The sequence below is a fragment of the Mytilus edulis genome, chromosome 9 (assembly GCF_963676685.1).
Source record: "Mytilus edulis chromosome 9, xbMytEdul2.2, whole genome shotgun sequence".
Taxonomy (NCBI): domain Eukaryota; kingdom Metazoa; phylum Mollusca; class Bivalvia; order Mytilida; family Mytilidae; genus Mytilus; species Mytilus edulis.
In genome coordinates this window covers 27,250,392-27,322,480 of record NC_092352.1, presented here as the reverse complement: position 1 = coordinate 27,322,480, position 72,089 = coordinate 27,250,392, and the positions used below count along the sequence as shown (strand labels likewise).

Genomic DNA, 72,089 nt, shown 5'->3' with positions numbered 1-72,089 from the left:
CGGTAAAGATAGAATATCCTGAACATGTGTTGCTACAACTGTCATATGCATCCAAGACTTTATCATAATAGTTTCATGCTTTTTAAGATAAGGGCATAATACCCTATCAGCATACTCGTTATGAAACAACTTGAAACTGTAACAGTGGATGATTGCATATATAGACAATACCGGTAGTTTGAATGCTGCCACAAGAAAAAAGAAATACACTTAGGGGTAAGAGAATACAAAGACGAATCCAGAGTCGAAACAAATCTCAAAATTGGTAAAGTTTTCTGAGAGATGACGACATTAAGAATGAACTTTTTAGTTTTTATTCACAGGCGCTTGCTCAATAGATTTTGAGGAAGAGTTAGTTGTAGCAACAAATGCTCAGGATGTTTTGTGTTATTCACCACATGATGGTGTTTCAAGTTTAGCCCCATGTTAAAATGAATAGGCTTATACTATAGAATCAATATACAAAAAAAAACATGTGTCTGATGCATTGATTCACAGACTTAACTGACTCATGACTTGAACAGTCGATACTGATGCTGCTGTCATTGCTGTGTCATTATTCAGTGACACGGGGGCAGATGAACTTTGGCTTGTATTTGGAAGTGGAAAAAGCCTTAGATATAATCTATCCGTGACCTTTCAAGTGCACGTTTACTTGAAAGGGAACTTCGTTGTTGACATGGATGGCGTTTGAAGATGTGACTTAATGATTTAGAATGATGATTGATCAGCCCACATCACCAGATATGGATTTGATAATGCCATTGATAAAACGATACGTGGTTTTGTAGTAAGATCGAACAAACTTATCAGATGGGGTTTACGAAGCAAGAAAACATGTTTTTGAAAGTGGAAAGACTTATTGATGATATTTGAACGACTCGGTCTAATGTTTTTCATCATGTAAAACGTGCAATATACCGTGGCGGGTGTGGATGAGTAACAAGCTTGAGATTTGGTTTCTATGCTTACTATTCCAGACGCTTATAATGGCGGGGAAAATATGAAACATTGGAACCCCTTTGGACAACTCTTTGTGAGGCCTCTTCACCTTTTCAGGAGCTTGTACATTATTGATGTAAAAACCAATACCGCCGCTGTCTTAGTAAATGAGGAAAATCAGATTTCCGATTGTGAATATTTGCGGCCATAAATGATCTGTTATTTTAAAGATGTTTTAGTACTACAGTGATTTTATCTTATTTTCATCAATCTATCCAAATAAAAGCTCTATTTCGAAGATATGGACTGAGGACTCATCTTTGAAATTTACTCCAAATTGGTTTTATATACCGGAAGTGTTAGCTTTGTATTTAATCATTATCTATAGAATACAATAGGTGGTTCAGAAGATAACTTAAAGCCAAAACCAAATGGTAACTGACCAGCACAAAAAAAAACCCAGTTTCTTTACATTTTGAAATAAAGTTGAATATTGAAGTAAAATAATGATGTTTCATGTCCGCCAGTTTGACTATAACCGGAAGTAATGCTTTTAAAGACATATGTCTTATGTATTGTATCCATTAGCAGCATCAAAGAAAGGTTCCTGAACAATTTAATGATAGTAGCAATACCCTCCTTTAAAAATAAGCTTATTTTAGTACAATGTCCGCCATGTCGGATTTTACCGAAAGTAGGGGTTTAAAAGACATCTAATCTATATAAAATATCCAAAAGTAGTACATAACAAAGGTTTGTTCCAAATATTATTATATCAGCATGATAAAAACCGCTTTTCACACACTTACACTAGCCTCTGATATTTGGATGATTTAAGTATGATGTCGGCCATTTAAGATTTTTACCCGATATGAGACATTTTTTTCAAATGCCTCCTTATCTTGAATAAAAGAGTAACAGCTGAGCTGAGTCTATGCCAAATTTTATTCATGTAGCATGATTTGCACAGTTTTTCACAAAGCGGCCGTATTAATTTCTGGTACATCAGATCATCGAATCAGCTATTCCATAACATACCAAGTACTTTTGTGTTTTGTCCGCATATAGTAGTACTTTTTCCGTTTTAGCTAGCTTACGTATATCCACACGGTTTGACGTCCAGGATCGTAGATAGAATCCAGTTTCCTCCATCATTGATCTCCCTTCCTTATAGTCAGCCCACCCTCGTTCTGTAAACTTAGCAGAATGTTGTCCACATACAAATCAGTCATTCAAACTTTGCGAATTATGCGATGTCGACAAATGCAGTCGTAAACAATTTTGATAGGCATAGTGCTTGATTCCTTCTGTACAGGATGATAAGGAATGTAGTGATACTTTTCTTAAGTTCATCTGTTTCATCTACCTTCCCTATGAATCCTCTTCGTTCCTGTTCTTGTATAATAATCCCGTACTTCTTTAACATATCTGAGTTTTGAGTAAGTCTTTGAAGGACGTTTTCTGTCCTTCTGTTCGTGACTGCTTAATTTATAGGCAATTCATCACGTTTTCAAGGTAACATAGCGGAATATTTGTTTTCTCAGAACTCAATTGATCTGTCCTGATAGACTTAAATATATGCATTGTCGTCTTCGTCTACCTCCCTACTATTTATTCCTATTGAATCTAAATTCAAAAATCTCTCCAGATTGAATTCTTTAACTTTGTGTGATACTAGAAAATTACACATACTAGTCTTCGACGTGTTTGTTTTCTTACCGTATGTAAGTACCGAAAGCATTTATCCGATATTGGATTTCACGGCGGTCGGATCGTTTACACGGACTATATAATCTTTAACAATGTCTCCGTAGTGATATGCGCCTACCAGCAACGATATCTCGAATGAATCGTGCTTTGTCACCGTGTTCGCTATCTTTAAACCACGCAAATAACCGTTCTGTGTATCAATATTACGTATGTGATTCTGTATAGGCATGCCGATCATCTGTACTATCAGTACTTTGATTGACAATACGTGTCCTACATCGGTTTTCAGATAGATGGTTGACTTTTCTATGTGTCTCACGTTTTTCTCTGCACCTCCAAATGCCGATTAATATATTATTTATGTTCCCGCTATCTGTAAATTTAGTTAAGTTTTGCGTTTCAAAAGATGTTTGCCCTCCTTCGTCAAAAAGAATATCCGTATCGATAAAGAACTGATTTGAGCCTATTTGTGCCACGGCAGTTTTCAAAAGTACATTCGATTGCAATTCTGTCCGTTGAGAATACAAAATAGTAGTATTATGTTCCGTATCATCAATGTCATTCACGAGTTGAACGTTGGGCGAATTCGAAGATAGTGGGTTTAACGTGCATTACATTAGTTTGTGTGGTGTTTCTCATTACAATGTGCGTTTAGATTTACATTCGTTTAGTCTGTGTATACCAAGGTAGTTAAAGATAACAAATTTGTTCATACGGCATTATGTGTCGGCTGTTTTACTGCAATGAGTTGGTGGATGTATTTCGTGACATTAAACGCTAGGTCTAGTCTCAATATTCTTGTAAGATTTAGATTTCACCAATTTCGGATGTCGACTCTTTTGTCCTGTGTCCGGTATAACGATATCATCTAATATGCTTTCAGGGAGGTCCGTTATACCAACGTTTTTGTTCTATGTCCTCGCGCGAGATATTTTCTGACTTCAACGGGTAATTTGTAGACAATAGACAAAGAAGTAGTGTGCCGTATGTTTCATGTGTCTTACCCAAAGTTTCTAGACCTTGACGCTACCTCCAATTTGATCGTAAAAAACTTCGTAAGCTTGTTTACTGATTTATAGGCGAAGGAATTTCTAAATCTAGTGCTTCGTGTTCTACTTCATGAGCTTTCAAGCAGTTACACTTTTGTATATTTGTAAGTAACTAGTTAAGATGTACGGACGACTCACATGAGTCCCAGAAGGTTTGCCATTCTGAAATCGTGCCTTCGAAAGTTGGAAGCGTAAGTTTTGGTACGTTACTCTGATTAAAAGTTGCAGGAAATGTACTTTATTGCGTGTTGATTATGAGAATGGCTTGGGCAAACTGGTTTTCAAACGACAGTGCGTTGTGTAGGTTTGCTATGTTTTGCGTTGAAACAAACGGTATAGTTTTTGGATTTAAAGTGTGCGTTCTAGTACTTTATTATTTGATTCAATGTGACGGGACTGCAGGATTTTGGACATTTGTATGAACTTACGTACGTGTCAAATCAAGGTTATCATATTAACCGAAAATTCATCTGAATGAAATAATCTAATTTACCAAATCTTCCGGTTCCGTTAACTTTAGAATTTGTTCATTCAAGTCCTAAAACAATGTTTGTGTTTGCACAAGTTTTCCTAGTGTTGTAATGACTTCTACTTGATCGAATTTTGTATTCTCCTTTGTTTCATCTAATCTTCGGTATACCTTTAACTACACGTATTTTGCGACTGACTATCTGAACAACGGAACCGAAATTACGTTAGTGATTGCGAAAAGCAGATTAGCGCAAGTGAAAACCCTTACATAACCGCAACTAGAACTTATGGCCGCAGTTATTGGAACTAGACTAGCTTTTCATGTAAAATCGACCTTCTAATGTAAAAACGTGGCTTTCTGGTCGGATAGCTGTATAGTATTGTACTGGTTAAATCATCGAAACTGTTTAAACGATTTATTGTGAATCGAGCGCGAGGAATAACAAAATCTACAAAATCAACATTAATGGAGATATTGCCCAAAAGAATGCAACCCAACCAATCTCTTAACACGAGGAATTGACGTCAATCAATACATCGATAGTGTCCTTTAAAAAAAGACAGAATTAGTTAACGGTATTGACAATTACAGAAAAAAAACGAAGACGAGGAATTTCTAAACAATGAAGTTCATATTGATCACTATGATATCAGTAACGTTATAGACAATTGGAAATATTGAAATTTTCAGGAAAGTGATTTGAGTAACTGCTTACGTTCAGCGGTTCATATTTAACTACCAATATACCGATATACCAAACATCTGAGATAAAAACACAAGGCAATATCCTAGCACTAGACAATTGTGACTCTTCATAGATGACGGTAGCTTTTTGAGATGCAATGGAAGGATTCACAGCGGAATCATTTTAGAGAATACCAAATTTCCGTATTTATTACCTGCGAATCATTTACTTACCAAACTGATAGTGACAGACGCACACGAGCGTTCACTTAATTCGGACTCAATGCTACGCTTACTTACGTATAACAATCGTATTGGGTACCGATACTTAGACACTATGTTAAGGAGTAATTGGTCAAGTTTCGCTGTTGTTAATCATTGTAATGTTACGTAAGTGTCACGTGTTGACATTATAGTCAACATAGATATACATACATTCTATTCGCTTTTGCTATTGTTAGCTATATAGTTGTCCGATGTAACCTCTTAACGATATTGGTGTCAAGTGAACCTCTTAACGATATTGGTGTCAAGTGACCAGGATGAATTTACAGCTGAAATCGATACTAGCAGGACATAGTAGTGCCGTCTCCGGAATATTCCAGAAATTTGACGAAAAATGGGGAGAGCGGCACAAAACTTGTTGATTCCAATAACCTTCGAAACACAAATCGTTAACTCTGATGATTATTTATTTAATTTAGAAAAAAAATACAGCCAATAGCAAAATTTATCTAAGTACAAACATCAACGCTAAACACACATGCCACAAGTTCGCAACATCACGCAAACGTACATGAATGCATAATTTTACTTACCTTCATACAAGAGCTTGCGTTATTTTTTACGACAAAATTGAAACATATGTACGTGGTTTAGAATCCCTTGGTCAGACAGAGAATACATATGACCCATTATTGGTCCCTATCATATTGAAAAAGTTACCGGGGACGTACGCATAAATCTTACAAGACACCATGAATCAAATAGTTGACAATTAAATGAACTACTACATATACTATCTCAAGAACTCAACATTATGGACAGAGGCAATTCCTCTGATCATACGGAAACTTAAACCACTACAGCAGCATTTCACACCAATGCAAAGGTACGTACAAAATAAATCAACACAAATAAACGTAAAATCATGTGTACTTTTGTAACGAATCACATGTTCCCGTTAATTGCACTAAGATAATTGATCAAACAGCAAATATTTCTGTTGTTAAACAGCATCGTTTATGTTTTAACTGTCTTTGACCCCCAATATAGCTGATTGCAAATCACACAAAAGTTGCAGGAAATGTAAAATAAAGCAGCATACTAGTTTATGCAAAGACGAGGTTAAAAAGATGAAAAACAGAGTAACACTAATGAATATATTACTAGTAACACAATTCAGTAAACACAACACAACGCGAAGAAAACGGGTACAGTTCCTCACTCACAGACACAGACTAAAAACTGTCGTAGCGCAAGTAAGTTCGGGCATTCAATGTACTTACACAAACACATTACTTGACAAGGGCGCACAGATGCCCTCATCACAGAAAAATAAGCTACAGAGCTTGATTTGACAATTACCAGACAGAAGACCATAAACTTGTCAGGATTTTGTGACACAAGTGATGGCACAGACAACGGCAAATTACCTATCAACGTTTTGATTGTACCAGAAATAGCTGTACCAATGAAGACTTATGTACGTAATATAACAAATTTAAAGTATTTGTTTGGCTTGAAATTAGACCATCCGGTCTCACATGACCCAATGGTTGAAGATTCTCTATTGAATTATATCTAATTCGATTATTACTGGTCAATTGTCGATGATAGAATAGTATGAGGAACAGGACCTACTACCGTCAAGTCGGAAATCCGTAACCTTCTGTCCGGCACAATCAATTGAATACCTGCAAATCCAGATCACACACTTACGTCAATGATGAACATATTAGTAGGTCACAAAGTTGAAGAGTAGAACTTTCATAATGGAGAAATTTATGGAAGTTGTAGCTGCTAGTATAAATAATAGTGACAACAAATCTGAAAACAGACAATTCCAAGATTTATATAAATCAAGTGGTAGAGGTTACCATATGGAAACATAAAGATATGTTGATAAGTTACCTTGTAAGGAGGAACACCACACCTTACTAGAAAACAGAAGTATTGAATAACGGAGAACAGAAAATGTCATTAAGCGTCTTAATCGTGAACTTACACTTTTACAGAAAAACGGAAAAATTATTAATGAACAAGGAAAACGTAGATTTATCGAGAGAGTTGATGAACGATCAGCCAAAACAATTGTTCATTCCATACCGCACCATCATTTCCGTAAAAAGTCGTCAACCACGCCAATCAGAATTGTATTTGACTGTAGCTGCAAACCTTCACCTATTAATCTAAGCTTAAATGATTGTTTGATGGATCTTTGGCCAAACTTTAATGATTTAACCGGAATTTTTCTCCGATTTAGAATGCACAAATACGCCGTCTCGACAGGTATAGAAAAAAGCCTTGCTTATTATGGGCTGGAGGAAGAGGATCGTGATGTTACCAGATTCTCTTATGCGTAGTAACCCGGATGACCCAAATAGTCAACTAACCGCAAACAGATTCAAGTCAGTATAATTTGGAGCAACTTTCTCTCCGTTTATCCTAAATGCTGTTATACGTAAACATTTGACTGCAATTCAACAGACTGGACAGCAATGTTAAAGAAATACTTTTATGTTGACAATATTATATCGAGCTTTAATTAACAAAGAGCTTTGTTAGACTTCTTCCATGCATCACGTTTATTATTTGTATGATGCGAGAGCATAAGAAATTGAACATTTATCAAAATCATCATGTAACCGAGAAGCTTAATCCTTATGGAACAATTTTGTTCGGTGGATGGTGGGAGAGATTGAGAGGAATAACGAAAAACTGCATTAAACGAGCACATATGGACAATAAAACATTCAACACGATAATGACTGAAGTAGAACGTTTACTCAGTGATCGCCCACTAACATACGTTTCATCGAATCAAACGCGGACGACGAACCCCTTACTTCGTCACATTTATTATATTGAAAACGGACCAATACGCTACCGTCTAACGGCCTTAAAGACTGTAGTTTACAACCAGGAACCAAAGACACTACGCATGAACCAGTAACTGGCTAGACAATCGAAGTTTCTTTCATTAATTCTTAAAAACTACATAAAAAGATGGAAGCAGGAATACATAAATTCGCTTAGGAAATATTACCGATACACAGATCGAAACACATAGAACATTAACGTCGGAAATATGTAGTTCAGATTCAGGACTATGTATCTAGAGTAAATTGGACTTTGGCGATCATTGACAAATTATTTTACGGCAAAGATGGACTTACACGATCAGCCATAATTCGAACAAAAACTGGTTTGGTATCTAGACCAATCATCAAACTTGAATTCTTTGGAACTTGAAAATATAGCAGCTCAGAGTGAGGAAAAGACGAAAATAAAAACATAGACTAACATGTGTTAAATATAAATCGTGAAAAGTAAAATGATAACGTGTGATTAGCATATGGACATTAAAATTAATTTAAACCGTGGGCTGTTAAATATTTTACATATAAACTTTAAAATTTTACTAGTAATTTATTTTATTAGAACTTTAATAATTAATGTTGTGATCACTTTCATTTATTTTAAAGTAATTCATGTGCGGCCCAAGTATGTTAAGAGCAAAATCACAAACGCAACGTTCTCGCTGCCCATATTCATTGTAACATGTGTGACATGTTGACATTAGAGCTTGAATAGAAAGAATTATTCACACGAGTCATTATATCAGAGGGAGAGGTATCCATTGCCTCAAAAATGACAAAAATCTTTAATGCCCTAGACTCGTACGACTTAGCCAGGAAAGGATAAGGTTGGTACCTTTATATATCACAAAGTCGAAATGAACTATTGCCAGCTGGCCAAACCAAGACATTTTCCACATGGGTCATGACACAAGAGGTATATGTAGTAGTTGTATAATGGCCCATAGTACGTATGTCCTAGACCCGTACGAGTTTGTCAGGAGGGGATAACAAGGGTTGTGATACTCCGATTCATCACGAAGTCGAAAAAAACTATTGCCGGATGACCAAATTAAGAAATTCTCCACGTGGGTCATTATATCAGAGGCAGAAATAGGAATTGCCTCTAAAATGACCCATACTACTATACCCTAGACCGTACGACCTAGTCAGCAAAGAGAAAGATGGGCACCTTTATATATCTCAAAGTCAAATTAAACTATTGACGACTTGTCAAACTAAAAGATTCTCCTCGTGGACCATGATACAGAGGTTAAGGTACTAATTACCTTTAAAATGACCAGCAAGTAAAAGTATGTTTGAATATTTTGATATACAAGAGTACTTCCCTTACCCTTTTCCTACCAATACGTACGGATCTATGATATACGATACATGGGCCTTTTTAGAGAAAACACCTACGCTAATCTTTTTGTTAGCCCACAAGGAGAAACTCTTAGTTTGGTCTTTGTGATATGCAAGAGTACTTCCCTTTGCTGTTCAACAGGTACGGGTCTAGGACATAAGAACCATGGGTAATTTTCCAAACAACATTATTCCATACATCTGATATGTTTGACAACACAATCAGGGTTAGTGCTATGGCCCATCTTAAAGGCAATGGCTACCTCTACCTCTGCTAATATGGTCCACGTTTAGATTATCTTAGTCGGTCAGCTGGCAATATTTCATTTTGACTTCGTTCTACACCGGGATACTATATCCCCCTTTAAACCGTCTGCTGACAAATTTGCACAGGTCTAGGGCATGATTGTTATGGGCCATTTTAGAGGAAATTTCTACCTCTACCTCTGGTATAATGGCCCACGTGGAGAATCTCATAGTTTGGCCAGCCGGCAATAATTCAGTTCGAATTCGTTGTATACCGTAACACCATATTCCCCCTATTAACCCTTTACTGACAAAATCGTACGGGTCTAGGGTATAAATGCTATGAGCCATTTTAAAGGCAATAAGTACCTCTTCCTCTGGTATCATTGCCCACGTGGAGAATCTTTTCGTTTGGCCAGCCGGCAATAGTTCATTTTCGAATTTGTGATATACCAGGGTACCCCCCCTTATCCTTTCCTGACTAACTCGTACGGGTCTAGGGCATTAGTGCTATGGGCCATTTTAGAGGCAATACCAACCTCTACCTCTGGTATAATGGTCGATGTGGAGAATCTCTTAGTTTGGCCAGCCGGCAATAGTTCAGTTCGAATTCGTTGTATCCGGGATACCATATGCCCCCTTTGAACCCTCTACTGACAAACTCGTACGGGTCTAGGGTATAAGTGCTATGGGCCATTTTAAAGGCAATAAGTACCTCTTCCTCTGGTATCATTGCCCACGTGGAGAATCTCTTCGTTTGGCCAGCCGGCAATAGTTCATTTTCGAATTTGTGATATACCAGGGTACCCCCTCCTTATCCTTTTCTGACTAACTCGTACGGGTCTAGGGCATAAGTGCTATGGGCCATTTTAGAGGCAATACCAACATCTACCTCTGGACTAATGGTCGATGTGGAGAATCTCATAGTTTGGCCAGCCGGCAATAGTTCAGTTCGAATTCGTTGTATCCGGGATACCATATCCCCCCTTTGAACCCTCTACTGACAAACTCGTACGGGTCTAGGGTATAAGTGCTATGGGCCATTTTAAAGGCAATAAGTACCTCTTCCTCTGGTATCATTGCCCACGTGGAGAATCTCTTCGTTTGGCAAGCCGGCAATAGTTCATTTTCGAATTTGTGATATACCAGGGTACCCCCCCTTATCCTTTTCTGACTAACTCGTACGGGTCTAGGGCATAAGTGCTATGGGCCATTTTAGAGGCAATACCAACCTCTACCTCTGGTATAATGGTCGATGTGGAGAATCTCTTAGTTTGGCCAGCCGGCAATAGTTCAGTTCGAATTCGTTGTATCCGGGATACCAATCCACCCTTTGAACCCTCTACTGACAAACACGTACGGGTCTAGGGTATAAGTGCTATAGGCCATTTTAAAGGCAATAAGTACCTCTTCCTCTGGTATCATTGCCCACGTGGAGAATCTCTTCGTTTGGCCAGCCGGCAATAGTTCATTTTCGTATTTGTGATATACCAGGGTACCCCCCCTTATCCTTTCCTGACTAACTCGTACGGGTCTAGGGCATAAGTGCTATGGGCCATTTTAGAGGCAATACCAACCTCTACCTCTGGTATAATGGTCGATGTGGAGAATCTCTTAGTTTGGCCAGCCGGCAATAGTTCAGTTCGAATTCGTTGTATCCGGGATACCATATCCCCCCTTTGAACCCTCTACTGACAAACTCGTACGGGTCTAGGGTATAAGTGCTATGGGCCATTTTAAAGGCAATAAGTACTTCTTCCTCTGGTATCATTTCCCACGTGGAGAATCTCTTCGTTTGGCCAGCCGGCAATAGTTCATTTTCGAATTTGTGATATACCAGGGTACCCCCCCCCTTATCCTTTTTCTGACTAACTCGTACGGGTCTAGGGCATAAGTGCTATGGGCCATTTTAGAGGCAATACCAACCTCTACCTCTGGTATAATGGTCGATGTGGAGAATCTCTTAGTTTGGCCAGCCGGCAATAGTTCAGTTCGAATTCGTTGTATCCGGGATACCATATCCCCCCTTTGAACCCTCTACTGACAAACTCGTACGGGTCTAGGGTATAAGTGCTATGGGCCATTTTAAAGGCAATAAGTACCTCTTCCTCTGGTATCATTGCCCACGTGGAGAATCTCTTCGTTTGGCCAGCCGGCAATAGTTCATTTTCGAATTTGTGATATACCAGGGTACCCCCCCTTATCCTTTTCTGACTAACTCGTACGGGTCTAGGGCATAAGTGCTATGGGCCATTTTAGAGGCAATACCAACCTCTACCTCTGGTATAATGGTCGATGTGGAGAATCTCTTAGTTTGGCCAGCCGGCAATAGTTCAGTTCGAATTCGTTGTATCCGGGATACCATATCCCCCCTTTGAACCCTCTACTGACAAACTCGTACGGGTCTAGGGTATAAGTGCTATGGGCCATTTTAAAGGCAATAAGTACCTCTTCCTCTGGTATCATTGCCCACGTGGAGAATCTCTTCGTTTGGCCAGCCGGCAATAGTTCATTTTCGAATTTGTGATATACCAGGGTACCCCCCCTTATCCTTTTCTGACTAACTCGTACGGGTCTAGGGCATAAGTGCTATGGGCCATTTTAGAGGCAATACCAACCTCTACCTCTGGTATAATGGTCGATGTGGAGAATCTCTTAGTTTGGCCAGCCGGCAATAGTTCAATTCGAATTCGTTGTATCCGGGATACCATATCCCCCCTTTGAACCCTCTACTGACAAACTCGTACGGGTCTAGGGTATAAGTGCTATGGGCCATTTTAAAGGCAATAAGTACCTCTTCCTCTGGTATCATTGCCCACGTGGAGAATCTCTTCGTTTGGCCAGCCGGCAATAGTTCATTTTCGAATTTGTGATATACCAGGGTACCCCCCCTTATCCTTTTCTGACTAACTCGTACGGGTCTAGGGCATAAGTGCTATGGGCCATTTTAGAGGCAATACCAACCTCTACCTCTGGTATAATGGTCGATGTGGAGAATCTCTTAGTTTGGCCAGCCGGCAATAGTTCAATTCGAATTCGTTGTATCCGGGATACCATATCCCCCCTTTGAACCCTCTACTGACAAACTCGTACGGGTCTAGGGTATAAGTGCTATGGGCCATTTTAAAGGCAATAAGTACCTCTTCCTCTGGTATCATTGCCCACGTGGAGAATCTCTTCGTTTGGCCAGCCGGCAATAGTTCATTTTCGAATTTGTGATATACCAGGGTACCCCCCCTTATCCTTTTCTGACTAACTCGTACGGGTCTAGGGCATAAGTGCTATGGGCCATTTTAGAGGCAATACCAACCTCTACCTCTGGTATAATGGTCGATGTGGAGAATCTCTTAGTTTGGCCAGCCGGCAATAGTTCAATTCGAATTCGTTGTATCCGGGATACCATATCCCCCCTTTGAACCCTCTACTGACAAACTCGTACGGGTCTAGGGTATAAGTGCTATGGGCCATTTTAAAGGCAATAAGTACCTCTTCCTCTGGTATCATTGCCCACGTGGAGAATCTCTTCGTTTGGCCAGCCGGCAATAGTTCATTTTCGAATTTGTGATATACCAGGGTACCCCCCCTTATCCTTTTCTGACTAACTCGTACGGGTCTAGGGCATAAGTGCTATGGGCCATTTTAGAGGCAATACCAACCTCTACCTCTGGTATAATGGTCGATGTGGAGAATCTCTTAGTTTGGCCAGCCGGCAATAGTTCAATTCGAATTCGTTGTATCCGGGATACCATATCCCCCCTTTGAACCCTCTACTGACAAACTCGTACGGGTCTAGGGTATAAGTGCTATGGGCCATTTTAAAGGCAATAAGTACCTCTTCCTCTGGTATCATTGCCCACTTGGAGAATCTCTTCGTTTGGCCAGCCGGCAATAGTTCATTTTCGAATTTGTGATATACCAGGGTACCCCCCCTTATCCTTTTCTGACTAACTCGTACGGGTCTAGGGCATAAGTGCTATGGGCCATTTTAGAGGCAATACCAACCTCTACCTCTGGTATAATGGTCGATGTGGAGAATCTCTTAGTTTGGCCAGCCGGCAATAGTTCAATTCGAATTCGTTGTATCCGGGATACCATATCCCCCCTTTGAACCCTCTACTGACAAACTCGTACGGGTCTAGGGTATAAGTGCTATGGGCCATTTTAAAGGCAATAAGTACCACTTCCTCTGGTATCATTGCCCACGTGGAGAATCTCTTCGTTTGGCCAGCCGGCAATAGTTCATTTTCGAATTTGTGATATACCAGGGTACCCCCCCTTATCCTTTTCTGACTAACTCGTACGGGTCTAGGGCATAAGTGCTATGGGCCATTTTAGAGGCAATACCAACCTCTACCTCTGGTATAATGGTCGATGTGGAGAATCTCTCAGTTTGGCCAGCCGGCAATAGTTCAATTCGAATTCGTTGTATCCGGGATACCATATCCCCCCTTTGAACCCTCTACTGACAAACTCGTACGGGTCTAGGGTATAAGTGCTATGGGCCATTTTAAAGGCAATAAGTACCTCTTCCTCTGGTATCATTGCCCACGTGGAGAATCTCTTCGTTTGGCCAGCCGGCAATAGTTCATTTTCGAATTTGTGATATACCAGGGTACCCCCCCTTATCCTTTTCTGACTAACTCGTACGGGTCTAGGGCATAAGTGCTATGGGCCATTTTAGAGGCAATACCAACCTCTACCTCTGGTATAATGGTCGATGTGGAGAATCTCTTAGTTTGGCCAGCCGGCAATAGTTCAATTCGAATTCGTTGTATCCGGGATACCATATCCCCCCTTTGAACCCTCTACTGACAAACTCGTACGGGTCTAGGGTATAAGTGCTATGGGCCATTTTAAAGGCAATAAGTACCTCTTCCTCTGGTATCATTGCCCACGTGGAGAATCTCTTCGTTTGGCCAGCCGGCAATAGTTCATTTTCGAATTTGTGATATACCAGGGTACCCCCCCTTATCCTTTTCTGACTAACTCGTACGGGTCTAGGGCATAAGTGCTATGGGCCATTTTAGAGGCAATACCAACCTCTACCTCTGGTATAATGGTCGATGTGGAGAATCTCTTAGTTTGGCCAGCCGGCAATAGTTCAATTCGAATTCGTTGTATCCGGGATACCATATCCCCCCTTTGAACCCTCTACTGACAAACTCGTACGGGTCTAGGGTATAAGTGCTATGGGCCATTTTAAAGGCAATAAGTACCTCTTCCTCTGGTATCATTGCCCACGTGGAGAATCTCTTCGTTTGGCCAGCCGGCAATAGTTCATTTTCGAATTTGTGATATACCAGGGTACCCCCCCTTATCCTTTTCTGACTAACTCGTACGGGTCTAGGGCATAAGTGCTATGGGCCATTTTAGAGGCAATACCAACCTCTACCTCTGGTATAATGGTCGATGTGGAGAATCTCTTAGTTTGGCCAGCCGGCAATAGTTCAATTCGAATTCGTTGTATCCGGGATACCATATCCCCCCTTTGAACCCTCTACTGACAAACTCGTACGGGTCTAGGGTATAAGTGCTATGGGCCATTTTAAAGGCAATAAGTACCTCTTCCTCTGGTATCATTGCCCACGTGGAGAATCTCTTCGTTTGGCCAGCCGGCAATAGTTCATTTTCGAATTTGTGATATACCAGGGTACCCCCCCTTATCCTTTTCTGACTAACTCGTACGGGTCTAGGGCATAAGTGCTATGGGCCATTTTAGAGGCAATACCAACCTCTACCTCTGGTATAATGGTCGATGTGGAGAATCTCTTAGTTTGGCCAGCCGGCAATAGTTCAATTCGAATTCGTTGTATCCGGGATACCATATCCCCCCTTTGAACCCTCTACTGACAAACTCGTACGGGTCTAGGGTATAAGTGCTATGGGCCATTTTAAAGGCAATAAGTACCTCTTCCTCTGGTATCATTGCCCACGTGGAGAATCTCTTCGTTTGGCCAGCCGGCAATAGTTCATTTTCGAATTTGTGATATACCAGGGTACCCCCCTTATCCTTTTCTGACTAACTCGTACGGGTCTAGGGCATAAGTGCTATGGGCCATTTTAGAGGCAATTAAATGGACTGGTAATGTTGAGATTAAAGACACTGATTGATTTCCGTAATTTTGAAGAATTATGTCATTGAAATAGTAATTGACAGTTTCTATTTTTCTGTTTATTATATTCCTTCAATAAACTATGTTTCTTGTTTTTCTGATCTTTTTAATTGTGTGATACTATCGTATGTATTGTATATTTTAGTTTTAGAATTGGACTATATTTGTAGACAACGAACAGATTATGGAATGCCCATATGACAACTAATTCCATTTAATTAATTCCATTTAATTACCCTATATTTAATCATCTTGTTTTAATTACTATAGTTTACATTGATTCAATAATAACAACATTTTAATGTTCATAATTGTTTTGTGTTGTGTGAGGCAATGCAATTAAACTTTTCATTTACTTTCATTTTAAATGACGCGGACCTTGCAGAAGACACCTATTGGCTTACTATTTCCTAATTACTTTATATTGCTATAAATAGCATAACAATAATGGATATTAACAGCAAAAGTTATTCTATTGTCACAATCTAATAACTACCCAAAACATTTCATCGAACGCGGTTTTGATCTCATGAATATTATTGACGGCTAGCCTCATGAATATTAACGCCGGCTAGATCCACACTAGTAAACTAAAGACTGGGCAACAAGAACCTCACCAAAACCCTGTGTTCATCCCTGGTAACCTTGAAGGGTAAGCAGACCTTGCTTCACTTGTGACGCCCATCGTGTTGCCCATCTAAGTATTCAGTCGATGACAAGTCTAATTGAATAGGTCACATTCGAGATACATAGAACGTGATTGTGGTAACGACAGATGGACCATACCCGTCGTCATCAGCTCGTAATGAAGTCCGTTTTATGCTCGAGGGGATGATTTTAAATTCACCTCTTTGTCCTAAAGTTTTGTTCTCAACCAACCTTTATTCTTTTTTCTTTTTTATTTTGGGATTGATTAATTGTATTCATTGTTTATAAGAGACAGAGGATACGAAATGGACCAAAACTCAATCAAACTCCGTAAAAAAGAATAAATAATGCCATGGGAAAGAAACAAAAAAATGACAGAAAGACAAATAACAGAATACAAACACAACATAGAAAACAACAGACTAATCAACACGAACTCCAAAATGCGGGGATGATCAAGTGTGCTCTGGATGGGTTAGCAGATCCACATGCGATATGCTTATGGAGTAACTAGTTACAAATCAAGAGGTTCGTGCTGGCAGATATAAATAAAAGAAGCTATTTTACAGCAATTGCTTATTTATTTTTACTTTTGTACACACACTTAAGTTTTGGAGAATATTCATGTTCATCGTGCCTTATGCAAAGTTATTTATGTTCAGTTCTAACCGGCCATAGTTATTTATTTTCAACCCCCACTATAGAAAATCAAATGCGCGTCGCCTTTATTTAAAATAGTACATTTTGCTAACTTAGAGAATTTAGAAACTAGCTCGTTTCTTGCAATGTGTTAGGATTTTAGGCAAATGTGTGAGCTGACATGAATTAACATGAAATAGTGGACATAATAAATTTGGATAAAGATATAGTAAATCGAGATATCGATACTTATTTTTGATCTTATCGTGCTTCCTGCGGGAAATGATACTAATTATTGTGACAAAAAGTCAAAAGAATTTAAAGTATAATTTCATTTTTCTTAAACCTTGACCTTTTAAGACAAAAAAAAATGATTATAAATAGAATGAAATTCAAAACAGTGTGGCTGTGGCCATTGATTGACACATTAAATTCATCCATTGACTGGGACAATTTACGTGAACGTTTGTCTGTAACGACCACTGTTCACGACGTGCCTACGATAGACATTTAAACTGTGGGTTCACCAAAGGTTTCTTAACGCCTTTAATTATAAAATAATTCGAAAAATTAATCAGGAATAGCCTTTATGTTTTGATTTATATAATTGATATAAATCAAAACATCGTGTTATTTCTGATTTATTTTTCGAATTACTTTATTAAGGTGTTGAGAACCTTTGGTGACCCCATAGTTTAAGTGTCTTTAAAAAGTACATAGTGAGCAGTGGTAGTTACATACAAACGTTCACCTAAATTATCCCAGTCAATGGATGAATTTAACGTGTCAATCAATGGCCACAGCCACACTGTTTTGAATTTCATTCTATAGTAATAATATTTGTAAAAAAATAATGCAACAAGTATAAGAGTTATTTTAATTTATTCTTATAGAAAACAACACCGCTTATATGTGCATACTAGTGTCATAGAATATATGCATATAAACACATTATTGCAAAACAACTGTAGACAAGAAAATTACATATTACAGTGACGTATATAGAGAAAATATTCCTACATTTGTAATTAGACAATATTTTATTCAAACTATGTTAATTGATCCCGGTTAAACAATTGTAAAAATAGTAATACGTTTGAGTGTACTGTCATTTTTTTATATCATATTTGATAATTTTAATTGAAATGAAATTCATTTTCAATACCACTTAGTTACAGGAATCACCATCTACTTTTCCCGTCTTTACAGCGTATAATATAAAGCTTGCGTGAATGTGCATTGATCCTCACATACTGTAGTGATAAGCATTAAATTTTATTAAATAAAACTGTAATGTTAATATGAATCAATTGTTATAATTGTAAGTAATAATAGTTTTTAGTTTGACCGTTAGCTTTTTCATGTCAGGGCCTTATATAGCTGTAGATACGGTACGAGATTTTTCATTATTGAAGACCATACAGTGAGCTTTACTTGCTTATATCATCTTTATTCTCTGTTGAAATAAGATAAATGAATGTACACGTAGGGAAAAAAGTTACGGATAAAAAGTCACAGGAAAAAGGTCATTTCAGAAAATAAAGTCACTATATTGAGTATAAAATAAAACAAATAGTAAATGCGTATATATATATTAATATTAAACTTTTTGTATATAATTATACTTTAGAAAAAAAGAATTTATAAAACATATGATGTTCCAGGTTACAATTATCATACATGTCATCATGTCTAAAACCTATAAATGTTGAACTATGGAAAATGAAGAAACGAAAATCTTTAATCATTTCCAGGTTATTTCACTTTATCTGACAATTAAGTTCTTGTGTGCATAGATATATATACAGATTTATAAGAAGACAGCATTTAATATATGCCGCACTTCTCCAATTTTGAAAAAAAGACCGATCGAATGGCAACTTTTAAGGAACTTTAAATAATAGGAAAACGAAATATTGAAGAAATTCTTTTACATAGTTATTGTTTCTAGCACAAATCGCTTCTGGTTTCGTCCCGTTCATGAGAAAAACTACCAAAAACGAAAAACAAATCAGAAATACGCAACCCACAACAGAATTATAAATGATGCAAAAAGAAGTTTTGTCGAGTGGGTTGTTGTAACCGAAGAATTTGCTGGGTCGTACTTGACAGTTGTCGATTTCGGTATAACGAGTGGACGTTTCGTCGTTTTTGTTAATGGCTTTGGTGTTGTAGTAGTAAAAGTGGTAGTAGTAGTTGTTGTTGTTGTTGTTGTTGTTGTTGTTGATGTTGTTGATATTTTCGTCGTTGTCGGATTCAAGAAATGTGGTACATCGTTTAACCAGAAGTTAACTCTGTCTTGAAAGAGATTAGAGCCTGTTGACATTTTTACCGACATTTTGAGAAATGCTTTGTCGTCTGGTAAATACTGTGGCCATGTTTGTGTCAGTTGGTCATCATTCGGGTTTCTAAAATGTGTAAAATAAATTTTCATTTAACTTTATTGCAACTTTTAGCTTTAAATTATAAATAGACAATTTTTTTTATAAATTCACAATCGCATTGCTCCATTTATACATTTTAAAATGTAAGCATTATCTTCGTAACTCACAAGTAAGAGAACATTTGATTAATAAGAAACTTGCAAGTACAGCATCGCTGTTTTTTTTTTTTGGGGGGGGGGGGTTTATCGCGTTCATTTGCAGAAACTTCTTTGCAACGGTCTTCTATATCACTTCAAATTGTAAATATTTGACGAATTCGAAATAGAAGTTCTTGTCATAAAATAAGTTCCAAGTGGAAGAAATATTCTGTAATAGAATTATAGACTATCCGGTTGATCATCGGCAAGATCAAAGGAAAATTTCGTAAAATAGCGATAACAAATATTATCGCTTTGTTACGAAATTTTCCATTGATTTTACAGACTTACATTTTTTTCTCAGCACAGTGGAGTGATATGAAAGATTATCGTTGTTTTAAGAAATTTGCCTTTCATCTTGCCGAAGAATAATTTCTCTTCTCAGCGGAGTCGAGTGATATGAAAAATTATCGCTAGATGGTGCACGTGGCGTTTTCAATGAATGAAATGAATTAAATTGACAATGACGTCATAGGTAAAATAGCGATAAACAGATTATCATTGGCCATCTCAACGATAAATTATAATTATCGCTAGAAACTAAGGGCGCACGTGATGCTGTTAATGAAATTTACAACGTCGTCATATATATAATAGGGTTGGTTAAAACATATTTTATTGTCTAAATATACAATAGTATTGGATACAAGTTATAACAACTTTTAAAATAATATAATAGGTAAAATAGCGATAAACAAGATTATCATTGGTCATCTCAACCCGATTGCTCTTCTCACTTGCGTCGTACCGACTCAAGCGAGAAAATTATTATCGTTGCGATGACTAACGATACTCTATTATTATATAGTAGAAAAGTGAAAATATTTCCATCTTGTTCCACTCAAAGCACGCGTTTTTCTCATTATTTGCAGACAGAGTTGATCTCCATCAATAAGTAAGCATACTTACCCGGTTTTGATGAAGTTGCTGTAATATTTTATAGCAGAGTCTGTAAGAGATATAAGAAAGTCTGGAAACATATCCGGGTTAGAACTATGTAAAGTTTTCGTCTGCAATAAGTACAACAATGCGTCAACATCGATAGTTCCATTCATCCATTCAATGCCTTGCATGAACGAATTTGCTGGCGATATCTCTGACCAAAAAGAAAGATAAACTTTCTTATTTGAATGTGTTTTTAAATGGGTATTCAGTAAATCTGTTACCGGTGCATATGTAAAGAAATCTCCTATTGCTCTAAGAACATTACGACTTTGCTCTTTTTCATCGCTAGACGAGTACCAGTCGCATATCATTTTTTTAAGGTCGTCTATTTTTGTGGTCTGATAAAATGGAGAGATGATATTTGGAATGTAATAATTGCATAATACAGTTTTTGGTACCTTCTGGCTTGTTTCAAAGTTATATTGAGTTTGTAATGGTGCTAATTGTTCGTAAACATTGATAAAATTTTCATATTCAGATAATGTGCTCACAACATCTACAGGTATTAGAGATTTAAAGTCAGTTGTAGGAAGAATAAATTCATTGTCGACAACGGGTCCAAAATGATACCAAAATGTGTCTGAATAAGTGGAAACAAGACCACTTGCAATCGGCGCTTTTTCTAAAATTTCACTTTCAGTTTTAGACATTAAACAATCATATATTTGCTGTGAAGTAAACACCACACTATTTTGAGACGCGTCGGGGCATAACTGATTTGCCAGAGTTTGTGAATATTCTTCTGCTTTTTTCCATAAAGCCCCATGTGTATTAGCAACCGTAGAGAAAAGCATGACTCTTTGGAAATTTCCAAAATTTAGAGGAGAACTTGCTTGTAAAGTGGTACATAGTCCAGTAGATTGAAAGCCTCCTAATGTTATCCGAGATGGATCACCACCAAATGCTTGTATATTGGACTTAACCCATTCTATTGCCATCTTCTGGTCCCATAATCCAAAGTTTCCAGGAATAACAGAATCACCAGTGGAAAAGAATCCGAACACACCTAAACGAAACGCTACAACTACGTTAATTACATCTCCGTACAAAACTAAATCTGACGTTGGTAGAAGTCCTCTCTGGCCAGACTCAAATTTTTCGCCGGCAAACCAAATAACTACTGCTTTGTTGGAAGTTGTGTCGGACACAGGAACAAATAAGTCTAGTAAAAGACAGTCTTCACTTATATCTCCACTTGGGAGGAAATCGACCATCCAGTCGGCAATAACTTGGCTGCAAATTCTTCCGCCTGTTATTGTGCCGTCTATGATACCTCCCCAAGATTTCAGTGGTTCCGGTTTTTCGAATCTCTTTGGTGGTTCAGCATACGGAATCGCGATGAAACTTTGAATGGCCTTGCCATTTGTATCCATCTGTAAACCTTTAATCTGCCCGAGTTCTGTCGAAACAATCACTTCAGTAGGTAAGCTAATTTCACCAAAGGAATACACTGGATACAGCAAAAGAGCAAATAAATTCCAGATTCGTTTATACATCTGTAAAATAGTTAAGTTATACTTGAAAATTTCAAAACCTCAAGAAACCAACAGATATAAATTTGATGATATAATTATGTAAGACTATTTACATTAGATGTATGTTTCATTATAATATTTTATTCTGATTGGCTAACTGCACATCACGTGTTATTCCGTAAGCAGTTGCATTGCTCAATACAACTTTTCACTCATGATAACACGTGCTCCAACAATAAAGTGAACATGTGAATTAAATAATAAAATATATAAAATTCGTGTTTTCATGATCATAGCTTAAAAAATGTAATTATAAGTATTGAATGCTTCTTTTTGTAACTTTATAGGGTTGTAAAAGCGTTGACCGTGCGTACATTTTTAGAATTTCCGCGCTTCATACAAAATGTACTTCGGTCAACGCTTTTACACCCCAATAAATTTACAAAAAGAAGCATTCAATTCTTAAATAACAAACAAACTGTTATTCTTGGAAAGCTACTAGCTTGCAATCTGAATGGTGTAAATTGCAACCATGTCTGATAAACTATTTACACCCGGGGAGGAAAACAAAGATTAATTTGTTAACGCCCCTGACTTTTAGCAGGAGAAGATTTTGCAAGAGGCTATATTTATAAGGATGTTGAGTCATACATCCAGGTATAAGAATTACTGAAGTAACCATGAAAACGCATCTTAAGAATTCGGTATCTTATTGTCATCAGGGTGCATAACTTTAGAAAGAACTTATAAAATCTTTATGATCTACCTTCACTTATTCATCTCGCGGGAAAATATTCACAAGCCTTGAACAGCGTAAACATTTCAATATACTATTACAGTACCAAAATTGCCCCCATTTTGTTTTTAATATTAAGTGATTTGGATTTTTTATCATGAATTTGTCATTAAACACGTCTTTCGACACATTTTATGGTTTGAAAATATTTGACCTTGTCAGTTTTAAGAGGAGAGAAGAAATAACAATTCGACCAATCACAATAATAAGCGCTTATTTCCAACGATCGAAAGGTAGACATCAATTGAATCAGATGACGACAGCTGCTTTAAAAAAATCAAATCTCTGAACTTCAGCCGAAAATTTTAGAAAACGAAACTATAAGAAATCAGGCTAATGACTTCACGGTTCAGCTAGTAAACAAGCTAACTAAAGATATTACCTTCACACTCAGTGCAATGACCCCCCCCCCCCCCCCCCCCCCCACTTTTTGTTTGGCCGATCAATGCATTTGAATGGGAGCATATAGTTGGAACCCCCCCCCCCCTTTTTACTCTGTGGTGGGAAACCCCCCTTTTTTAAATGGCTGGTTCCGCCACTGCTTCCTCTGTGATAGTATATCCTGGGGATAATTTGTCACAGTATTTTTTTTTCCAGATATGCTATTTCACAGGTAGATTTTTTCCAGAGGAGTAAAAATCACGTGTTATGCGGATAGTATGTACCAGTATATATTTTCCGTTCCATATTTCACAGAACCTTAATTGTGAAATAGAGTCCCATTAACTACTTTTTACATCAGAGGCCCCTGAGGGGCCTCGGGTGTATTGCCATCGCCTACTTTTCAAAGATCTTCAAAGATCAAAGAGATGCATATTAGTGTTGGGATAATAACCGACATTATGAACCCGCGGACATTATAGTGCAGAATAAAATTCCTTGTCTCTTCTTTTATATTTATGTTTCAATGGATACTCAGATTTTTTTAAATGCAAATTAATAATATGAAAATGTTTTGTCGTTAGAAATATTCGTATATCAATCAAACGATCTTCAATATCAATGATGAGGGGGGATAGGAGGGGTCCTGATCCCGAAATCCCGGACTTACAAAAACGAATTCCCGAGGTCCCGAATTTAAATAAAGTAAATCCCGACGTCCCGAAATCCGAAAAAAAGGATTCCCGGATCCCGAAAGGGTCAATCCCGAAATCCCGACCTTAAAAACACCCGATCCCGGAGTCCCGATAAAGGTCCTACCCCCCCTCAATGATATACCGAAATATTATTGTCGCGGTTGAATACCACCTATGCATATTCATCAAGTGAGCAAGAGCGAGAAGATAAACGAGAGAAAATCAATTCACGCAATTACACACAGAAAGGTAATTATATTTCAATTATTTGAAATAGAGTAACATCTTTAAACCGTTTGTAGCATATTTGTCTATAATATTAACGAAGCAAAATCAGGAATATTTAATCTGACACAATATTAAAATAATTTGTCAGGCCGCGTCCCCTTCAGCCATTTTGAAAATACCAGCAGATTGGGTAGGAGTAACAAGAACCTGCAAGGCCCTTAAAGATAAGGTTACTTTCTTTGTATTCTTTAATGGAATCAATTTTTTTTTCTTTTTTTAAAGATCTCAACAATTTTTGAAGTTAAATTTCTTTTCTTCGTAAATAACAAGTAGATTGATCACTTGGAGTTGGACACACACGTGGAACTATTTTCTGTTTTTTAATTAAGGTGCTGTTTCGGATTTTCGCTCCTTCTCCGACTTAATTAGTTACTTGCATTAGTATATTTGAATAATTATGTCCCTTGACTAGAAAAAAAGCGGATTTTGTTAATGAATTTGTAAGTAATTCTTATCTATACTATTAAACGAGAAGACCTCATTTTTGGTGTCGCTTCTCTCCTTTCCACAATAAATTAATCAACACGCCTCTGTGTCCTATAGGTACAGTGCATAGTCGCATTTGTCATCCATTCATATGATTATTCAGATTGAGTTATTTTGGGAGAAAAACGAGAAAAAAGGCATCCGGATATTGTCCCGTCATTGGACAAAATTTTAAGTCAGATTAGACTTCCGGTTTGCGTTTTCTGTATATTTTTAACATACATATACAAAGAATAAAGTGTATTTTCAGAATTCTATCTGCAATCATTTTCAAGTTTACTATCCACGGCGGTCACAGAGTTTATTAAATAGAGAGGGTCTGTATACTATATCAATGACCACCATGGATCGATTAGTAAACTTAGAATTGAAAGTAAATACACTATATTTATATAGTAATGAATGTTCATAATATACAGACAAGGAATTGTATATTTGAATATACAATTCCTTGATACAGATAAGCGCTAAAAATATTCATGTGAACTTTTGATACCTTTTCTGAAATTCTCCAGTCATTAAATCTTTTACAAAATTCATTGATTACAAAAAAAAGAAGATGTGGTATGATTGCAATGTTGAGACAACTCTCCACAAGAGACCAATATGACACAGAAATTAACAACTACAGGTCACCGTACGACCTTCAACAACGAGCAAAGCCCATACCGCATACTCAGCTTCAAAAGGCCCCGAACTGACAATGTAAAACAATTCAAACCAGAAAACGTGCGGCCTTATTTATGTACAAAAAGTGAACGAAAAACAAATATGTAACACATAAACGAACGAAAACCACTGAATTACAGCTAGGCTCCTTACTTAAATGTTCATAACATACTAAATGAAAATTATGTTCATATTGAAATTGATAGAAAACCAAAAATTGGGAATTTTGGAAATAAAGGAGGAGGGATTAAAAAAAAAAAAAAAAAAAAAGCATTTTCCTGTCCCAAATAACCTATATATGACTTATGATACTTTTGCTGAAATTCTCCAGTCATTCAATATTTTACAAAATTCTTCCAACAACACTTTACATACTTTAAACTACGCTCTGAATGCCCGCGATTTCGCGGGTGTGTTCTAGTATATAATTATTGGTTGAAATAATTGTATTTTATGTAATATTCAGAGAATCTTCGACTTCTTATTCTTCCAATAGAGATGGACTATTTTTGAGTGTCAATTATGACTCTTGCTCGTAAAAGCAAGAGTCTTATTTTACACTGAAAGTGAAAGTGAAATGTCAGAATTTACTAGCCACTAGATATATTTGGAGAATCCTTACAGTTTTAGAGGTATATATAAATATAGATTAACTGTTCTGTTTTTTAAGTCTTCCTTGTAGTATTGCATAATTTTGACCATACATGTCACTAGTCCAAATAATTATGACGTCTTGAAAGGCTATTATATTTTTTTCTTTGACGCCTTACTTCGACGTCAAAGAAAAAAAATATAATAGCCTTTCAAGACGTCATAATTATTTGGACTCACATGTACATGTATTGCCAAAATTATTAAGTTGTGTAACCATATCCATGTAAAATTTTAGGTATTTGAATTAGACATTTGTTCACGCATACATGATTACTTGAGCAAATACAATCAGTTAAATTTCACTACGAGCACCCATGAGATCTTAAATTGAGCAAATATGATCACTTACATTTATGAATAATTACATTAGATGTATGTTTCATTACTATACGTTATTCTGATTGGCTAACGGCACATCATGTGTTATTCCTTAAGCTGTTGTATCACTCATTAAAACTTCTAATTCATGATGACACGAGGTCTCACAATAAAGTGCACAGGTAAATGAAATAAAAACTTGATAAAAGGCGTGTTTTCATGATCCTATAGGTAAAAATGTAATTATAAGTATTGAATGCTTTTTTTTGTAACTTTATAGGGTTGTAAAAGCGTTGACCGTGTGCACATTTTAAGTATAAAGCGCTTCCGCGCTTCATACAAAATGTACTTCGGTCAACGCTTTTACACCCCAATAAATTTACAAAAAAGAGCATTCAATTCTTAAGTAAAATTTTAGCTAGATCTACTCAATTGAGTTAGATATATCAATTTTGAGACTAATCTAAATGGTTATTTGAGCACACATGTGGCTATTTATACTAATTAGAGCGATATTGGGATTCTACATGTCAGTAAACTTAGCAAATCTTTATTGAGTCAAACCTATGAGCCCTATACCCTGCATATGACTGCAAGAGATATTTTAAATGTTTTCCAGAACCCTAGATTAAAAGTTGAACTGCAACATTGCAAAGGGTTAGTGTATTATTTTATTTTATCAAAATGTTAAAATTGAGAATGAAAATGGGGAATGTGTCACAGAGACAACAACCTGACCAAAGAAAAAAAAACAACAGCAGAAGGTCACCAACAGGTCTTCAATATAGCGAGAAATTCCCGCATCCGGAGGCGTCCTTCAGCTGTCCCCTAAACAAATATATACTAGTTCAGTAATAATGAACGCCATACTAATTTTCAAATTGTACACAAGAAACCAAAATTAAAATAATACAAGACTAACAAAGGCCAGAGGCTCCTGACTTGGGACAGGCGCAAAAATGTGGCAGGGTTAAACATGTTTGTGAGATCTCAACCCTCCCCTATACCTCTAGCCAATGTAGAAAAGTAAACTCATAACAATATGCACATTAAAATTCAGTTCAAGAGAAGTCTGAGTCTGATGTCAGAAGATGTACATGTAACCATAGTCTAGAAAATAAACAAAATGACAATAATACATAAATAACAACAGACTACTAGCAGTTAACTGACATGCCAGCTCCAGACTTCAATAAAACTGACTGAAAGATTATGATTTCATCATATGAATATCAAGCACAATCCTTCCCATTAGGGGTTTAGTATCATACCATCATAACATATATGAGAAGAACATAACCAGTGTCATGCCAACAACTGTTTTTTAAATGAATGTGTTTAGTTCCGATGCAAAGACCCTATAAGTGAATTAATATTAACGCCAAAATATGCAATCTTTAATGACCTGACAACAGTATCGTTACTAAATCCCTCTTAATAAGTCTATTCAAAGGTTTTGTTAGTTTCTGAGGTGAATACTGACACCTTTGTGCTTTATAAAGAATATTTCCATAAAAAATTGGATGTGAAATACCTGAACGTATAAGAAGTCTGCATGTTGAGCTATATTTACGAATAATGTCCTTATACCGCTAATAAGATTTAGTAAATGTTGTGACTAGTTTGTGATATGGAAAACCCTGGTGTAATAATTTTTCAGTAATACATAAATTTCTCTCGTTAAAATCTAAAACATTGTTACATACATGAGAGAATCGTACAAGTTGAGATACAGTGTATATAAACACAGTAAGATGGTGACAAGGGAACGTCACCATCTAAAAATGGATAGTTAACGATAGGAAATGAAAAATCATCTCTTTTATCATAAATTTTAGTATGTTAAATGTTTAAATTGTTTAATGTTTTTGTTTATTTATTATTCTGTGGAAATTTAAATCTCAAGAATCTTTCTGTGAGTTTGCATGAATAATTCCATGTTTTAATTTGTACCAGAAGCCCAAGTCACGCATAAGTTAACATGGATTTAAAATGTCCACGATTAAAACCACATGTACATGTATATTCTAGATTATTCAAACAAAATGTTCAGCAACATTTAAAGGAACCTTTCTATTTTTAATTCCCAAACATAATTGTTATTACTTAAACAACTTTGTTTTAAAACAGTTTAGATTTCTATCAAATTGGATGAGAATCCAGGAGTTTTAAAGGGGGAGGGGTCTAGCAAGTCAACATTTTGGGTAAAACTATATAAAAAAAGGACTACGCATTTACCATACATGGAGCTCCTCGAAAAGGGCAAGCCTTCAGTTCTTTCCTCCCCCCAAAAGTCTGCCTTAGCAATTTTAAACACTCTTAAGCTGTCTATTCATGTAGCTGTACATTGGAGCCTATGAGACTACAATCTGAGTAGACATCTGAATCACAGAAAATCAACCTATAGATATATTCATGTATAAATTGATAATTAAATTTTAACCAATTTATACATTTTTTTAAATTTGTTTTTGACAATTTTTTGTTCATTTAAAAATATAGGGACAACAGAGTTGGTGTATGTGGGTTCGATTCCCACCCTAGGCATTCATTTATATTGGCTGGTGCAAAGCGGGCAGTTTAGCTTAGTGGCCCCACACTGACTCTGTTGTTCATATGTCACTTAAAAAAATCAGGCGGCCTTCTTCAGGTCTTGCCATCTTTATTTTTATATTTGTAAATCATACACAACAAAACTATTGAATAATTGTGAAAATTATACCACAGATAACTATGGTAAAACTTTAATTGTTGTTGGAATAATTAAACTTGGCTGCCATCCAAGATCCAAAAAGTTTTTATATTGATGAATTATATATATCAGATTTGGATTCTTTTGGTCACAAAACATTTTGGATGGTAGGTGGTGGCTAAATCTTAATTCTTAATTGCTTAAAGCTTTCGGGTCTGAAAATTGCCCAAAATCATCATATTTTGACAAAATTTGGAACATAAAATGTACCTTTATGAAAAGAACTGATTTATTGAGCGTTATGACTTTAGAAATAGACCCATTTGAGAAACCAAATTGTGAACTTTTTGGAGCTTTATGTTTAACTTTATATTTTAGGCCATTTTGGACAAGAAGTGAAACTTGTCCTTTGAATCAGTGGTTTCACACTAATAACCATACTATATATACTAAGTATCTTATAGAAGATAGCTCTTTTACAGTACATTGTTAAACTTAAAGATAAATTTATACCAACAATGACCAATATTAATGATGGGATGAGATTATACATGTATATATACTGTTTTATATTGTTACATGTACAGTAGTTACTGTACATACATAAATGAAAATTAACACCAAACTGTTGTCATAATGCATAAAAAAAAAGAAATGAAAAGGGTGGTATGATTGGTAATCTGGTAATCAGACACCAGCCCTATACAAAATGACAAAAAAGAAATAAAGCTTACCATACAACACTTTTACAATCAAAAAAACTATACATACATCAGTAAGAAATAGCCATGAAATTTAAATGACAAATGTTAAACAATACATACAAGAAAACTAATGGCCACATCAATGTACAAACGGAAAATCAAGATATACACCAAAAAATTACAAGCCCTGTTTTACATGCTTCTTACTAAGGACCAACACATTCATATGGTAGTTGTGTTCTATATGTGTGGTGCAAAATTTTCTCATTGCTTAAACCAGTGGTATTCAAAGTATTAAATCCAGAACAAAGTAAAAAAAGACTAACAGTTGAAAAACTATCCAGATGTTGTGAAATTCAATTAACAAAAATACCATCATTAGCAAAAGGCTATCTACATGTACATATCATATATTGTAATATTTACAATGAATCATTTAATAATTAGAAAACAGAACCTACAATGTACATGTATAGCTGCAGATTCTTATTTTTTTTTAAAATATAATGGATAAATGATTGACTGTGTTGCAATAAAACCAAGATAACTCAGTGAAGCTATTTATGAACATTAAAAAAGTTTTTGTTGACTGCAACAAAAATCTAGAATAAGGGATAGTAATATTGCTGTGTTAACATCCACCCCATTAGTGATTGATCCAAAAGCTAAATGTTCCAGAAAGTAGAAGACCTGGCCATGGATACTACATGAACAAACATTGTTAATAAATGTCATTTGTAGAGCAGGATCTGCTTACCCATCCAGAGCACCTGTTGTTTTTAGTGTACTTTTATTTGTCTGCATGTCTTTTTTAGTTTTAGTCATGGAATTGTAAGTTTATTTTCGGTTTATGAGTTTGCTGTTCATCTGGTATCTTTAGCTCCAATATTACAATTTGTCCGTTTTAATATGATTGTCTTGAACCTCCTTAATATCATAGTTCACTGAGCATTGGTGAGTGACTATATAGCTACTCGAAGAATTGTTTGCTATGTTAATTCTCTATTGTAAGTTATATGCTAACTATTTTTGTATGTGTGCAACTATATGGTCATAATGCAAATCTAACAGTTCTCATTTGACCACATAATCATTGATAATTCACAAAGTTAAGTATCCTAGTTCAAGTCAGTATCTCAGATATAGCATAGCAAATTATATTATTTGTACTATATTGTAAGGTGAACATATCTGTCCGGCAGGTATAATATAAACACATGTCATTTATCAATAATTCAACACAACTTGAGGTCCTCTGATGTTCAGTACTTCAGTACTTTGATTAAGTTACTTGCAATCAAAATATACCTGACCATAATTATAAATGTTTCACAAAGTAGAACAAATTTGCATAGTTTATCAATCAAAGGGAGGTAATTAAGAGCAATTTATATTTTAAAGATATTAATATCATATTCCTGAATCTATTTCATAGTGAAATTTTTCCTTGAATCTTACGTTTTATATTCATTTATATTAAATGATGACTTACATGTAAAACATGATTTAATAAGACAGATAATATTTCAAGGTAAATACCATCCAGCTGTTGAAATTTGCGTTTGTTCCAATATATTCTTATGCTATGATTTATCTGATTTCAGTATAATCAACAACTTCATCTTTGTCCCCAGACAAAACTATCATCATACTCAAATTCTTCCATTACTGTTTACAGTAGCAATGCAACTATATTTCTACCTTTACGTTTTGATTTAGATCTGAAAACAACTCACCTTTACCTTTATTTCACTAAGTAATACCTTATTTTATATATATTAGATTAATCATGATATTATTTCACAATTATGATCTTTGAAATTACTATGGGTTTCTTTCATATGTTTCATGATAATTGTCTTTTTAAAAGATGATATTTACTTGAATATTTCAGGACATTATTTTCAATGATAATTTGTGAAATTATTTCCCATTATAATACATTTTTATTAACAATTTAGTTTTAATTCAAATACACTATTATTATTTCGTAGCATTTGTTAAGATTAAGGGTTTTTTTTAATATAACTATTCGTAAGTTTAACTACCCAGATAGAATTTCACGGCAAAGGAAAAAATATCCTACGGAAATATTTTCCTCTGATTCAAAAAATATCCTAGGGAAATATTTTCCTCTGATTCAAAAAATAACAACTGCTGTGAAATTTTTTCCACCTGTTCAATTTCACCCGGATATAATTATGCTTTACACATGTAGCTGTAATTTAGTTAAGCTTTTTTACTTTCATTGATGTCTTCTACAAGACTATTTAATGTAATACCTAAAATAATAAGGTGTGTGAACATAAGCATTTAATTTTGACGTAACAATGATTATAATAAACTCGCATAACATGTTTCATTTCTGAGCAATTTAATTGTACACTTTTGTTTAACCCATCAGAGATGAATATCATTGTTGTACAATATAGTTCATATAAATGTATTTACCATTCTAAATTTTTCAACTATAAAATTTTGACCAATCTGCTAATTTGTGCTGTAAACCAGACACCTTGCGATTTGTTATCGATATAATTATGTGCTAATCCGATAGTAATTGAGGGATACACACAATTAAATACGAAGAAAATAACTTAGACCTACCAATAATTAAAACTTCAGCCTAAATCTAAATTGACCTACAGTATCAAAATAAAACTGTTTGACCTTCAAATTTTATTGTTTGGTTGTATTTATCAATTGTTGTTGTGTAATGACACCCATTGAGGTTGAAAATCCTCCCTCCCCTTCCATAATCCCTTTTCACCAATTAGACATATACTCAGCACAGAAAAGCACCATATGTAGATAAGTGATGTATACATTTTCAAATAAACATAATCGTTAACCTTCACTCATGTATTAGAATTTAAGAATTGAATGCTTCTTTTTGTACATGTATATGTTGGTGTGAAAGTGTGACTGAAGGCACATTTAGTGCGAAGAGGGTGAACACTTTTTGGGGTCAAATTTTAATACAGATAAAACTTTCTTTATAAATGCAATAGTTAACCGTTTTGGGACTGTTACTAATATTTGAACTCCAAGTTTGGATAAAATGGTCATTGAAAAATCCATTCTATATATTCAGCTTTAAACCGACCCATAAGGCATAAAAAGAAACAATCAAATTATGTCTCAGAATTGACAATGTCCATCTTGACATCTCTAACATGTGAACCTACTACACCTAACTATGTTATATATGGGGAACTCGGTCGATACCCTCTTAATATTGATATAAAAATCAGAATGATATCATATTGGATAAGAATATTAAAAGGCAAACAAGAAAAACTATGCTTCATTGTGTTTAAATTACTGCTGAAATTAGAAAATGATTCCACTTTAAGATCTTCATGGCTAAATTATATTTCCAACATTTTTAATGAATGTGGTCTCTCCTACATATGGAGTTATCAAAAGTTTTACAATTATGATTGGCTAAAACATACGATTAGAACTACTAGTCTCCAAGACAAATTTATTCAAACTTGGAGTTAAAATATTAATAACAGTCCTAAAACGGTTAACTATTGCACTTATAAAGAAAGTTTTGCCTTCGAGAACTATATCAACAAGCTAGACGATAAAGACGTTTTCACTCTTTGTAGATTTAGAACCGTAAATCACAAGCTCCCAACAGAATCTGGTAGATGGAAAAACATACCCAGAGAAAATTGAACTTGTAACTTATGTAATAGTAATGAAATTGGAGATGAATTTCACTATATTTTAGAATGTACATATTTTTCCGAAGGAAGGAAAGAATGTATAGATGAAAAATTCTGTACCAACATTAATACTCTAAAGTTTAAAGCAGTTATGAATTTTTCAAAACAATCAAAACTTAAAAAGCTGTGTACGCTCATTAGCATCATTAATACAAAAATTGATTCTCTCTGATAAAATGGAATCCTCCAAACCTATGCATTCTTTTCTTCTCTATTTGCTGTAACCTCACCATGTTTTATAGTATTATTATGTATGTCTATGTATTTCTGTATACCATTGTATCAACATAGGTTCTTCAGAATAAAATATATATATAATTTTAAGCCTCTGTTTAATTTTGCCTGTAAAATTGCGAAAATGTTGCTTTTCATTTGGTGCAAATGAAACATAACCTTGTGGTGCAAATGAAAGATTGGACTTTTTAAAAATTGGTGCAAATGCAATGCGCCAATTATAACCATAAATTGTTAAGCTGCTTCGATGTTTGGACGCATCGATATCGGAACTTTATATTAGACACAATTGAAACTAAAAGAAGATAACTGATTATTTCAAGTCATACATCCAAAAGTAAATATTGCATAGGAGATAGTATTTCACTAGTACCGTGATACATTGGCTTTCTTTTAAAATTCACAAATAAGCCTAAAATTGTTGGTGTCCTCCGACAACTTTTGCAATTATGTCGGTAAATTTCTGGTTTCAGATATGGCCCCAGCCAGTCAGAAAAAAGACCAGCAATATCGGACAGGTGACCAGTCAGATCCCCAAAACTACAGATCAATAACTATATTAAGCTGTATGGGTAAACTTTTTACGTCAATTTTGAAAACTTTTTGGAAAAATATTTGTTGTTAAATGAAAACCAGTTTGGTTTCAGAAAGGGTTATTCCACTATAGACAGCATATTTACTCTGCATATTTTATTTGAATTACTGAGACAAACAAAAAAGAACTTTGTTGTGCTTTTATTGATTTTGCTAAAGCTTCCGATACAGTTTGGAGATCTGGTCTTTGGTCAAAACTCATTTTACATACAGTGAATGGGAAGATGTATAACACTATATTTTTAAAATATATATAAAAATGTGAAATCACGAATTTTCAGTGATGGGGAATATTCAGACTACTTTCCATGTAATGTAGGTGTAAGACAAGGCCGGAGAAAATTTATCTCCCATACTTTTTTCTATGTATTTAAATGATTAAGAAAGCTTTTTTCAGAACAAAATAAATGGTTTGAAATCTTTATCAGATCAAATAGAGAATGAGCTAAATATGTATTTAAATCTGTTTGGTGTGTTGTATTGTACGCAGACGACACTATACTTATGTCAGAAACACAAGTAGATCTACAAAAACAATTAGACGCTTTAAAGAAATATTGTGATACATGGAAATTAAAAGTCAATATCCCTAAACGCAAAATAGTAATTTTTTCTAAAGGTAGACCACTACAAAATGTTAGTTTTAAATATGCTGACATTGCGTTAGATATTGTTGAAGAATTCACATATCTTGGTGTATTATTTTCTAGAACAGAAAGTTTCACAAAAGCAAAAAAGGCACAAGCTGATAAAGCAACAATGGCTATGTACGATATTCTAAAAAAGTGGAGATTACATAATTTAGATATTAAAAGTCAGCTAGAATTATTTGATAAAGTAGTTAAGCCTATATGATATGGTGTGAAGTCTGGGGAATGGGTAACACCTCTGTTATAGAACGTGTTCATCTAAAATTTTGTAAATTACTGCTTAATCTTAAAAAGTCCACGCCTGAGTTTATGATATATGGGGAACTTGGCCGATTCCCACTGGATATTTCTATTAAATTACATACTATTTAATTATTGGGAAAAGCTTGTAACTGGAGAAGATAAGAAACTTCCTGTTATTCTATACAACCTTGTTAGTTGTAGTTATAATGGAAATTTAGCTTGGTTCAAGAATGTAAAATATATGCTTGATAATTGTGGACTATCAAATATATGGAACGCTAAATATTTTATAAGTAAAAACTGGTTACATAATACTGTTAAATTAAGATTAACTGATCAGTTCAGACAGAAATGGTATGCTACTGTACAGAATTCTCCAAAAGCTATAAATTATAAGTTATTCAAAAATAGTATAAATTTCGAAACTTACTTTTGATATTTTAGATGACAAAAACATTGCTTTTTTTGTAGATTTAGAACTTTGAACACAAAAATTCCTATCGAAATTGGTAGATGGCAAAACATTCATAGAGAAAATCGTATTTGTACTTTGTGCAATAACGGTGATATTGGCGACGAATTCCATTACATTTTAGAATGCTCGGCAATAGGCGATAGTAGACAATTGCTACTAAAGAATCATTTTATAAACAGACCAAATATTTTAAAATTTCAAGGTCTCATGAATAGTAGCAATACTTTGGTTTACGAGAATAAAGATATATATATATATATGACAATAGCAATTAGCGCACTAATGATGTAAATGAGTGAGTTAAATATTTTTGGTTTTTCTTTTCGTTAAGTGTACCCATTATTACTATTTGTTAGTGATACAGTTAATTTCGAGTGTATGAAAATCTTACCTTGTTATGATAGGTATACAATTAATGACAACCGATTTTCATAAAATTTTAACAAACATTTAATGTCCACATAAATACATGACCAGGACAGTATAAATCCAGACTAATGTCATACTGTGTATTACGTAAAAAATATACCAACCAATCAGTGAGATTTAAACAAAATTTGAAGACTTTTTCGGTCAGTTAGTTTGTAATCCAGACATTTAATTCCTTTAAGTCCTTTGACTGTTATTCATCTTATACTTAACCATGCGTATTTAATTAAACTACGTATTAAAACATAGGACCTTGTGTCTTTATTTTGCTTGAATTTATAAAAAAAATGACTGAACTCGCGGACATCTTCGACAGCTAGGTCAAGTGGTTAGGGCTAATTAATTCAAAGGCGGATTTAGGGGGCTCAGGGCCTACCTTTTGTGGAAAACATTTGGTTGATTATATAGGGAATAACTGAAACATAACTGGAGGGGGTCCCTTCTCATAAAGATTTATGGATCCGCTACTGTAATTGGTTTTGCATGATCGATTGATTGATTGATTGATTGGGATAATTTTTTGATCGATTAATTGATATTTGTCTAAAGCATCCATTTTCGGAACATAAATAAATTATCTAAAAAAATAACTATTTGCATAAATGCATCCAACAGGGGGAAAAAAGATATTCTGAGTTTTAAAAGCACATAATTTCGATGAGAAATATATTACAAATTAATCATGGCACAGAGGACCAGATGCATATGACAGATAAAATGATCGGGTGGTCATCGCCAAAAAAAAAGTGTATTTATCGGTTTAATAATATAGGGTTATTGCATGAATATTGGGGAATATTGTCCCAAGTAGAATTTTATATTGCACGAGCTTTCGAGTGTAATATATGTTATACGAGGGACAATATTCCCCAATATTCATGCAATAACCCTTTTATTGTATATTAATATAAGATTTGAAAGTAAAACTTGGTTTAAACTAAGATTTTGTTGTTGATGACGTCATAAATTTTGATGATTTATTGCACTAGTGCAATATTAGAATTTATTGCACGCTAACTTTTGGTTACTTTCTGTGGGAAATATTATATTGCTATGCAATAAAATTGATTATTAAACCGATAAATACACTAGTGCAATAAATCATCAAAATTTATGACGTCATCAACAACAAAATTTTAGTTTAAACCAAATTTTACTTTCAAATCTTATATTACTATAAATTAACAGAGTTATTGCATGAATATTTTTCTCTCGTAGAACATATATTACACTCGCAAGCTCGTGCAATATAAAATTCTACTTGGGACAATATTCCCCAATATTCATGCAATAACCCTATATTGACACGCAAGCTTGTGCAATATAAAATTCTACTCGGGACAATATTCCCCAATATTCATGCAACAACCCTGAAATATGAACTAGCTGAATACATTGTAAATAAATAGGAGCATAACAAGTACAAACACAACTACGTTATCTTCCCCAAACTATTTTCAGTTTGTCATTGAATTTATGCTCTAAAAGGTAATCCTAGTTTGCGTCACAGGTGACTCCAAAGGTTTCCCTTTCCACAATGTTCAAACTTTTGCAGGAACCTAGTTTGCGTCACGTGTGACTCCAAAGTTTTCCATTCCACAATGTTCAAATTGTAAACAGGAACCTAGTTTGCGTCACATGTGACTCCAAAGGTTCCCTTTCCACAATGTTCAAACTGTTAACAGGACCTAGTTTGCGTCACATGTGACTCCAAAAGCTTCCCTTTCCACAATGTTCAAATTGTTTACAGGAACCTAGTTTGCGTCACATGTGACTCCAAAGTTTTCCATTCCACAATGTTCAAACTGTTAACGGTAACCTAGTTTGCGTCACATGAGACTAAAGCTTGTTAACGGTAATCTATATAAAAAAGAAGATAGATGTGATATGATTGCCAATGAGACAACTCTCCACAAGAGACCAAAATGACACAGAAATTAACAACTATAGTTCACCGCACAGCCTATAACAATGAACAAAGCCCATACCGCATAGTCAGCTATAAGAGGCTCCGAAATGACAATGTAAAACAATTCAAACGACAAAAACTAACTGCATAATTTAAGTAGTTTGCGTCAGACTCCAAAGGTGCCCACTCCACAATGTTCGAACTGTTAACGGTTACATATTTTGCGTCCCATGTATAACTCTCACTATACAGATAGGACGGATTCTAAAACAAGTTGTTAGCTTTCTACGATGTACAACCCTGAATCATATTTGTCATTGAGTGTTATAGGGAGAATGTGGTTTATTCAAATTTTCTTTCTATTATGATATTCCAGAGCATTCGCATCTATTGTGATTTTTGATAGAGGGTTGCTGATTTCCAAAAAGCTATTGAACCATGAGTTACAAATGGTTAAGTTGATGTCTTCCTTTTAGAAGTTTTATGGTCTTCTTTTTCTCCACTGTGATATTATTACCGATTGGAATCACTACCGAATATTTACTTGCCATTGTCGTAACTAAAATCCATCCTCTTTTCCTCGAATTTGACATACCCGAAAAATAGTTTATCATCGCATGTTTACTTACACGAACAACACGACGGATGCCACATGTAGAGCAGAAAATGTTTATCCTTCCAGAGCACCTGAGATCAACCCAGGTTTTGTTTTGGTGGAATTCGTGTTGTGACGTGTTTGGTTTTCTGTGTTGTTGTTCGTGGATTATATAGATATAGGAAGATGTGGTATCATTGCCAATGAGACAACTCTCCATCAATGTTTTGTTTTCTTGTTTTTTCGTTTTTTCGTTTTTTCGGCCATGGTGTTATCATATTGAGTTTGAATGTCTCTTCACATATCTAAGTAGAATGTGATATCATAAAGTGATCACTCGTGTCAAATATATTCGTCGGCTCTCATATCAAATACACTTCCATTTCAAAAAAAAATAAAAACCTCGCACAAAATTGTTTTTTGAAACGTCAGGTGTTGTTTTTTTTTTTGGAAGGTAAATGTGAGGGACTAAGTCATTTCATTTCTGTCGCAAAATTCTATAGGATGCACAAAGTAAACATTTTTTTTTATTATACCACCGATTGTGCTACGATGTGTCTCTCAACACTTTATGAGAACACAATCTGCTTTTGGTGGGGTTCGTGTTACAGTTTTCTATGTTGTGTTTTGTAAACTGTTTTTTGTTTTTTGTGTTTTTGTGTTTTTCATTTTGCCATGACGTTATAAGTTTATTTTCGACTTGTGTAAGCCATATTATCAGACCAAACCGTAACTTTATTAAAAGCCAGTCCACATCAGACTTTCTGAAAGAAAACTTTGTCGATTTGAAATTTTTTTTTAATTAAAAATAATGCTGTTCATGTGTGCTATATTTATTTTTTGGCTGCCTAAAACACAATACGTTTTAATCATTCACCTTATAGTTTTTTCATGTAATGGCATTTTCGTTTTCGGGTATTCATTCTTAATGAGAAGTTGACCCGTTAAGCTATGATACGCTTGGTGCATTTGAGTAACACTTTTTCTATTTGAATTATTTGTTGACTCGTCAGCTGTTGAGTTAATGAGTTTAGGGATGTCTATGAGCCAGAAATCTACTCTGTCTTTGTACATATCTTTGTCAGATGATATGGTTACATCCAATATCTGATAAGCTTTGTTACTCTGTGTATATGGTGACCAGCTTGGAAGTATCTCATCATTCGGATCTCTAAAAAAAGAAGATATAAACGGTTAATGACACTATAGGGATACTTTTCAAGCGTGAATACTTTTTTTATTGATTTTTTTATTCAAATTTTCATTTTACATTTTTTTCAAGGTGGTAATGCAGAAAGAAAAACAAAACAGGTTTCTAACGATCATTGGATATTTGTGGCGTCATCGAAAAGACCTCTACGTGTTTCTGTGAAAAATGCAATTACAGTTTGGTCGATGTTCTAATGGTATTTGTACCTGCAAGTCCCGACTACCGATGTTTGTCGGTATGAACAATATGTATTATATAGATATGTGTCTGGTACCTGCATCTGCTAAAAATAATCCTATTTTTCATTTATTAACTCTACCCCTGAAGATGCATGGTATATTTACCACTGAATGGTAAACAAGCGTCAATAAAGCAGTGCATCCATGCATATTGAAATCTCCAGTTTCCATTGCAAGATTAGACACCAACTTACTCAGATAATTTTGGTTCCTTTTGATGGCAAAGAAACTTTTTTATCAAGAGTTATACCTACCCGTATTTTGCAAAGTTGGTCCAGTATTTCATCACAGTTAAGCTAAGTGTTAAATCTTCAGATGTGTTTGAAAGGAAATTATAAAATGGAAAGAGTAATGGTATTTCTGATGCATGGCTTGCTCCTTCAAACCACAATGGTACTCTTTTGCTGAGGATAGTTCTTTTGGTACTTAAATATTGAAATGTCTTTGATGATGGAGTTCCTTCAGAATGAAAATTTAAAGTTTCAACAGTTTTACTGTAGAAATAAATATCCCCATAATAGTAAACGCTGTTCATACTGCGGTATAGTCCTAAGGAATAACCATATTTTTGACAAACAGCAGGTGCTATTTTAGCGTTGTTGTTGTAGTCGTCCAAAGCCATTGTTGTTGCTAAGTGATCACACAATATAGACCGAGGAATTCCGAGATCTATGTTAAATCGATATGCTTTTTGTAACCTTGTCAACGGATTACCCAGAAGTAAGGAGCCTTCAGAATTAACGTTACCAACAATCATGTCTAATGAACGAAAAAACATGTAAGCTTCGGAAGACCGGTTCTTCAGAAGAATTTTTGGGTGGTCCATAAGCAAATCTCGATCTACCCTTGGCGCAAACACGAGAAAATCGTGAGGGTCTGTAATTGGTAAACTGTACAGGTAGTTGTACGCAGTTTGGACATCAGCGGCCGATTTATTTTTCAGACATTTTATTTCTACAGACTGCTGTGGAGACGTACACTTTAGAACGTTTATAATCCTGTTTGTGTAATATGTTATATTATATTCGGTTGCGACAAAGGAAGTTGATACCCCGCTTTGTGCAATCACGCGGTTAAATAAACCTTTATTCTGTGGAATCAGGCTATGTAAAGAAACACTAAAACCGCCAGCCGATTCTCCAAATATAGTAATGTTACTAGTATCTCCCCCAAACGCTTCAATGTTGTCCTTAACCCATTCAATAGCCATTTTCTGGTCCCAAAGTCCATAATTTCCGACAGCATTTTCGTTCCCAGTACTTAGAAATCCAAAAACACCCAGACGGTAGTTCACTGTGACTATAATGACGTCACCGACTGAAGCCATGTATGCACCATTATATAACATTCCTGTGCCAGAAATATACGATCCTCCATGAATCCAAATCATTATAGCCTTTTTGGCCACGGACGAAGATTTACTGGTTGGGACATAGATGTTAAGAAATAAACAATCTTCGGATATGGTATTGTTAGGAATGAATCCACTTACTATTTCGGAAGGTTGTCCCTGAATACAAGCACTACCAAAATATGTAGCGTTCAATGTTTGATTCCAGGAACCAAACGCAACAGGTTTTTGAAATCTTAGATCTCCCACCGGTGGTTTCGCAAATGGAATACGCCTGAATTCATTATAAGTGTAGTTTTTAGGACCAATAACCTTAGACTGTTGCAAGCCAGTTATTTTCCCTATTGAAGTATCTATGGTTACCGTGTTCTGACAAACTGCAAGCGACACATACAGAACAAAAATGAGTAAATGCAGCATACTGATTTGTCTGAAATACAAATTAATCGAAATGTAAAGGATGATGGCGTCTCTTTGGGTTTCGATCATTGCTGAAAGCCGTACGGTGACCTACGTGTATAGTACTTTCTACTTCCTCTGGTCTATCGTAGAGAATTGTTTCAATGAAATTTTGACTACATCCCTCTTATTTTATATATACATATGTAATATGAATAGTGCTGAATTTAAGGCTTATCAAAGGTATATGTAGTTAAATTAGTTATATATATTATTTTAAAATGTTTTTATCAATACGTAAACATTATTTAAGGATTTTTTGAAAGATTTAAAGCTTGTCGACTATTTTAAGTTTGAACAGAGACCTACAAAACTAAATATATGAATGAGTTACAGTGACACAATTAATAAACAACATTTGGTTTGTCAGGTGTAGTTCATATTTAATTTGGGGTTCTATTCTTCTTCTTCGATTCCTTCTTTAATTGGTCGTCTTCTGTAAGCCTGACTTGAAGAACCTTTCTACGTACAAATTGCTTTTATTGTGAATTTTGGAAGGGCAATCAAATTATGTTGTATCAAGGTCACTGTGCGTAATCATACATTATCAATACGGACTATTATCTGAATACATATTAAATAATGTTACCTTTATCAACAAAACTTTTTGCACAGAGGCATACTTTGGAGGGGGAATGGGACCCGCCCCGTATATGATACAATCATAGAATTTTGGTAAGTATCACTCCAAACGGTAGCTTGCAACACCCCACTTTTTTTCAAACTCAAGGATCCGCTCTTGCCTCATTAATGTTCAAAACAAAAATCAAACCAAAAAAAAGATATAACGGACAATGACAACGATAACCACATAATTACAAGCTCTTGGATACTAGTACATAGAATATATTAAAATTTTTATTTTTTTATTTTATTTTTTTTTATTGGGAACTAGCTTTAGGTATAAAAGCGTGTACTCTCAGATCGGTGCTTTTTGTCTTAAATATTTTTATAAGTTGTTTTTGTGTGCTGATTATGACTCTAGCCATATTAATGTTACACCATTGTCTCATATTCGGGAGTGTTGTACACCCGTGTTTAACATGTCTTATGTTAAAGTCATAAGAAACGAGTGACTGGTGAAAAATAATGTTCATCCAATTCTTGAACCAATGCATGTATATATCATAAACTTAGTCCTCTGTGCACGATTTTATCATTTTTAACGCAAATATATCGTATAATCGTCAATTTTTTTTTCTATCTGTCTGTTATGATTTAACATATATCACTGTGTCTAAACCACACCGGCAAAATTTGCTCGGACTCGATGGTATCTAACATCCGACACAATGACGGAACACCAATAGACAAAAGAAAGGTAGGTTTCTCCTTATTTTTTTATTTTTTTTATGATATCGAAGAATATATATAAATATACAACTATTTTCTATTGTGAGATGCAATATTTTCTACAACCGTTCTATATTAACGGAGAAATAAGTCAAAATGCATGTTAAAATGACGAATTGAGTAAACCTTGCCTCGAAATTGTTTAATTTCTCGTTAAATTGTTCACATTGTACGGAAAGAAAGGTACGGGAAGATAGATATTGACACGGAGATTGCAAATTTAGTTATTATGAGCATCTCCATAATTGTATCTCTGTGTATGAAACGAAAGAAATGGGTCATGTCAAAATGGAACTGGCCGGTTTCGTTAATGTTGTTACTACACAATCACCCGGATTCGTCTATATATATCACCCGGTTTTTTTATTTTGTTTTTTGAACAAACAATTTATGAAAAGAAACTTTGGCACGGATCTGAACATTGTCTTTCGAGAATTTAAATATATATATATTTATTGTAAAGTATACTTGGCGTGTTGTAAAAAACATATGCATATTTTTTTTTGATTTGAGGTTTCATATGACTTTAATAAACCTTTCCATTCCTAAATAAAAAAAATTAATAAAAAAAAGTAATGTATATATATTCTTCGATATCATAAAAAAAAATAAAAAAAAATAAGGAGAAACCTACCTTTCTTTTGTCTATTGGTGTTCCGTCATTGTGCCGGATGTTAGATACCATCGAGTCCGAGCAAATTTTGCCGGTGTGGTTTAGACACAGTGAATATGGCTACTCATTAAATGACGTGTTTTGAAGCCGAAGTTTACCGATTGTCACCTTATAGTAAATAATCAAGAAAAAGCATGGATATTTAGCACGTGTTTAACATATACAATCAGGTAATTGTTTATTTTTAATGACCGTGAGATCCATACGTATTGCTATCACCGGATTTTTACGAGGAGGGTCACGCTTCGGTCACTATGCATACGGAAAATATGTCGGCGAATTGCTTCCTGGCAGCAAGCAAATAAAAATAAGTAAACTTCTTCTAAATGTGGACAAATTAAAGAATTTTCCTCAGAAAAAAGTATATGTACATAAGTTGAATAATGAAAACTATCTATTTAGTATTAAAAAACATATGCATATTTTTTTTTGATTTGAGGTTTCATATGACTTTAATAAACCTTTCCATTCCTAAATAAAAAAAATTAATAAAAAAAGTAATAAAAACTGTTTTTATTTTCTTTATTATTTTTTGAAAATTTATGATAATTTTAACCTCAAAATCTAATTTCTTCTTATCAAAAAGTGATAAAATGCTGCAATTTTATCAATTTCTCTTATTATTTTTTACATTTAAATACTTATAAAATGATTTAAATAGTTATGAAAACACCTATTGTTCTTATATATAAACATCTATTGAAATATTTTTGTTGGCGTTCCAGGAATAGGTAACATATAAAATGTTGGCATTCGAGGAAGACACCGTCACGCCACGTTCTACATGTACCTGTACAAAGACCGAAACCTGTAATTAAGAAGTTTGTTTATCTTTTTTTTCTTTCAATTATTGTTTTGTACATAAATTAAGCCTTTAATTTTCTCGTTTGAATCTTTCTTTATAGCTTGCTATGCAGCATGTGTTTTGTTAATTGTTGAAGTCCACGTATCATGATGACAACGTCATTTGGTCTCTGGCGGAAAGTTGTCTCATTGGCAATCAAACAACATCTTCTTATTTCTAATCTAATTTTTGACAAGTACATAAAGAATGTACACATGGTGGGCCTTAACATGTTTTGATTGCTTAACCCGCCCCAACCTGGGACAGCGATGTAAACGCACAACAGAATAGCAAACTGTAAACATCAGTTGAAATGGCTTGATCCATCACCCTGACACGAAGAATAATTAAAAGTTAATAACAAAAAACATACGTCATGTACATATACAACAAATTTTACAACCATTTAGACAATTCAAAATTTGTTTGATGAAGAAAGCATTGAAAAAAAATACAAAATACAAAATGTATGAAACACCTGTTGGTGAATGTGTCATACATTCAACAATGATCGGGTGTAACTTTCGGTTGACAGTCTTTTTTGTTTTTCCGTTCGTTCATTGTTATATAGACGAATAAAATGTATGAGTCCATAAGTTCTGGGACCTTAAACATTTCGTTGTATAAGAAGCAAAACAGTATTAAGTTAGAAAAATACACTCACCCACTGACAATGACTAGTTGCTTTAGTGATACAACTATGATAGCTGATAATAAACGATAATGTGACGAATTAGGACATACAAATGAAGATATGGGGATGATAGTCACAAGACAAAACCGAATTAAGTATACAGTAACAATATAAGGACTTTCATGGCTTCTCTACTAAATTTAAAAAAAAACCGGAAATTCACACTCAACTGATTAATCTAATTTAAACATATTCATATATATGTAGGATTTGGAAACAAGTTATTACAACTTAAATTAAATCTATTTTCTCTTTGCGGGTGCGAGAGTTGTTTAGTAGCGGCGTTAGTCTGCTCTTCTATGAAATTTACAACGGTATCTTTTACGTGCAAAAAGAGTTGTCTTTCAGTTACTTAGGCTAATTAAAGGCTAAAAACATTATTAATAAAAAGATCATTGTATCAGAGACTAAAATCAACTAAGACATCCCAGGGATCTAGTGGTTTAACGTCATAGACAGTAAAAGAAGACATGACTAGTTGTCTCATTGACAATCATACCACATCTTCTTTTTTATATGACTAGTGCAATGCCAGAATAAAAGTATCGACAGACAGTAGGACAGTTAGGATTTAACGTTTCAATAAATATATTCAATATTATATATAGATAAAGTGATCTTGTTTATATTGTGATCTATTTTATGTCTAATCCATTACATAACATTTACTCATATCTGCTAATCATAACCTCTCGTATTATCGAAGCGGTCATATTTTTTCTTAAAAGTATGAGAAATATCTTGTAATATAATACTTAATAGCGTGTTATTGTTTTCTTTCGTTTGTCATAATGAATATTACTTTTACTGTTTAGTCGTTTTTTGTTTATATCAATTTTACGTGTCCCTGTACTTATACATCCCGTCATTGTGTTATTAACTATGGTATTTTTGCATTCTTGTCTTTCATTATTGCTAATGTGCTTTGTCTATATACCTTATTGTGCTTCTTTGTTATTATTATTTTTTTTTTTTTTATAGTGATTAAGATCATAACACAATGTTGACTGCTGTACCCCTAATTTTGACATTTTTACCTATTATGTCCGTTTGTTTTGTTCACACATCTTTGTCATTATCATGTCATTTTATCCGACTGTCATACGAGTGAGAGGTTTAGCTAGCTATAAAACTAGGTTTAATCCATCATCTTCTGTTATCCATTCGTTTGATGTGTTTAAGTTTTTGATTTTGCCATTTAATTAGGGACTTTCAGTTTTGAATTCTTCTCGGAGTTCAGTATTTTTGTGATTTTACATTTTGCATGCCCGTATTTATATTGTATTCTATATATATAGTAACATTGTAGAATCTTGGTGTTGCTGATAAATCATTGAATCGTGCATTTCATTTACACAATACCTCAAAAAATGTTTTTCATAGATACATCAATTTTGTTTGAAAATTTTGATGTACCTGTAAAGACCCGAGTGTATCATCGACCAATTAGTAAGTATTGCTGTGTTTACATGCATTATCATTAATATGGTCATATTTATAAGTTGACTACAAAACATTGAAGGTTCAAAATACCAAGGATTTTCTACCCCTCGAATACATATCCTTAGTTATATTTGGCATTCCATTTCGAAATAATGTTCCTCAATGCTCTTTAACTTCGTACTTTATTTGGCAATTCAACGTTTTTATTCGACCAATGGAAGTTTTTAACGACCTTGACTGGCTATACACCCCTTGCACGGTTGGTATCTTTTTTTTTATTCGAGCAGTGACTGGTGAGTTTTTTGTAGACGAAACGCACGTCTGGCGTCCAAAATCGTATATTTTCGTTCTTTATGTTTTAATGTATTCACCATAAGGGTATAAGGTGATTATAGCATTAAAGAAATATTTTTGAAACCAAAGGTTTTCATAATCATGATGTATAAAACAATTTCATACACCAATTGAATTTTGGACACTTATTGGTCTCACAACTAAAAAAGTACACGGTAAAAAGTATGGACTATGAAGCTGAGACGGGAAATCAAGGAATTTGATTGGGCGAGGTTTTGAAAACAACTGCCAAGTAGATAGCATGCACTATTTGTATTAAATTTCAAGCACTCAATAGTTGAATCTACTAATAAAATGAAAGTAGAACTTTTAAAATTTGGTCCGTTTAAACCGCTTTTCTGGATCTTCATATAATTATTAAAAAAAAGAAGATGTGGTATGATTGCCAATGAGACAACTGTCCAAAAAAGACCAAATGACACATGTTAACAACTATAGATCACCGTACGGCCTACAACAATGAACAAAGCTAATACCGCATCGTCAGCTATAAAAGGCCCCTAAATGACAATGTAAAACAATTCAAACGAAAAAACTAACGGCCTAATTGTGTACAAACAAGAATGTGTCCATAGCACATAGATGCCTTACTCACACTATCATTTTCTATGTTGGACTTCAACTTCATCAAAAACTACCTTGACCAAAAACTCAACCTGAAACTCGCACTATCATTTTTTATGTTCAGTGGACCATGAAATTGGGGTTAAAAATCTGATTTTTTAAATAAGAAGGATCATATTATAGGGAACATGTGTACTAAGTTTCAAGTTGATTGGACTTCAACTGTATCAAAAACTACCTTGACTAAAAACTTTAACCTGAAGCGTGTCAGACTGACGGACGAACGAACGAACAGACGAACGAACGGACCCACAGACCAGAAATCTATCGTAGTTGGGGCATACAAATAAACGAAAAACGACCGTAAAACATGTGCACAAACGACAACCACTGAATTACATGCTCCTAAATGCTAAACAAAAGTTTGAAAGCAAAAGGATGCATTAAAACCAGGATAAATGAGGAACTATTTAGTTTAGTTTAAATACTAGTAGTTATTAATGAAAAATTACATCAATAAAGTATTACAATGTTACATGATATTCGTGTATGGGAATCGGAAACAAGTTTGGAAAACTTTTATAATTCTGTGTCCCAGGAGCTATTTGATGAAAAGGGATACTAGTAACTAAATTCATACAAGGACAACTTTGACTGAATAAGTAGGAACCTTAATTACTTAAAGGGAAACTTCGCAAAAAAATCAAAAATTGATATTATGATCATTCTGTATAAAAATGCTCAAATTCATAGATATTAAAGTTTTATTCCGCTAGATAAGCAATCACCATCGATTTTAAATTTAGAGTATCAATTCTCTGCGATCCGCCATTTTGTCTTCTTTCCCGATTAATAAAAACGATATGTCTATAAACCACAAAGAAACAAAACTACAGTAACCGATGTAGTCGTAATTGCGTGTCGATATTTTGTCAATCGTACGGTTGTTTTTTCCGACTAACTAACTTGATACGAAAAATATTCTTACTTTTTTTAAATTACCATGGTCTGTTGTTTTTAAACTGTTGATATTGGAATTAGGTGAAAAGTCAAAGTTGAAATCATAAATAAGTGTTCCGTGAAAATTGTTTTCGAAAATCTAATTTGTTCATAATTCTTTAAAGTAATAAACAAATATATTTTGATCTTCCCTCATCTGATCACCAGCATGGCTAAAGGTATTACTTCTGCAGGTATTGATCAGTGTACACGGCTGATAACTTATAACTTATAACTTTCCATTTTGAACTATCAGATGAATAATATACAACTCTGTCTTACTTGTCATTACTAAACTCATACGCTTGTTTATAAATAACATTTCTGGTGTAAAGAATATAATTCATAAACATATAAATAATACCCAAAAAATAAGATTTGATGAAATTAAAATCTATTCAAATATTTTGTCCAAGGGTGAATTTGGGAAAATGTAATATTATAGTCATTGTCAATAGTGAAGGACAGATTGGAACAGACCAGAAATATTGATTTAAAAAAATGTACGCACTTGCCGACGATTCGTTTATACGACTGGATAGAAAGTTACGGAACTCTAGCGCAATTTAAAATATATACATGTATACATTGAACATAAGAAAAAAACATATATTTTGAATAAATAGGGGTAAAAGTGTTGTAAATAGACTAGTCCACGTATGCCAACAGTATGTAATCATCGAATGTCGATAGACTATTGTATACCAGAAGAAGAAGAGAACCAATTTGATTTAAATACAGGTCGATGTATAACTTTTGCTTTGGTTCATTGAAGCTGTGGACCTAGTAAAATCACAGATTTATATTTCAATAAGATTGTTCTCGAACAAAGGAAGTAATTCGTCATCACAATTGTTATATATGCCACTGGACGAACACTAATTACCCCCAGGGAATGTGAATATTTTGCTGGGAAACTTTTGAGTATCAAAGTTTCAAATTAATTTCGGGATTTATTTTCTTTCTTGGTATTCAATAACAGAAAAAAGAATAAATTACTTGTTCGCTAAATAGGGGTATTCTTGTCAGATAAAAGACTTTTAGTTATATTTAAAAAATAGGGAAATATGACATTAAATTGGTTCTGTCTTTTTTTTAAACATCGTTGAAAAGATGTGTGTCTAAGGTGAACGCCACAAGAACCCTGTAATACTAGTACGAGAGTATAGCATGTAAACATTCCTTCTCAATAATATGGTTGTATTGGAAATCTTTTCATACAGATTGACAACTCATTGTCCGATATGCATGTAATATTTGCCACATGACGCCCATAGTTCTTTCTACCATCATCATCTTATTCTGTGATATTGCTGTAAACATCGATGGTTCACACCCAAACAAAATGGGAGTAATGGACCTTCAGAGCTTCTCCGTGTTATACACTTGTGAAATATATAGACGAAATTTCTGTATTGAAATGAATCTACATCTCACAAACAGGATTTTCAAATAACGATTGTGAGTAATCACCTTACAAACCAATATAAACGTATGGCAAGATATAACCATGAAGGAATTTAGTTTTTGTCAGACGCAAGAACTCATCACTATATATATCATAAACGTATACGTATATATATACATACAGTTTCAAATATTAAGAACAAGCGGTCGATGTCGAAAGTCTGTTTTCTAACTGTTCAGAGTTATAGACATGTCACTTGTTCATTCTTGGAAGCCTTCATATTCCCCGTCTAACGATGGGAACTCTTTCTGATTGTGTTGACTATAAATGCTTGTATGGTAATTCTGTCGTTTATCTGTACAAGCGGTTGCATTTCCTCTCCTTTCCCAACAAACAAACGAACGAAACGCCACTAGTCTGATTTCTCTGGAGCTCATCCTCAATGGCTCTTATACGTCAGGAAACTTACATGTATACTAATAATGATTGTTTCAAGAACAACGATGTATGGACGAACTATTATAAATTCGTCAATATCAGTTATGCATGACTAAAATATAACTTTTATTACAACTACTGTATTACTTATTCGGATTAATGACGGCTATCATGTTCAACATTGCACAAATATTATCATAGAATTTAAAAAAAAAAATCCTCAAAAATCTTCAAAAGAAATAATGCCTTAGCTTAGATAATTGATATTCTTTTCACAAAAAGTTCGTGTAAATGATTGTCAAATGAATTTAATTATGTAAGAATAAAATGTTAAAAAGAAACTAAAAAAAATCATGCATGTTGTATGTTGTATTTTTTTGTCAATTAAAAACTTTAAAATTGCAATAGTTTTATTAGCATTTAATCACAGCCAGATTTGAATACAAGTTAAGAAATTCCGGTAAAGTCAATGATATCAAACAGATGTACAATGGTATATCAAATTGGGTAGTTTTTATAAAAGATTAAAATTTATCAACGGAGAATTTAAGAAACTAAAAAAGCTACATGTACCATTTGATTTTATAGGGGGTAGGGGATAGGGTGGCTAGGAAATTTTATCCGGCATTTTTTAAGATGAATTCTCTGTCCTGCCTTTTTATTTTTCAATCTATTTAGTCCTGCCTCTTTTTATTAGTTTATCCTGACTTTTTTTACGTAACTTGTCATCCTGCTTTTTCCCTTCAAAGAATCTCATCCTACCTAAAAAAAAATTAACACTCCTGCTTTTTCCTAGCACCCATACGAATCAAATTGTAGCGCCCTTCGGATATAAATAAGGTCAGTAAAGAAGCATTGTCTATATACTAATCTGATGATAACCTGGGGCCTAACAGTCAACTTGCAGTGTAACATACACTGTGTTACACAATAAGACCGCATTAAGATAATGATACATGTGAAGACAAATGGTTTATTCAGGACTTATACAATAGAACTATCTGGATTATCAACAGAATACCCATTACCAGACTGAATCTAATCATAACCGATGCATTTACAGGGTCCGGTGAGATGGTTGTCGCATCTAATTTTGGAAGAACAAGTGGTTGTTTTGTAGTTTTTGGTAGTTGTTTTGATGGTGTTGATGTCGTTGTTGTTTTTGTTGACGTTGTTTTTGATGTTGCTTTTGTAGATAGTACTGTCGTTTTTACTGGTTGTACTGGTTGTACGATTGAATCGGTTGGTAACGGTGAAGGATATAGATATTCTTCATAAAGCCAGTAATACATCCTGTCCTCGAACAGAAAAGAACCTGTTGTTGGCTGTAGCTTCATTTGGATATATTCTTCATCGTCTGCATTGTATGGTGGCCATATTTGTGCGTTAGAATTTGGGTTTCTGAAAAATGAAAACTGTTCTTAAATTGACTATAACCAAATGTATAAGTCTACGCAAACATTCTAATTACTTAGTACAAGTGTTTAATTTATTTAAGCACACGATAAGTTAACTAGTATTGCATTAATTTGATCGGTATAGGTTTTCTTCTCATTGTTACAGGCCGATGGTTCCCTCTAATTACATTCTCTTATTTGAACTTTGGTTGATAGTTGTCTCATTGGCAATCATACCGCATCTCCTTTTACAATGAAATCTTGGTTCTTTAGCACAAATAAGGATACGTTTTGATATTGGATATTTTAATTGTGCACGCTAACAGAGTACTTAAACAGTTCAGCTGGCATCCATTTATAAAAAAACATAGTAATGCGCAGTAGTTCACACGAGAGGAAAACTCTAAAGTCAAAAAGCATTTTGCTAGCAATTAGATATATAATGACATTTATTTAATCCCTGCACAATTGCAACGGTTTATATCTTTCTTTATCGCCATTATTTCAGATTTGGACTTTTTTTCAACTGAAATAATACTCATTCGTTAAACTTTACTTTGTTCTATAATTAGAAATGAAATACTACTTGAAATACTCACCTTGATTTGATGAAGTTACTGTACATTTGTATAGTGGATTCAGAAATGAAATACTACTTGACAATACTCACCCTATTTGATGAAGTTACTGTACATTTGTATAGGGGATTCAGAAATGAAATACTACTTGAAAATACTCACCCTGTTTTGATGAAGTTACTGTACATTTGTATAGTGGATTCAGAAATGAAATACTACTTGAAAATACTCACCCTGTTTTGATGAAGTTACTGTACATTTGTATAGTGGATTCTGCGAATGCGATAAGTTCGTCGGAAATAGCAGCTGGATCAATCGTTTGATAAGATTTAATTCCTAGTAAATATACAAGAGCATCATTTTGAACTGTTCCTTCCATCCAGGTCAAACTTGTTAGTACGTCATCCAGCGGCGATTTTTGAGACCAGAGGCAAAAATAATTATTTTCTCCGAGATGATAGTCGGCATGATCGTACATCAGCTCCGAAATTGGTACATAATTATAAAAATCTCCAATTAATCTTAGAACATTACGACTTTGCTCTGTTTCGTCACTTGAGGTGTATCTAGTGCATATATTATTTATTATCTTCTCTTTATTTTTTGTTGGCAAGTGAGAGTCAGCAATGGTTGGGACAACAACATCGCAAAGAACGGATCTCGGAATGTTCTTATTTATGTCAAAACTGTATTGTGTTTGATAAGGAATTAGTTGTTCGTAAACCTTAAGTGCATGTTCGTTTTCAGATACTGTTGTCAATAGATCAACGGGTAGGATCTCTGTAAAGTAAAGGTCTTTGATAAAATCGTTATCAAAAACTGGTCGAAAATCAAATTCAAGTTTCAATTTAGAAAACCCATTCGCGGTAGCCACTGCTGTTTTTGTCTCACTGATTAATTCTGCTTCAGTTTTAGAAGTTAAACAGTCATAAATTTCCTTTGATTGCAACAACAATTTTGAATTGCTTGGACATAACCCTCTTGTTAAAGCTCTCGCAATGTTCATTATGAAGCCAAAGTTTTCCCCAACGACATTTCCATACAAATGAGAAACATCAGAATAAATCAAAAGTCTTTGAAAGTTTCCGTCATTTAATTTATGATGTGCTTGTAGAGTGGCAGATACTGCACCGGCACCGAAACCTGCAAGTGTGATTTGATCAGAATCGCCCCCAAAGGCATTTATATTTGCTTTTATCCATTCTATTGCCATTTTCTGGTCCCATAATCCAAAGTTTCCAGGAATAACAGAATCACCAGTTGAAAGGAATCCAAAAACACCTAATCGAAACGCTACAACTACGTTAATCACGTCTCCGTACATAACCAAATCTGACGTAGGTATAAGTCCTCTCTGGCCAAACTCGAAGTTGTCTCCTGCAAACCAAATAACTACTGCTTTTTTTGTGTTCACTTTTGCATTTGATACCGGAACGAATATATCTAGTAAAAGACAGTCTTCACTGACATCTGTACTTGGAAGAAAGCCTGCTAACTCTTGAATTATAGCTTGGCTGCATATTTTTCCTCCTGGTTGTGTGCAGTCTTTTGTACCTACCCAAGATTTTACTGGTGTTGGTTTCTTGAATCTTTCTGGTGGTTCAGCATAAGGAATTCCATAGAAACTTTGAAGAAACATGTTATTTATAGACATGGACACTCCTTCTACACTCCCCGCTGTTGTTGTAACAACCAGAGTATTCGTGCTTGATTGACTTTTAGACAACATTGGATACAACACAACCAAAAACACAACTCGAAAAAACATCTGTAAAACATTTAATTACACTTATTTCAATTGCAGTTGAGAAACAAATAAAAATGCAATTCTTTTAAAATTGAAAATGGAAATGGGGAATGTGTCAAAGAGACAACAACCCGACCATATAACAGACAACAGCAGAAGGTCACCAATAGGTCTTCAATGCAGCGAGAAAAACTCCCGCTCCCGGAGGCGTCCTTCAGCTGGCCCCTAAACACATATATACTAGTTCAGTGATAATGGACGACATACTAAACTCCGAATTATACACAAGAAAATGAAATTAAAAATCATACAAGACTAACAAAGGCCAGAGGTTCCTGACTTGGGACAGGCGCAAAAAAGCGGCGGGGTTAAACATGTTTTTTGAGATCTCAACCCTTCCCCTATGATACCTCTAGCTAATGTAGAAAATTAAACGCATAACAATACGCACAGTAAAATTCAGTTCAAGAGAAATCCGAGTCCGACATCAAAAGAGGTAAAAAAAAAAAAAGAATGGTCAACAATAATACATCGCTCAAGGTGAATAATTATCTATTTTAACATAACAACTAATTTCAACAGTAAAAACAAATAACAACAAATTGTCCAATTTGAAACAAGAGTGTACGAGTTGTTCTACGCTTCAGACTCGACATTCACTAAACATGCATGCTGAAATTGACATGGTTATTTTTGTTACACAATCATAAACATTTAAGTTTTGAAATCGATAGTTGTCATCGTAGAAAATACTCCTGTTCATGTGTGTATGTTATCAGAAAATTTGTGTGATTCTTATTGCTCTAAAGAAATTTTTGAAAACAAACAGAACGTATAAAAGAAATCGTTAATTCGCAAAAAATAAGTCATTGGAATGCTACTGCAATACACATTCTTAGGTCACGTAGGTTCAAACCGGCGTTTTGCATTTGCACCGATCTGCATTTCATTTGCGCCGATTTTTTCTTTCATTTGCGCCGATTTTTTTACAGGTAAATAACAGGTAAATTACAGGTGAAATGATATAAGAAGATGTGATATGAGTGCCAATGAGACAACTCTCCATCCCAGTAATGTTATTTTCATTTATCATTAAAGACCTCTTCCGTTACCCAGTTGTACATATATTATGAATTGTCAATCAGAACATGTATATAACTGTTGTCTTCTGCTTAAAATCAAGAAGTAAAAACCTAAGATAAAAGCACTATGTTTATACTAAAATGACGAATTAAAAATATATGTACAGCATTCAAATCCATAAAAACGGAATACATTCAAATCATAAATCTGTTCTTGCCGAGTATGTATAGGCAACACATCTAATATGTTCCTTTCTTATGATTTCGTCTCTTCTATATTTGGCGTAATTGTCGATAACAAAGGCCATCTTTTCTTTGTCTGGCATACCATGCATACGTACTGGTGGGGGCATTTCTAGAGTTCGCAATTTCTCACATAGAAGCTATTAAACCAAGAGCTCCAAATGGTGAAGTTGAAATCATCCCTTCGTTAATGTTATGGACGCAATCACAAATTGACCGTTATGGAATGTGTACTTGTACGTTGTCTAAGAATGTATGACATTTGTCATCAGAAGGACAATGTCAAATGTGAAGCAGTCATCGATTTCATTTAGGGAAAGGAATGGTAACCCGAAACATTGGGACAGCCATTTACCAATCGCAATGTCACTTGATTTGTCTTTATACTCTGTGATCAGTCAATGTAAAAGAATGAATTTACCTGTAAATTACCTGTAAATCCAATTAGGAAAAAATATAATATCGGCGCAAATGAAAAAATGAAATCGGCGCAAATGAAAGAATGAAAATTTTCAAAATCGGCGCAAATGTCATACGCCCAATAGAATACTCAGTCCGGCAGTGGGCGGAGCTTTAAAGCGATATCTGTATAGTATACAGATACAGTATAGCGATATCTGTAGGGCTGTATGTGTATAGAAGAACATCCAATTGCAGGATAAATTACCTTATCCTGCAATTGGGTGTCCTACTATACAGATACAGCCCTACAGATATCGCTATGCTGTATCTGTATACTATACAGATATCGCTATGCTGTATCTGTATACTATACAGATATCGCTATGCTGTATCTGTATACTATACAGATATCGCTTTAAATCTCCGCCCACTGCCGGACTGAGTATTGTCTGAACCTGTGTGACCTCAGAATGTGTATTCCAGTTGCATTCCAATGACGATGACAATTGTCGATTTCAAAACTTGAATGTGTATGATTGTGTTACAAAAATCAACCATGTCAATTTCAGCATGCATCTTTAGTAAAGTTCAAGTCTGAAGCGTAGGACAACTCGTACACTTCTGTTTCAAATTTGACAATGCTTTGTTATTTCTTTTTACTGTTGAAATTAGTTGTTCTGTTAAAATAGATAATTATTCACCTTGAGCGATGTATTATTGTTGACCATTTGAGATTCTTTTTTTGCGAACCCGTCTTCAGCGTAATGTGTGATTTTGATATTACTACGCGGGCCTCAAGGGATTACAAATCGAAAATAAATACTAAATATGTTAGTTTTTGTGTCTTTCAAAATACAAACAATATACAGAATTAATTGCAGGATAAAGACAATAACTGTTTAGTGTCTTTAAATATCAGTTGTATTTGTACTCGGCTCGAAACAGGTGTAGTAGCTCGCTAAAAGCTCGCATACACCTTGTTTCCTAGCCTCGTACAAATACAGCTAATATTTAAAGACACTAAACAGTTATTGTCTATTTAATTGTCCTAATCAGAATCGAAATAATTGATGCAAGCTATGCTTTATTGTAGTTTTAACATGGGTAGGCATAATACTCGTGTTATTTTAGATTGTGAAATCACCAAATGAGACTTTTCAGCGAAATTTTAACTTATTTTAGTTATTAACTCGATGACTCCTTGTGATAACAGGAGTTGCTTACCCATTCAGTGAACCTTAGTTCCATCGCTGGAGCTCATGGTGCTCAATCTTTAGTTATCTGTGTATTGTTTGTGGGCTGTAGTTTCTTGTGTGTCTTTTTGTTTTGTTTTAGTCATTTATTGATCTGTTGGTATATGTTCCCTCTTTTCTATAGGTATTTGACTATTTCTATTGTTTGAATGAATGATAAACATCTGTTTTTAATTAGCTATTCAGTCTCTTTATTAAATATTTACGATTACAAACAGTCCTTATAAATATATATACTTCAGAAGGAAAAAGCTTTACGTCTGATCCTAAAAATATTATTAGTAATGTTATCATACAATATGTTCTATTTTCGGTGAATGAGCAGGGGCAAATCAGCAGGCAGGGTTTCTAGTCCCTTTATATGCATATTTTAATTTGTTCCTTTATTTCGTCCTTTGACAAAATTTACCTTTATTTCCAATCTTTGCAAAAACGTTTTATTTTAGATAGCGAAAAAGTGCAGTCTAACCTCTATGGTTTCATGTCTAGTACTGTGTAGTAGAAATTACTTTTTATTTTGAAACTAATCTCTTATCGGTAATTGGAAACAGAAGCAAAATTAAGAATTGGAAACGGTCGATATTTGGGCCAAGAAGCCAAAAAAACTTCATTTAAAAAAAAGGTTATAGTGTAAAGCGAGATAAACATGATTTTAAAAATATGCAAAAAAAATGTTCTTTATAAATTTTCAAAAAAAAAATCAGTTAAGAATAAATATATAATATTTGGATGATGTTATTGGCGGATAAATTCGTCATCACGAATGTTTTCCTGACTCCTTTTAAATTATATAAATAGAGAACGAAAATACTTGAAATTATATCAAACAAAGATCCTATTTATTTCATATTGAATATACATGTGTATGATACGACCGTGATTAACGGGCTTGCATTTCCTATCATGATTTCCCAGATAAAGTCTTACTGCTTAAAACAGTGTATATAAAGTGCGAATCCAGCTAGTTCATTTTCACTGTCATATGCGGGTATGTCTATTGTAGAATAAAGGGTCATGGGAAAACTGTATTTGTTTACGTTTTGAAAATACCAAATTAATTGATTTGAAGGAAAGTTTTTACATATTTTCATTGTGATATGTCTTTATTATGTACAAACATAGCATTAAAGTTCAAATAAGTGTTAATATAAATAAAAGCAACATAATATGCATATCGATTTTTGAAAGCGATCCATTTTAACTATAGATGCGATGAATTATCACTGTTAGTGCAGTCATTTCTGATGTGGAATTTTCGAAGATGCGAGGAATTTTTATTGTAGAATTATGTGATAAATGCACTTGAAACAAATGAAAAAACTTAGTTGATGACTTTAGAATTATGATAAATGTATTTTCAAATTGAAATACAAACTCCTCATTCATTCTTTATAAAAAAAAATATAGCTTTTCAAACTTGTAACAAAAACGCTTCTCAAAATGTCATATTGTATTCTTCAAATTACGTTTTTCCTTGATTTAAAAAAAAATTAAAAGATATTTCTGTATTTTTTTTAAGTCAAAGATTGATATTGCGGAGTTTAAGTGCAGTCTGTGTAAAATAGAGACGAGTACATTTGAGGACATTATCTTCCACGCAATAAATACACTAGCGAACAGAGAAATATGCATCTTGTAACGCAATGGTGACAGAAAAGCTTATAAAAGATTAACTTTCCCCAGTTGTACCATCAACTGCTTCAAATTCCATATTCTGAAAAAGACAGTTTTGGTAGAACAAATGTTCTTGACTCGATTGTTGCTTGCATGATTTTAACTGTATAAGGTGAAACGGTATGTGACATAAATTATCCACAGTCATTAAAACATGAAATGTAAGGTGTGGGCGAACTTTTTTGTTTACATTGGTACGTGAAGTAGAGCACCCTTGATACAAAAAAAATTATCCGTAATGAACAGCTCCATACAAGAGGAGGACTTAGGGGGACAGGGGGTTGCCCCCTTTTTGGGAAAACATTTGGTTACTTTTATATGGAATCACTGGAGCGGGCCCCCTCTTAGGTAGTCATTGGACCCCTACTTATAAAAATTTCTAGATCCGCGAGTGGATACTACCACAGAGGTCAAACAATGCACATTTGGGTAAGTGTACACAACATGCATGCTACAATTCATGTTTGATGATCTTAGACCCTTTTGACCTCTATGTGGGCTATTTCGGTAACTTGGTAAAAAACCCCAAACTGGATACAAGGTTAGATTCAGCATGTCAAAGAACCCCAAATATCCATAAGGTCTTTTGTCTATAAAAATGCATGCATGGGATACATTTGTTATTGAAGGCATGACTGTAACAATAGGATGAAGATAAAAAAAAAAAAAAACCTTTTCTGGGGTCTCATTGCTTATACTATGCAGTTCTCATTTTTCTAAATTTTCCGTGTCCCGCTATACTTTATTTCTCGTTTTCACGACACAATCATGGTGCATTTGACTATCACGTGTCACGCTTATACCCCAACGCGACCCACTATTCTACTCTTTTCTGACTCATATTAAGCCCATTATAAATATATTATAAAAGTGTGTTTTTTTTTTCCCTTTTTGTCCCGTCTCGTTTCGGGTTGAGCCACAGATAGATAAGATGTCATATGTGACAATGAGATAACTCTCAAAACGAGTCACAATTTATAAAAGTATACCTTTATACGTCAAAATACGGTCTTCAACGTGGAGTCTTGGCTCACACCGAACAGCAAGTTATAAAGGGCCCCAGTGTAAAACCTTTTAAACGGGAAAAACAACGATTCAATCTTTATCAAGATGTACGTAATTAGTGGTGAAGTGTCATGGAAATGGATAAAAAAAACAAGGATATGGAAATGGATAAAAAAAAAACAAGGATAAAGATCCCTATACGATTCATAAGAAATTTTAAAAATGGAATACATTTGAAATAAATGTTATTTCTATTGAATTTATTTAGAGTGTTTTAAAACCAAACTTTCCTCCGTAAGTTAAATTTTATCAAATCCGTCTCTTACTTTATCTATTGTTTGAGCAAGTCGGCTAAATTAAGGCTTTACAGCTAATTTCCTAATGCATGTAAAGCAAAACTTTGGTTGACTTGATTGCTTAGTTTGTATAATTGTTTATACAAACTTTGTAAATAAGATTGACATCTTTAAACAATATGTATCGGCATAGTTTAACCTGCATTTATATAATTATTATATTTGATTAAATTGGGTGTTATCATAATGATTGTACAAAAAAAACCAAAGCAAGCACGCTAACTAAAGTCTTGCTTTACATGCTTTAAAAAATACACTGTAATAGATAAAAAAATAAATATATCATACAGTGAAAATGCGCCGCATATACAATACTAATGAATCGCTCAACAGTGAAAATGAAAGAATAGTATCATTATTCGACAGTAAACATGACTCGCATAAAGAAAGCATCATTGTGGAATTCAGTTCAATATGAAGAAACTGAATGACAAAACCTATTCTACGTTATACAACTTTAATAATTGTGTTAAAATGAATATTTTTTCTGCAACAACATCTTACCTGTTAGTTATAAAACACCTGCACGATCTGTTCGTGAAATGTCCTAAATATTCACCTATTTTGGTATATATTTCACAGCTATTTGGATTTAGGCGCCAAAAAAACCCGTTCGCATCTCTTACTTTGTTTTATTAGTATTATGTGTTTCTTAACATATACTTTTTAACTCATTTTCTTCATTTTCTTCAAAAATAAAAAAAAAGTCGTCTGTTTATTTATCATTCTACATTAAAAATTTCTGGCATATACAGTGAAAATGATATTTTAGGATCCGCACTTTACATACACTGTTAAAAGGAAACTATTGAACCAAGAATAGACCACTTTCGAGTTCATCCGTCACCGGAAAAAACTCGTCAATTATACGCGCTTTTATCACCGTCATTTGTGCGTTTTGGGGCGTCGTCACTTCCCTTCCAATGTTGAGCGAGTGGTTGGAAAACTATAATTCTATATTATACGAATTATTCGGCAAATTGAATTCTCAAAATTAACAATCAACACTGCTGTCATTAGGGAATTGTCAGTAAGTACCTACAGAGCAATCATTATTTCTAGTTTATCCTGCACAAAGACGATCACTAAGACGCTTGATGAACGTAAATAGTGCAGGGATACAGGCGACCCCCTCTATCTGGTAAATGACGTCATAAAGGCGTGCATAATTGACGAGTTTTTTCCGGTGACGGATGAACTCGAAAGTGGTCTATTCAAAGTGCGTCCCTTCGAAAATTTTACGAACAGCATCACTATTTGATTGACCGTTATAGAATATCTGTTTCACAAAAGACGACAGATATGTTTCAAATTGTTTTTACCACAATTTCGATCTCTTTTCCTCGAATTTGATCTACAAAACTGTATTTACCACCTGGTTTGAAATTTTAATAAGTCAGCAAATATTTATAACCCGGCCACATTCTGTATGTGTCTGTCCCAAGTCAGGAGCATGTAATTCAGAGGTTGTCGTTAGTTGCTGTATCTCATATTTGTTTTTCGTTCATTGTTTTGCACATAAATCAGGCGTTATATTTCTTTCGTTTGATTTGCTAAAATATTCGCTGACAATGCGGTATGGGTTTTGATCATTATTTAAAACCGTTCGGTGACCTATAGTTTTAATCTTCTATGTCATTTGGTCTCTGGCAGAGAGTTGTTTCATTGGCAATGAAACCACATCTTCTTAATTTCAAATAATATGTACAAACATCATTTTTTTTTAAATTTTAACAGTATGAAGCATACTTAGTTATGGAACTATTTTGCTTACCTTCGTGTTTTGAATGAACTCAAAAAGAAATGTCACCCGAACATTGAATCTGAACTCAAAAAGAAATGTCACCCGAACATTGAATCTAAACTCATTTTGATAACCGTACCGCATGAAGGCATAACAATAACGACCAGCATGACTGAAGTTTATCCAAGGCTTAAATTTATATTGTGCGAGTTCTGGTTTATATCAGTCTATGGAAGAAGCGATTCGATAAAAACTTTTCTTATATCAACGAGCGATATTGTCTTATATCAACGAGTTGCATTGTGGGAAATTTCAGACGAATGTTACCATTTGTACGAAGAAAGGCAGATTTCTCGGTATAAAGTAATGACTCGTTTCTTAAAACAGGGTGACATTTAACACGACATACGTATGGTGTGTAATTTCCATGAATTATTTTATGTAAAAACAAGCAAAATGTATTTAAACGAGAAAATTGAATTGTTGAATAAATGAAACAAAAATGCATGATTTATCATTTGTAAATGTACACATTCTATAAATATCATGTAGTAAATTCAGTGGAATGCAATTGAGATGAATTCAATTGTTTGCTAATCCAAAATCACCCATAAGTCAAAGATACTGCTATATTTTAAAATATCAATGCGATATTTGTCTTATATCATAGCAATGATTTTTTAATATCAAAAACTTATGAATGCGATACTTTTCTAATATAACTGCTATAGTTTTCTAATATAAAATGAATACGATGACACGTCAAAAATGCATGTCAAGAAAACTGCAAACATAATTCACAAACTTAGAACATACTCACCCCTTCTCGTCCAATGAAAAGTCCGTTTTTCACCCTCTAATTTTCATAGTACACGGTTTTCCATGCACTATGAAATGCTATACATGAATGACTTTTCATTGTCAGTTAATTATGAAAGTGAACTCTTAATAACTGCACTAATGAAGTGTACAATCACCTGAGGCATTTTCCCTTGGAAAAGAGCCTACTGATTAAAGATGAAAGAGCAAAGATTAAAATAAATTATTTTGAATATTGCACATTTTCATAAATGTTCTAATGGTACACATATATAGAATAAACAAAAACAATGGGGGTAAGGATGTAAGTAAAATAATATTTATTTATTATAAACAGGGCATTTGAGGGAATTTTTTTTCTTTCAAGAAAACAATTTCAGGCTGCTAATATATAAAGCAAAGGATTTTTTTACGGTGAACACAATACATATAAAGTTATCAATAAAAAAGTAAGCATTTAACGTTGAACGGTCTGAATTTAAATGCTTATACAGAGTTTTATATTTATAAAAAAAAAACAAATTTCAAAAAGGGGATTAATATAACATTCTGTTGCTTTTTAAAATAAAAAAATATCAAGATATATTAGTATTAAATTTTACCTGAAGCAGAAGAAAAAGAAAAACAATTTATCCGTTCGGTCCTCACAAACTATGTCAGTGCTATTTCATTCCATCCATTGAAATGATGATTATCTATGTTTTGGTTCATTATAAAATGTGAACTCTTTTTAAGGTTTGAATATTACAATGGGAAAGGCTAATTTTGTAAGGTCACTCGAAAGTGTGAATATGTTCTAAATTGGTCAGACAATACTTGGTCATGTTTTATGAAGATTTAAGCCCTCGGCTTCGCCTTGGGCTTAAATCTTCATAAAACATAACCAAGTATTGTCTAACCTATAATTAGATCATGACCGGTTTAATGTTTAATGTTAAAATTTCGTAACTGTAACAAAATTAACGCTTATTGATAGTTGAAAGTGTTAATAATCTGTTCAGTCTATTGTTTTCAATCACATGGTTTAACCGACTAACTAACATGTTTAACCCCGCCACATTATTTATGTATGTGCCTGTCCGAAGTCAGGAGCCTGTAATTCGTTTGTTTATGTGTTACATATTTGTTTTTCGTTCATTTTTTTATATAAATAAGGCCGTTAGTTTTCTCGTTTGTATTGTTTTACATTGTCTTATCGGGGCCTTTTATAGCTGACTATGCGGTATGGGCTTTGCTTATTGTTGAAGGCCGTTCGGTGACCTATAGTTGTTAATGTCTGTGTTATTTTGGTCTCTTGTGGACAGTTGTCTCATTAGCAATCATACCACATCTTATTTTTTATAATTCTATTTGAAGTGATGATGCAATGGCGGAATTTAAATGCGGTTGCAAATACGTCTACCGACCTATTAGATTATAATATACTGGTCACACTGCTATAGCCTATCCACCTTGGTAATATCGAAATAGTCAAAAAATATCATTACTTAAAAGAAACATTCATTTAACAATCCAATCCAATACAGCTCCAAATTACAATAAATTGTCAAATGGTAAAATCAATAATCCAAACAAACTAAAATGTACAAATGCTGATGTCCCGAACTTTGAAGATATCAACCGAGTAGCCTCAGACTATTAATTGGACAACTTCAGATACAATGAAAATCAAAAATCTTGTCAAACAGAAAATGTATTTATTATTAACATAGAAAAAGATATTGAGAAGGAAACCAGTTCTTTTTGGATATCAAAGACTTTTCCCGTTGGTAAACCGATATCTCTATGAACATATTCAACTCGCCGCGTGGACGCTCTTTTACATCGCTATGACCGTGAGGGTATTCCGATGTATTGTTGCCACAGAGATTTGACTTTCGTTTTTGGCTATTAACCGACCGTATAAATACGCGAACTTTTCTTAGTGCAAAATAACAATCCGTATCGCTTTTTATAAATTCATTTCTTCAATGAGTACTAAAAAAAATGTTTAGAACACAAATAAAAAAGATGTAAATGTCTTTTGACGTTAGAAATGTTTATATATCTTTTCTATATTGATAAATTTAGATCGTTCAGTTGGAGGACTGGAAAGCGGTTAGTTATAAGGGGAAATTTTAAAGATTTATAGATATAAGAAGATGGTGCTTGAGTTCGAATGAGACAACTTTCCATCAAAGTAATAATTTGTTTAAAGTAAACCATTATAGACCAAAGTAGGTCCTTAAACACGGAGCATTGGCTCACAGCGAACACCACGCTATATAGGAACAAGAACATTGCTAGTGTTAAACCATTCAAACAGGAAAGCCAAAAGTCTAATTTGTAAAAAAAAAAGGAGATTCAAAAGTACAGGTCAGATTTTGTCGAATCAATCAGTACGAGGACATTATGATTCATCTTTGTCACAAGTTAGTTTCATTGTTATCCAATGAAAGTCTTCCATGCGTGCGTTGCGAGCATATCGGATATATATTATTTCGGTGCGTTCATTATGAAATTTGCTAAATGTTATATATGTGAACAATCATTTTGATACTTAGCTATTTGATAACGGCATTGTTTATTAAACCCTTATTTGATTAGTTTTGCTTCCAAAACTAATTGAGAAATTTGTAAGATTTTACCAAAAACAATTTGAATTTAAGCAATGGTCTTAAAACTGCTTATTTACATACAATACTATACTAAGAAGTAAAATCACAAAAATACTGAACTCCGAGGAAAATTCAAAACAGAAAGTCCCTTATTAAATGGTAAAATCAAATGATAAAACACATCAAACGAATAGATAACAACTGTCATATTTCTGACTCAGTACTGGCATTTTCAAGTTTTGAAAATGGTGGATTGAACCTGGTTTTATAGCGCTTAACCTCTCACGTGTATGACAGTCTCGTCAAATTCTGTCATATTTACAACGATGCGTGAACAAAACAGAGATAATAGGTAAAATTATCAAAATATGGATACAACAGTCTAATATTAATACTAATCGGTACTAATATTGATATAACAAAAACACCGCTATGATATTTTAAAAGTATCGCATTGATATTTAAAAGTATCGCATTGTTTATTTATGTATATAAGAAAAACACGGCACTTCAAATTTTACACGGACATAAACTTTAGCTTCTAACTAACTTCTGAATGTATATTTAGACTCAATTGTTGTTTATATTTAAATAATAAGTTTTAAAGTAAGTATTTTCTGAATTTTTCGTTGCCGAAAACAACATTTTCCGCATGGCATGTCTGCATATTTACAATTGATATTAGACAATATCGCTATGTGATATAAGAAAAGTTTTTATCGATACGCTTCTTCCATAGACTGGGTATATAGCGTTGCGTTTAACAAACAAGAAAAGTCCACCCTTACACTCTTAGTGGACTGCACATGACATTGAAACTTTCTTGGATGTAGTAACCAAAATGAAAACAAAGAATTAAACAAATCAAATAGCTAAACAAAAAATTGATATCAAAAGTATAAAGCAATCAACTTTACAAATTATAAAAGTGTCATATCATTCAAAATCTAATTAAGATTTAAGACCATTTCCATACAATGTTTAAGCCTCGTTAGTTGCATTCGAGCTAAAAATATGGTGTTTGCTTTCAGTGTATTTAACAACTAGATCATCATTATAAAATCAAAATTCGATTCCGTGTAGATCTTATATCATTGTATTTCTACTGCTGTAAATCCGATCAACCACTTTATCAATTTTTGTTAAGTACTGTTTAGTTGGGGGGATACCTTAAAAAATCAATTTACAAGAAAAAGAAGCTGTATTCAGCGATGTGTAAAAATCCAAGATACAAGCAGTGGCGGATCCAGGAATTTGCATAAGTGGGGGCCCACTGGCTGCCTAAGAGGGGACCCTATATAAACAACCAATTTTTTTCTCAAAAGGGGGGGGGGGGGCCGCCTGCCCCCCTAAATCCGCCTCTGACAAGATCATATGCATGACCTCCCCCTTTTCCCCAAAAAAAGTTGTCAATATCAATACCTTCGTATGGATATATTCACAAGAAAGATATAGTACAATGGTTCTTAAAACTCGTTTTCATGAAACCACAGTTGGGATATTTTAGAGTATTTTCAAAAAGATTTCATATTTGATCTGCAGGCTCAACATTCATTGTACCAGAAAAATTGTAAATTTCTGTTAGCCATTAGTTGGAAATTTTATACCACTCATTGTACAAAGAAAATATTCGTCAAACTTGTCTTGGCGTATATGGAAGAGGGGGGATAGGACCTTTATCGGGACTCCGGGATCGGGTGTTTTTAAGCTCGGGATTTCGGGATTGACCCTTTCGGGATCCGGGAATCGTTTTTTTCGGATTTCGGGACATCGGGATTTACTTTATTTAAATTCGGGACCTCGGGAATTCGTTTTTTTAAGTCCGGGATTTCGGGATCAGGACCCCTCCTATCCCCCCTCATGGAAGGTTCGGTTGAAGCTTGATAATTTTGAGTTTTTGTGTGTATCAGTAAGCAATGTTCACATCCGCCGATCGGTTATTTCCTATTTACCAATAGTTTGAAATTTACAACACTAATCGTACACGACAATATTCATCAAACGTTTTTAGTTTCTGCTTCAGTAAACACGATTCCTCGATATCAATTGCATGAAACGACGCAGTATTGGTCTGGTTTATACTTGTATTTCTTCGTATTGGTTATTGTCCGTAATCATGATAGACTACCAGAAATCGGTAGTTTGTAAACCCTCCTAAATTACATGTAAATATGTCTACACCGGGGTGTATTTTGAATAAGTTAGCTATAGAAAATACACCGTACTCGTCATGACCGTTATAGAACCAGTCCAACTCTTACTTCAATCTATTCCTGATCAATCATATAACGACATGCACGGCATCTCTTTGGTATATACACTTTATGAATATTTCAGGAACTGAATTTTCGGCTCTTCCTTGTCATCATTTGCGAGTATGGTCTTCAGGAAACGATGATAGTCCGTCGGAAGAGGACGATAAATGGCTGACCCGTGTTAAGAGAGAGCCATATCTCTTGCGCGTTAATTAAAGTCACTCTTGTAGATTTCGAAAAAGTGCAAAGGGATTAATATAAGTTGCAAAACTTGTTTCCCAATCCACTATAAATAAATATGTTTAAACTAACACTTTTTTCTGATAGACTTCTGTAGATACAAAGGTACACAGAAGAACATAAACAATTTACAATAATACAAAGGTACATATGCTTAGGAAAAAAACAATAACTACAATTATAGCGATACATAAATATGTTTACATGCTAAAATTATTATTTTGAAAAAAAATTAGGCCTTGAAATATAGGGAGAAGGGCGATGGTTGACTGAGAAAATCTTCTTCTGCGTTTATAATTCTAATGAAGTTTAGACGCAAATAACAATAAGGATAAAGGGAACGATTAACAGTATACGAAGGTCAGACTTTAAAATGTTAATGTGATTGTTAATGCTTTCTGTGCTGGTTTCAGTGATGGTTTCACTTGTTTCTCTTGTTATCTTCTTGATGGTCATGTCTGTCACAGTGCTGATTTGTTGAGGGCAATGAGTGGAAGTAACTGGCATCCGTCCTGACGTTGATGTCAAATTTGTACGAGGGATGCCAAGAAAATCTGGAACAGTCTCCATCCAAAACTGCATGCGGTCTTTATACAAACTGTGCTCTTGGTGTATGCTGAAGTTGCTACTAAAATGCATGTAGTACTGGTTTCTGATATCATATAAAGGCCAGATATTTAAGGACTCGTCTGCAGGACAAGGATTAGGGTTTCTGTAATTAAATATAAAAGGATAAAAATATCAATTATGTAAAAGTAAATATCAAACAATTAATATAAGACATAAAAAAAATGTAAAACAGCACATTATTGATGTCATGCGTTCTTATCGCTTTTTCCTATTCATCTTACTCGAGAACGCTTAAAACCAAATATTTGAAAATTTCGAAATTTTTATTTCAAAGTTAAAATTTTGAATTTCAATTTTTTCAACGTATTTAAACTTTGATGTTTATATTCAAACACAGTTATTACAATTCTAGAAGCAGTGGACATGGAAGCAAATAATTAAAGCTAATTTTGGCATTTTATATTAAAAAAATGTTTTTTTATTTAATCATTACTAGTATATGGATTAGCATTTAATATTAAAGAATTTCATTCGGTAAGAATATGAATGTTGACAAAAAAAATGGTGTTTTCCATGTTTTAGTTTCTACGACACTGTCATATTAAGTCGAAATTTCAAGATTTTAGAAAGATAAAATTTCAAGGTACTAAAAGTCTAAATTTCGAGATTTGATGAATAGTTAAAATTTCGAGATTTGAAAAGTTAGAATTTCGAGTTAAAGTCGATATTTTCAGGTTTGAAATGTCAAATTTTTGCTTTGAAAAACAAGTTCCCTGCCAATTTTATGTGTACTATGCCCCTAATACGATTCCGTAGAAGTCTTTTGTCATGCCCTTAATTATTGACGAATTATTAAGCTATGATTTCACAAAAAAAAAAAACAAGACTTTATCAAAACCAATAACTTGAGATGAATAATGAAAATTACAAACTGTAAACAATATGATACCACTAGATGATAAATCATTCGAATTCAAAATATCAAAATTCATAATACTAAAGTAGAGCATTTGTGGTTGTATACACTGTTATTAAGTTTGACCCTTTGTAAAATCTTTATGACTGTAAATTCCCTATAGATTTTTTTAAACTACTTGATTGAACCAGTAAAACATCCATCAACTTTGTCTCAGTATACTATTGTATAAAGTCAACAGCATTAAAGATACAGATAATCAGGTCACTGAGCCGGGAGGATTTGCGCATGCCTTTCTTTACTTAAAATTGAGAATGGAAATGGGGAATGTGTCAAAGAGACAACAACCCGACCATAGAACAAACTTGTCTTTTTCAAAGTTTAAACTATCTTATTACCTACATTTACACGTATAAATATATTTGATTTGATTTTGATTTGATTCGTACCCATGACCAACAAAATTACTCCAGTACTTCATGAATGTATCTCCCAGATTTGTTTCTTCTGCCCTGAAGGAGAATCCATAGTCTATGATGACATCTTTCAATGATAAATACATAGTAGTTGTACCCGGCGAGGGTACCATGTTCCACAAACTTTGCGCAGGATCGTCCAAAGGGTTGACAACGGAAAACAATCCTAAAAATCGGCTGTTTTCAGTATTTGTCAAGTCATGGATGTTCAGCATATTTATGATAGGCGAATAATACAAGATATCTCCGATCAGTCTAACAGCATCCCTGCTTTGTTCCAGGGAATCATTTTTTGTATAAAAATTGCAAATTAGATCTTTAAGGTCTTGTCTATTTTCAAAGAATAGACTAACAATGTGTGTAACTATTTTGTTACAAAGCACAGCTTTTGGAACACCTTCGTTGACATTTATGTTGTATTCATTTTCAATTTCAGAGACGAAGGTCTTGAACTTTATCATTCCTTCGGCTGAAACACACAGACTTAAAACATCCACGGGGAGAATGGCGTTAAAATTTGCTGTTTCTAAAATGAAATCGTTATCTATAACAGGACCAACAGCAAATTTTAATGATTTCGATGTTGGATAAATGCTATTTACTGCATCTAGAAGTTCTGTAGCTGGTTTTGTTACAAGACAATCGTAAATTTGTTGTGAAGTAAAATTAGCATCTCCAGACGTAGCTTGACAAGAGTGTTTTGCTAGCCTTTGGGCAAATTCTTCAGCATCTGTGACAATAGCTTCCTTTGAATCCGGGTAACCCGAATGAACAACAATACGATGGATTTTGTCCTTGTTTAAAGAATTTGCTACCTGTAACCCGACAAATATAGCACCGATTTTAAGCCCAGTCAATGTAATTCGGGAGGAGTCACCACCAAAAGCATGGATGTTTTCATTGACCCATTCTATAGCCATTTGTTGATCCCAAAGACCAAAATTCCCAGGAATGATGTTATCTCCAGTCGATAAAAAACCAAATATATCAACTCTGAAAGAAACATACACAAATATAGCATCACTATATAACCCTAAGTATTTAAAAATTGTATAAACTGATGTTTGTACTGTTCGGAAATCTCCTGGTATCATTATGACAACGGCCTTTTTGTTGTGTTCTGATAAAGATCTTGGGACATAAATATCAACGTATAAACAGTCCTCGGTGAGTTCTGAGTTTTGAAGCTGTTGTTTCAATATGTCGGAAATAGACTGAATACATAGTTTTCCTGGGTTCATTGCATTCAATGTTGAGTTCCGTTTATTAGCTATTTTTTGTGGTTTCTTGAACCTTGCAGGCTGCTCTGCGTACGGAACTCCATAAAATCGATAGATTTTCGCTCCATTGAATGGTATTTCCTTACCCATTACTACACCAGACGGCGTGTTAACAGTGACTGGAATTTGACAATTCAGGGTGGTAAAAAGAACAGGAATAACTACTATCTCAAAAACACGTAACATCTGAAATTATAAAATATGATAAATTTCCGTTACACACATATTAGCAGTGAAGTATGTAGTTTGTATGGCTTTAGTTTTCGGAAGGTGTATAGAACTTTTTTTTTTTTAAAATGTCAAAGAGAAGAATGTACTTAAAAATAATTCTGTAACTAAAAAACAACGGAAAGCATGGAGAATTTACTGTATAATAACGAGAAGGCTTACAAGGAATACAAATCACGAACTCACTCAATCAATACTGATAAAACAATATTATCTGGAGACGATATGATGTTAAAACGCATTCTTGTGGGTAGCAATTAGTTACCAAGGTATAGTAAGTACCACTTATCAAGGTTCTGGTATGTTTCTATTATCAAGGTTATTGTATGTACTAATCATCACGTTTATGGTATGTACCAGTTATCAAAGTTATGGGATGTATCACTTATCAAGGTTCTGGTATAAAACAATGAATAGTTACTAAGTTATAGTAAGTACCACTCATTAAGGTTCTGGTATGTTTCTATTATCATGGTTATTGTAGGTACTAATCATCAAGTTTATGGTATGTACCAGTTATCAAAGTTATGGGATGTATCACTTATCAAGGTTCTGGTATAAAACAATGAATAGTTACTAAGTTATAGTAAGTACCACTTATTAAGGTTCTGGTATGTTTCTATTATCAAGGTTATTGTAGGTACCAATCATCAAGTTTATGGTATGTATCACTTATCAAGGTTCTGGTATAAAACAATGA

General features: G+C 34.2%; 4 protein-coding genes across 4 annotated transcripts; all 4 read right to left on the bottom strand.

The window, feature by feature from the left end:
- Positions 1 to 17,813: 17,813 nt before the first annotated feature.
- LOC139487964 (neuroligin-4, X-linked-like) lies at positions 17,814 to 21,966 on the bottom strand. The gene is made up of 2 exons (XM_071273245.1): positions 20,439 to 21,966; positions 17,814 to 19,356 (listed from the first exon to the last, which is right to left on the bottom strand). Exons 1-2 carry the CDS (start codon positions 21,845 to 21,847, stop codon positions 18,960 to 18,962), a joined length of 1,806 nt encoding a protein of 601 aa, XP_071129346.1. The 5' UTR covers positions 21,848 to 21,966; the 3' UTR covers positions 17,814 to 18,959.
- Positions 21,967 to 39,315: 17,349 nt separating this feature from the next.
- LOC139487963 (fatty acyl-CoA hydrolase precursor, medium chain-like) lies at positions 39,316 to 45,339 on the bottom strand. The gene is made up of 3 exons (XM_071273244.1): positions 45,292 to 45,339; positions 40,202 to 41,728; positions 39,316 to 39,669 (listed from the first exon to the last, which is right to left on the bottom strand). Exons 2-3 carry the CDS (start codon positions 41,716 to 41,718, stop codon positions 39,372 to 39,374), a joined length of 1,815 nt encoding a protein of 604 aa, XP_071129345.1. The 5' UTR covers positions 41,719 to 41,728; positions 45,292 to 45,339; the 3' UTR covers positions 39,316 to 39,371.
- A 6,149-nt stretch (positions 45,340 to 51,488) lies between these two features.
- LOC139487962 (bile salt-activated lipase-like) lies at positions 51,489 to 62,091 on the bottom strand. The gene is made up of 3 exons (XM_071273243.1): positions 62,039 to 62,091; positions 52,736 to 54,270; positions 51,489 to 51,928 (listed from the first exon to the last, which is right to left on the bottom strand). The coding sequence occupies exons 2-3, from the start codon at positions 54,268 to 54,270 to the stop codon at positions 51,505 to 51,507; spliced, it is 1,959 nt and encodes a 652-aa protein (XP_071129344.1). The 5' UTR covers positions 62,039 to 62,091; the 3' UTR covers positions 51,489 to 51,504.
- A 6,137-nt stretch (positions 62,092 to 68,228) lies between these two features.
- Positions 68,229 to 71,251, bottom strand: LOC139489893 (carboxylesterase 5A-like). The gene is made up of 2 exons (XM_071276739.1): positions 69,855 to 71,251; positions 68,229 to 68,631 (listed from the first exon to the last, which is right to left on the bottom strand). The coding sequence occupies exons 1-2, from the start codon at positions 71,249 to 71,251 to the stop codon at positions 68,229 to 68,231; spliced, it is 1,800 nt and encodes a 599-aa protein (XP_071132840.1).
- Positions 71,252 to 72,089: the final 838 nt, after the last annotated feature.

What these genes read in the sequence shown, in the direction of transcription:
- LOC139489893 (XM_071276739.1), bottom strand. Translation starts at nt 71,251, where the DNA reads ATGGGTAAGGAAATACCATTCAATGGAGCGAAAATCTATCGATTTTAT. An exon ending in AGTAATTTTGTTGGTCATGG is followed by an intron (nt 68,632 to 69,854) that starts GTACGAATCAAA and finishes ATTTAATTACAG; the next exon opens with AAACCCTAATCCTTGTCCTG.
- LOC139487962 (XM_071273243.1), bottom strand. Translation starts at nt 54,270, where the DNA reads ATGTTTTTTCGAGTTGTGTTTTTGGTTGTGTTGTATCCAATGTTGTCT. An exon ending in AGTAACTTCATCAAAACAGG is followed by an intron (nt 51,929 to 52,735) that starts GTGAGTATTTTC and finishes TTCATTTTTCAG; the next exon opens with AAACCCAAATTCTAACGCAC.
- LOC139487964 (XM_071273245.1), bottom strand. Translation starts at nt 21,847, where the DNA reads ATGGATACAAATGGCAAGGCCATTCAAAGTTTCATCGCGATTCCGTAT. An exon ending in AGCAACTTCATCAAAACCGG is followed by an intron (nt 19,357 to 20,438) that starts GTAAGTATGCTT and finishes TACACATTTTAG; the next exon opens with AAACCCGAATGATGACCAAC.
- LOC139487963 (XM_071273244.1), bottom strand. Translation starts at nt 41,718, where the DNA reads ATGCTGCATTTACTCATTTTTGTTCTGTATGTGTCGCTTGCAGTTTGT. An exon ending in ACCAACTTTGCAAAATACGG is followed by an intron (nt 39,670 to 40,201) that starts GTAGGTATAACT and finishes TTCTTTTTTTAG; the next exon opens with AGATCCGAATGATGAGATAC.